This window comes from Pan troglodytes, chromosome 11 (assembly GCF_028858775.2).
Source record: "Pan troglodytes isolate AG18354 chromosome 11, NHGRI_mPanTro3-v2.0_pri, whole genome shotgun sequence".
In the NCBI taxonomy this organism is placed as follows: Eukaryota; Metazoa; Chordata; class Mammalia; order Primates; family Hominidae; genus Pan; species Pan troglodytes.
Genome location: NC_072409.2, coordinates 78514789 through 78568691, shown reverse-complemented (window position 1 = coordinate 78568691; position 53903 = coordinate 78514789). Strand labels below are relative to the sequence as shown.

General features: G+C 48.9%; 2 protein-coding genes and 1 pseudogene across 6 annotated transcripts; 2 read left to right on the top strand and 1 right to left on the bottom strand.

Annotated features, from left to right (window-relative positions):
- Positions 1–7020: 7020 nt before the first annotated feature.
- GRHPR (glyoxylate and hydroxypyruvate reductase) lies at positions 7021–21429 on the top strand. Of its 2 annotated transcripts, none has more exons than XR_008537034.2 (9): positions 7021–7285; positions 9288–9418; positions 10366–10438; positions 10981–11097; positions 12932–13020; positions 14180–14284; positions 14959–15182; positions 16456–16586; positions 21099–21429. XR_008537034.2 is itself a non-coding variant. In XM_520581.8 (9 exons), the coding sequence occupies exons 1-9, from the start codon at positions 7203–7205 to the stop codon at positions 21218–21220; spliced, it is 987 nt and encodes a 328-aa protein (XP_520581.3). In that variant the 5' UTR covers positions 7021–7202; the 3' UTR covers positions 21221–21429. The 2 variants fall into 2 exon arrangements, 1 of the variants encoding a protein (XP_520581.3); XM_520581.8 differs by having other exon boundaries at positions 14959–15094.
- On the top strand, positions 18231–19143 carry LOC134807739 (mitochondrial intermembrane space import and assembly protein 40-like; annotated as a pseudogene).
- Positions 21430–22535: 1106 nt separating the features above from the next.
- Positions 22536–53283, bottom strand: ZBTB5 (zinc finger and BTB domain containing 5). Of its 4 annotated transcripts, XM_063788559.1 has the most exons (4): positions 49647–49785; positions 48362–48400; positions 35172–35293; positions 22536–26970 (listed from the first exon to the last, which is right to left on the bottom strand). In XM_063788559.1, exons 3-4 carry the CDS (start codon positions 35291–35293, stop codon positions 24933–24935), a joined length of 2160 nt encoding a protein of 719 aa, XP_063644629.1. In that variant the 5' UTR covers positions 48362–48400; positions 49647–49785; the 3' UTR covers positions 22536–24932. The 4 variants fall into 4 exon arrangements, with proteins under 4 accessions (XP_063644629.1, XP_063644627.1, XP_063644628.1 ...); XM_063788557.1 differs by lacking the exon at positions 35172–35293 and having other exon boundaries at positions 49647–49883; XM_063788558.1 differs by lacking the exons at positions 35172–35293; positions 48362–48400; positions 49647–49785 and adding an exon at positions 52635–53283.
- Between the last annotated feature and the right edge of the window lie 620 nt (positions 53284–53903).

The following is a 53903-nucleotide window of genomic DNA, read 5'->3' as shown; positions in this document are numbered from 1 at the left end:
TAATAAGTAGCTGGCATTTCAGGAGCTCTTAGTTCCAGACACTGCCCTGAGCACTGGACATGGTCACTCACTAACGTTTCCATGTTTCAGTATCTGTGGGGTGCATATGTTGCTCTCTCCAGTCTACAGACAGGAAGCTGAAGGCAAGAAAGATGAAGTCATTTGCTTAAGTCACACCATTACCAAGAGGCCGAGCTTGGATTCACACCCAGCACCCTGGCTCCAGACCCAAGCTCTCAACCACAATACAAGCCTGTGGAGTGGGAGGGGTGAAATACATGAGTGAGGGGTGACTTCTAGGTATTGGCTTGGGGTGGCTGTCCCCTTGATGGATATGTGGGAGGAGCGCAGGTGTCAGGTGAGGTACTGGGGAGAAGGTGGATGAATTGGGTTTGGCAGGTGTTGAGTTCCAGATACCTGAGGATGCTCAGGTGGAGGAAGCAGGAGAGAGGCGGCTTATGGCTCTGAAGCTGGGTGATGGGGGCTGGAGCTGCTCACTCCAGAGTCAGCGTAGAAGCGCAGCCTGGGAGACACCTGAGCGATGAAGGGGCAAGGCCACAGCTAAGGCAGGGGAATTGATATTTAGTGTGCAAGGACTCAAAATGACAGCAAGAAAAGAAGTGTTTTGGAGACTATTATTATTATTATTATTATTGAGACAGTCTTACTCTGTTGCCCAGGCTGGAGTGCAGTGGTGCAATCATAGCTTACTGTAACCTTGAACTCCTGGGCTGAAGTGATCCTCCGGCCTCAGCCTTCTGGGACTCAGCCACCACAACCAACTAATTTTTAAATTTTTCTGTAAAGACAGGGTGGGGGAGCCTCCCTATATTGCCCATGCTGGTCTTGAACTCCTGACCTCAAGCAGTCCTCCTGCTTTAGCCTCCCAAAGTGCTGGGATTACAGGAATCAGCCACCAAACCTGGCCAAATGCTATTTTTATTTATTTTATTTTATTTATTTATTTTTGAGACGGAGTTTTTTTGTTTGTTTGTCTTTTGTTTTCTTTTGAGACAGAGTCTCGCTCTGTCGCCCAGGCTGGAGTAAAGTGGCGTGATCTTGGCTCACTGCAACCACCTCCACCCCCTGGGTTCAAGCAATTATCCTGCCTCAGCCTCCTGAGTAGTTTGGATTATGGGCACCTGCCACCAAGCCTGGCTAATTTTTTTGTATTTTTAGTAGAGACGGGACTTTACCATGGTGGCCAGGCTGGTCTCGAACTCCTAAGCTCAGGTGATCCACCCGCCTCAGCCTCCCAAAGTGCTAGGATTACAGGCGTGAGCCACCGCGCCTGGCCAAGTGCTATTTTTAAATGAATGTTTGCTTTATTTTGAGGGTAGATAATAAATGCACAAGATGCAAATTCCCAAAGGGTGAAAATTGTGTCTCTCTTACTCTGTCCCAGTTCACCAGGTCTTCTCCCCAGAGGCAGCCACTGTCCCCAGTTTCTTCTTTTTTCTTTTTCTTTTTTTTTTTTTTTTTTGTTAGAGACAGGGTCTCACTCACTCTGTTGCCCAGGCTGGAGTGCAGTGGCACAATCACAGTTCACTGCAGCCCCAGCCTCCCAGGCTCAAGCAATCTTCCTACTTCAGTTTCCCAAGTAACTGGGACTACAGGTGTACACCACTACGCCTGGGTAATTAAAAAAAAATTTTTTTTTGTAGAGACAGGGTCTCGCTATGTTGCCCAGGCTTGTCTCAAACTCCTGGGCTCAAGCAATGCTCCTGACTCAGCCTCCCAAAGTGCTGGAATTACAAACCATGAGCCACTGCACCTGGCCTGTTCCCAAAGGAACAAGAAAGATGTTTCTTGTACATCTTTCCAGGGATATTTAACACACAGAAATAGGTGGCCAGGTGTCGTGGCTCACGCCTGTAATCCCAGAACTTTGGAAGTGGATCGCTTTGAGCCCAGGAGTTCGAGACAAGCCCGGTCAACATAATGAAACCCTGTCTCTACAAAAAATACAAAACATTAGCTGGGTGTGGTGGCACATGCCTGTGGTCCCAGCTGCTCAGGAGGCTGAGGCGGGAGGATCATTGGAGCACAGGAGGTAGAGGTTGCAGTAAGCCAAGATTGCACCATTGCCCTCCAGCCTAGATAACAGACTGAGATCCTGTCTCAAAAAAAAAAAAAAAAAAAAAGAATAGGCATATACTTTCTCCTATAAATGGTAACATATGCACTTTGCATCACCCTGTTTTCTCACTGGACAGTACATCTTGGAGATCATTCCACACTGGTACGCACAGGGCTGCCTCACTCTTTTGATTGATGCAGAGTATTTCACTGTGGGAATGAGGCATACGTAATGAACAGTCCCCTATGTGTGGACCTTTAGGTTGTTTCCCATATTTTACTATTCCAACAATGCCACAATGAAGAGCCTTTGGTAGATGGCATTTTGCACATGTGTGAATACGTCTGTAAGGTAAATTCCTAAAAGCAAAATTTCTGGGTCAAAAAAGATGTGCAGTCTAAATTTTGATAGCTACTGCCAAACTTTTTTATTGAAGTTGCTGATTTACACTCCTACCAGCAACGTATGAAAGCAGCTGTTTCCCCAATGTATTATTTTTTACATTGGTATCTTGCTGTAATTTTAATATGCAGTTCTTTAGTGAGTCAAGTTGAGCACTTTTCATCTTTTGTTTTTTTTTTTGGTTTGTTTTTTTTTTTTTTTTTTAATTTAATTTTATTTTATTTTTTATTGATCATTCTTGGGTGTTTCTCGCCGAGGGGGATTTGGCAGGGTCACAGGACAATAGTGGAGGGAAGGTCAGCAGATAAACAAGTGAACAAAGTTCTCTGGTTTTCCGAGGCAGAGGACCCTGCGGCCTTCCGCAGTGTTTGTGTCCCTGGGTACTTGAGATTAGGGAGTGGTGATGACTCTTAACGAACATGCTGCCTTCAAGCATCTGTTTAACAAAGCACATCTTGCACCGCCCTTAATCCATTCAACCCTGAGTGGATACAGCACATGTTTCAGAGAGCACAGGGTTGGGGGTAAGGTCACAGATCAACAGGATCCCAAGGCAGAAGAATTTTTCTTAGTACAGAACAAAATGAAAAGTCTCCCATGTCTACCTTTTTCTACACAGACATGGCAACCATCTGATTTCTCAATCTTTTCCCCACCTTTCCTCCCTTTCTATTCCACAAAACCGCCATTGTCTTCATGGCCCATTCTCAATGAGCTGTTGAGTACACCTCCCAGATGGGGTGGTGGCCGGGCAGAGGAGCTCCTCACTTCCCAGTAGGGGCGGCCGGGCAGAAGCGCCCCTCACCTCCCGGACGGGGCGGCTGGCCGGGCGGGGTGTTGACCCCCCACCTCCCTCCCGGACAGGGTGGCTGGCCGGGCAGAGGGGCTCCTCACTTCCCAGTAGGGGCGGCCGGGCAGAGGCGCCCCTCACTTCCCCAACGGGGCGGCTGGCCCAGTGGGGGGCTGACCCCCCCACCTCCCTCCCGGACGGGGCGGCTGGCCGGGCAGAGGGGCTCCTCACTTCCCGGTAGGGGCGGCCGGGCAGAGGCGCCCCTCACCTCCCGGACAGGGCGGCTGGCTGGGCGGGGGGCTGATACCCCCACCTCCCTCCCGGACGGGGCGGCTGGCCAGGCGGGGGGCTGACCCCCCCACCTCCCTCCCGGACGGGGCGGCTGGCCGGGCGGGGGGCTGACCCCCCCACCTCCCTCCCGGACGGGGCGGCTGGCCGGGCGGGGGGCTGACCCCCCCACCTCCCTCCCGGACGGGGCGGCTGGCCGGGCGGGGGGCTGACCCCCCCACCTCCCTCCCGGACGGGGCGGCTGGCCGGGCGGGGGGCTGACACCCCACCTCCCTCCCAGACGGGGCGGCTGGCTGGGCAGAGGGGCTCCTCACTTCCCAGTAGGGGCGGCCGGGCAGAGGCGCCCCTCACCTCCCGGACGGGGCGGCTGGCCAGGCGGGGGGCTAACCCCCCCACCTCCCTCCCGGACGGGGCGGCTGGCCGGGCGGGGGGCTGACCCCCCCACCTCCCTCCCAGACAGAGTGGCTGGCCGGGCAGAGGGGCTCCTCACTTCCCAGTAGGGGCGGCTGGGCAGAGGTGCCCCCCACCTCCCGGACAGGGCGGCTGGCCGGGCGGGGGGCTGATCCCCCCACCTCCCTCCCGGACGGGGCGGCTGGCCGGGCGGGGGGCTGACCCCCCCACCTCCCTCCCGGACGGGGCGGCTGGCCGGGCGGGGGGCTGACCCCCCCACCTCCCTCCCGGACGGGGCGGCTGGCCGGGCGGGGGGCTGACCCCCCCACCTCCCTCCCGGACGGGGCGGCTGGCCGGGCGGGGGGCTGACACCCCACCTCCCTCCCAGACGGGGCGGCTGGCCGGGCAGAGGGGCTCCTCACTTCCCAGTAGGGGCGGCCGGGCAGAGGCGCCCCTCACCTCCCGGACGGGGCGGCTGGCCAGGCGGGGGGCTAACCCCCCCACCTCCCTCCCGGACGGGGCGGCTGGCCGGGCGGGGGGCTGACCCCCCCACCTCCCTCCCAGACAGAGTGGCTGGCCGGGCAGAGGGGCTCCTCACTTCCCAGTAGGGGCGGCTGGGCAGAGGTGCCCCCCACCTCCCGGACAGGGCGGCTGGCCGGGCGGGGGGCTGATCCCCCCACCTCCCTCCCGGACGGGGCGGCTGGCCGGGCGGGGGGCTGACCCCCCCACCTCCCTCCCGGATGGGGCGGCTGGCCGGGCGGGGGGCTGACCCCCCCACCTCCCTCCCGGATGGGGCGGCTGGCCGGGCGGGGGGCTGACCCCCCCACCTCCCTCCCGGATGGGGCGGCTGGCCGGGCGGGGGGCTGACCCCCCCACCTCCCTCCCGGACGGGGCGGCTGGCCGGGCAGAGGGGCTCCTCACTTCCCAGCAGGGGCGGCTGGGCAGAGGCGCCCCTCACCTCCCGGACAGGGCGGCTGGCCGGGCGGGGGGCTGACCCCCCCACCTCCCTCCCGGACGAGGAGGGAGGACGCTCCTCACTTCTCAGATGGGGTGGCTGCCGGGCGGAGGGGCTCCTCACTTCTCAGACGGGGCGGTTGCCAGGCAGAGGGTCTCCCCACTTCTCAGACGGGGCGGCCGGGCAGAGACGCTCCTCACATCCCGGACGGGGCGGCAGGGCAGAGGTGCTCCCCACATCTCAGACGATGGGCGGCCGGGCAGAGACGCTCCTCCCTTCCCAGATGTGATGGCGGCCGGGAAGAGGCGCTCCTCACTTCCTAGATGGGATGGCGGCCGGGCAGAGACGCTCCTCACTTTCCAGACTGGGCAGCCAGGCAGAGGGGCTCCTCACATCCCAGACGATGGGCGGTCAGGCGGAGACGCTCCTCACTTCCCAGACGGGGTGGCTGCCAGGTAGAGGCTGCAATCTCGGCACTAAGGGAGGCCAAGGCAGGCGGCTGGGAGGTGGTTGTAGCGAGCCGAGTTCACGCCACTGCACTCCAGCCTGGGCGCCATTGAGCACTGAGTTAACGAGACTCCGTCTGCAATCCCGGCACCTCGGGAGGCCGATGCTGGCAGATCACTCGCGGTTAGGAGCTGGAGACCAGCCCGGCCGACACATCGAAACCCCGTCTCCACCAAAAAAATACAAAAACCAGTCAGGCGTGGTGGCGCGCGCCTGCAATCGCAGGCACTCGGCAGGCTGAGGCAGGAGAATCAGGCAGGGAGGTTGCAGTGAGCTGAGATGGCAGCAGTACCATCCAGCTTCGGCTCGGCATCAGAGGGAGACCGTGGAAAGAGGGGAGAGGAGAGAGGGGAGAGGGGAGAGGAGAGGGGAGAGGGGAGAGGGGAGAGGGGTTTGTTTGTTTTTTTTGTTTGTTTGTTTTAGATGGAGTCTCACTCTGTCACCCAGGCTGGAGTGTAGTGATGGGATCTCGGCTCACTGCAACCTCCATCTCCTGGACTCACGAGCAATTCTCCTGCCTCAGCCTCCTGAGTAGCTGGAATTACAGGCATGTGCCACCATGCCCACCTAATGTTTGTATATTCAGTACAGACAGAGTTTCACCATGTTGGCCAGGCTGGTCTCAAACTTCTGACCTCAAGTGATCCGCCTGCCTCAGCCTCGGAAAGTGCTGGGATTACAGGCATGAGCCACCGCGCCCAGCCATACATTTAAAGGCCATTTCCTTTTCTATAAACTGTCCATTGATATCCTTTGCTTATTCAGATAAGCTGGGCATCTTTGTCTTAGGAACTATTTGTGCAATAAGTAAATTAACCCCTTGTCTATAAAATGAGTTGCAAATATATGGTATTTTTCCCGGTTTGTTGTCTTATGATTTTGTTAATTTTTTTTTTTTAAGATAAACATAAGCCTGGTATTTCCAGGCACCTGGTATTTCCAGGCAGTCTCCCATACAAGCCCTAACCAGGCTTAGTTTCCAAGATCAGATGCATTCAGGATGGTACGGTTAATTTTTCAATGGAGAATTAGTTGTACTCTTACGGCTTCTGGCTTTCGCACACATAGCGTATCACTTATTTATTGCTGCATAAAGAATTACTCCAAAATTGAACGGCTTAGAGCAACAGCAGTCAGTGCATTATCATCTCTTATGGTTCCGGGGTTGACTGGGCTCAGCCAGTGATTCTCCTAAAGGCTCTTTCTTGCGGTTTTAGCTGTAGTCAGGTGGGAGTTGGCCTGGAGTCACCCAAAGGCTTCCTCACTCATACCTCTGGTCATTGACGGTGGCTGTCAGCTGGGCCCCTGGCTGTGCTGTTGGCCTGAACACCTACACATGACCTCTCTGTGTGTCCTGGACTTCCTCACAGCCTGGAACCTGGGTTTCTACCCTGGGCCAACCCAAGAGACAGAAAAAGTGGGGGCTTTCAGTCTCTTAAGGCCTGAGCCTGTGGAAACAGGACCCTGAGCGTGTAGAGAAAGCAGGGCTCCCATGAGGCCTTGGACGGGACTGCCCCCTCTCCCCCGGGGCCCTGATTCCCCAGTGGCACGAGGCGCACCCCCCAAACACACACAAGTACACTGTGTAGGGTCACTGTCACTGTCACTCCCCGAGCACGCACAGTCACCGCCCAGCCGCAACCCCGCGCTCCCTCTCGCGAAGCCACACCCCCTGCGCACGCCGCGCGCGACGTCTCTCCCGCCCACTCCAGCCTGGCCCCGCCCCGGCCCAGCTACATTCCCGGGCCAGCTTCTGTACTGCCAGGTCCGGGTCGGCGGCTGCACTGCGGATGAGACCGGTGCGACTCATGAAGGTGTTCGTCACCCGCAGGATACCCGCCGAGGGTAGGGTCGCGCTCGCCCGGGCGGCAGAGTAAGAGCCTCGCGCGCCGTGGAGGAGGGAGCAGGGCGGTCCCAGGGACCGGAGAGCCGGGCGGGGCGTTTGGGCCTTGTGGCCGGCTGGGGCAGGCTTGGAGTTTTGGGGAGGCTCGGAGAAAGTTCTCTGGGGCCCAGTTCTCCTCTTAAGACGACGCTGGGACCTGCAGTTCCGGCTTTGGAGAGGGGAGATTGCCCCTGAGGCAAGGTCCAGGCTAATTCTCCACGCTCCCACAGGACATGTGGGGTCAGGGACATGGCGGTCACTGACCAGGCCCCTTGGACGTTTGGCAGGGGGCTTTGATGACTCTTCTTCTTTATATTTACTTATCTTTTTTTTTTTTTTTTGAGACAGTCTCACTCTGCTGCACAGGCTGGAGTGCAGTGGCTCGATTGATCGTGGCTTACTGCAGCCTCGACTTCTTGGGCCCAATCAGTTCTCCCACCTGAGCCTCCCGAGTAGCTGGGACTACAGGCGCAAACAATCACCACCGGCTAATTTTCTGATTTTTTTTTTGTAGAGATGGGGGTCTCACTCTGTTGCTCAGGCTGGTCTCAAATTCCTGGGCTCAAGCAATCCTCTTGCCTCAGCCTCCCAAAGTGTTGGGATTACAGGTGTTAGTCACCATGACTGGCCTGAGGACCCTTTAATTTTTAAGACAGGGTCTCACTCTCATCCAGGCTGGAGTGCAGTGGCACCATTATACCTCACTGCAGCCTCAACCTCCTGGACTCAAGAGATACTTCCACCTCAGCCTCCCAAGTAGCTGGGACTACTACAGGCATGCACCACCATGCCTGGCTAATTTTTTATTTTTTTCAGAGACGAGGGTCTCACTGTGTTGCCCAGGCTGGTCTTGAACTCCTGTACGAAGGGATCCTCCCACCTCAGCCTCCCAAAGTGCTGGGATTACAGGCATGAACCACTGCACCTGGCCCACCCTTGCTAAATGGAACCCTTTTTGTGGGCCAACCTTGCCAGGTGCTTCATATACATAAACTTTTAATCCTGGTAGCACTGTGAAGTCAGTATTATAATTCCCATTGCACAGATTAAAAACTGGAGGCTGGACTTAGGGTTAAGTTTCTTCCCAAAGCCACGCAGCTCCCAGGTGGAGGAGCTGGGGCTTGTACTCAGAAGTGTCTGACTGCTGTCTGATCACTGCATTTGATCAGGTTTGTGTTTCCAATGTTAGATAGGAAGAGGATGCAATCCAGCCTCAGCAGCCAGTTCTAGGGGCATATGAGATTTTCAAATTTTGTTCACTGCAACAAAACCTTTGCCAAGGACCCACTTTGTACTGAGCAGGAGAAGGTGGAAGGCAGCAACCGCGCCCATGGTAACAGTAGCTCACGCTGTACCCTGCTCATGGGGAGGTGGATGAAAGGTGGTCAGTGCCCTGGGCTCAGTCAGGAGGTGCAAGTAGCTATCCTGTGTCCTGCCACATAGAGGCTCCACACGTGCTGACTGTACTGAATTCCACGGCAAGGGCCAGGAGGCACCGTGCATCACTGGGACAAATATCTGGTTGCTGTGAGCTGCCGTGGAAGCGTTGGGTGGCCTTGACCTTATCTTTCCTGGCCCAGTCCAACTATGAGAGTTTTCTATTTCATGGACAGGAAGAGATGCAACAGGCCATTGAATCCAGGCCCCCCACCTGAGGCACACCCTGCCCCCCACGGGCCTTCCCTGCAGTTGGCCGCCTGCTTGGCCGCCCAGCCCCTGTGAATGTGGGAAAGCTCTTCCCTGTGCTGACCTGAGAGCTGTCCCCATGCCTTCCCCCTTGCAGCTTAGGCTCTGCTGGGGGGCCCCTCAGCCCTTCACCTGTCACCTGCTGTCTCGGGACAGTTCTGAGACCACCCCTGCCTGACCCCGCCTCCCCTCAGCCAGTCCCGGGCAGCCTGAGGCCAGGGCCATCAGAGGCCAGGATTCCCAGCTGGGAGGGGCGGGGACAGGTGTGCGGCTCCTGCTTCTCCTGAGGGCCTCCCTTTCCCCGCAGCTGTGAGGTGGAGCAGTGGGACACGGATGAGCCCATCCCCGCCCAGGAGCTAGAGCGAGGTGTGGCGGGGGCCCATGGCCTGCTCTGCCTCCTCTCCGACCACGTGGACAAGAGGATCCTGGATGCTGCAGGTGCACACTGGGTGGGCAGGGGACTTGAGGGTGGCTTGGCCCTGTGGGCCCCTCAGCCTGTGCTGCTGGCTCCTGGGCTGCTCTGCAGTGCTGTCTGGGTTCTGAGGGCGTTTCCTGCGATACCAGGCCCGAGCGGGCAGATAGCTTGCTCTGGCACAGGCACTGCCCCTCCCTCCTGCTGTGAACCCCTTGGCGGGGGACCCTGGGAGGGCAAAGACCGCGGTGTGGAGACTGTGGGTGTGGGGAAGTGCATCCAAGGCCCTGGGTTCTCCAGCCCTGCCACAACCTTGCTCTGTGACCTCCAGCAAGACCCTGCCCCTTCTGGGCGTGTGCGTAGTATGAGGGAGGACCTAGCTCAGTGCCAAGCCCCAGCAGGATGTCTTTCCGCAACCGCAGCCACGGGTCTCAGCCCATGGAAGGATAAACCTCCCCCTGTGAGGCTGTTGTGACAGTTTTGAGAAAAGGTTCAGACTCAGAGGCTGCCAGATGGGAAGGGACCCTTGTGAGTCAGTGCTGAGCCGCCCCATGCCCTGGCCTTGGCCTGGAAGCTTTCTGGTGTCCTGCTTGCAGGAGAGGGTAGAGAGGGTCACGTCCCAGCCACCTTCTTGGCACTCTCAGAGGTGTCCATGGGGGAGGCCCCAGCATGGCTGAAGAAGACCGGAGGCCTCGCTGGGTGGACAGTCCAGTGGGTAAGAGCGGGGCCTTGGTGGCAGAGGCCCTGAGGTGAACCCAGCTCTGCCTGTGAGTGAGCCAGGCCACTTAACCTCCCTGAACTGCAGTGTCTGAGGCTGTCAAAGGGGATTATTCAGAGTTTTAACTGAAGAACAGAGATGTCAGCCTCTTATTCTAAGAAAACAATAATAAGTGGTGTCCCCATGATAGTCCCCAGTGCTGTGGCTTTGAGTTCCTCGAGGAAAGATACTAACAATGCACTTTCTGCACAACAGGGGCCAATCTCAAAGTCATCAGCACCATGTCTGTGGGCGTCGACCACTTGGCTTTGGATGAAATCAAGAAGCGGTAACTGCCGCTTGGGATCTGGAGGGGGCCTAGAGAGAGGGGTGGCTATGAGAGAAAGAAGAGCTGTTGATTTGTTTTTACTGCATATCCCTCGGCCATTCAGGGAGAATGTGAGGTGGCTGATGATAGAATCTGTCCACATGTGACAGGTCAGTTACAATAAACCCCAGCAGTCAGAAACAGTGGGTAACTTCTGTGTAGGTGGCACCCTTTCACATTCATTATCTTTTTTGATCCCCACAACAATACCTTGAAGTAGCAAAGGCAGGTATTATTCTTTCTGTTTCAGATGAGGAAATTCAGAAAGGTTAAGTTACTTGTTCAGTCCCTGAACCCTGATCTTCCATCTTCATATCCTTCCAAAGTGGGAGATAATCTAAATAGGAATGAGGACTGCCCGTTTTTGAGTGCTCATTTATAGTTCTGAGCTTCCTGGCAGGCAGATCAAAGAGGGAGCAAAGTAACTCCATGGAAATGTCCCAGCAGTAGACATTGGTAAATGTGGTTGAGGCTGATGTTACCACCAGATGTTTGATTCGTAGTGGGATCCGAGTTGGCTACACCCCAGATGTCCTGACAGATACCACCGCCGAACTCGCAGTCTCCCTGCTACTTACCACCTGCCGCCGGTTGCCGGAGGCCATCGAGGAAGTGAAGAAGTAAGTGAACGCAGACCAGGTGCGGTGGCTCACGGCTGTAATCCCAGCACTTTGGGAGGCCAAAGTGAGCGGATCATGAGGTTAGGAGTTCGAGACCAGTCTGGCCAACATAGTGAAACCCCGTCTCTAGTAAAAATACAAAAAAAATTAGCCGGGTGTGGTGGTGGGTCCCTGTAATCCCAGCTACTTGGGAGGCTGAGGCAGGAGAATCATGTGAACCCAGGAGACAGAGGTTGCAGTGAGCTGAGATCACACCATTGCACTCCAGCCAGGTGATGGTGTGAGACTCCGTCTCAAAAAAAAAAAAGAAAAAGAAGTGAATGCCTGGCAGGAACGTTGGCTCTGCTCAGCACTGGATCCTGATCACTGTGCCAGTCCAGCCCACGCATAGTCCCTGACCCCAGGTGTGCCCCATTGAGTGAGGACTCAGCTAAAATAAAGCACAAAGCAGAGCTGCAATAAGGGCAGAAAGGGAAGTGGTGAGAGAAGAGGATGAGGGAGGACAAACAAGTTCTGCTGGTGGGTGAGGGCTGGCAGGGAGAGTGTGGATCAGGGAGGGCTTCACAGAATAAGTAGCAGGTGGGCGTCCGCTTGAGTCCTGAAAGCTGCAGGTCCACCATCCCTTAGATCCCAAAATCTAAAAAGCTCGGACAGCTGAAAGTTCTTTCATACTAACAGGAGACTATTTAAGGCTTTTATTTCTCCCATTTAATGTGACTTTCCTAAGTTTTGCTGCAGATGTAACACTTTTAAAACAGGCTGCTGCCCAGACACTGCAGAGGGTGATGTGTGGAATCTACCACGTGCGCCATGCTGCCTTTCTAAAGGCCAAACAGTTTTAAAATCTAGCCTGAAGGTTTCAGATCAGGGATTTCGGCCTGTATATCAAGAGTTAAGAGTTGGCCGGGCACGGTGGCTCACACCTGTAATCCCAGCACTTTGGGAGGCCGAGGCGGGCAGATTGTTTGAGCCTCAGGAGTTGGAGAACAGCTTGGGCAACGTGGCAAAAGTCTGTCTCTACAAAAAATACAAAAATTAGGCAGGCGTGGTGTTACACGCCTGTAGTCCCAACTACTCGGGAGGCTGAGGTGGGAGGATTGCTTGAACCCAGGAGGCAGAGGCTGCAGTGAACCGAGATCATGTCACTGTACTCCAATCTGGGCGACAGAGCAAGACCCTGTCTCAAAAAAAAAAAAAAAAAAAAAAAAGTTGGGGGAAGCATTCCATGTGCAGATGGAAGGACTGGCCTGAGTCAAGGTGGGAGGCGTGCAAACGCAGGCTCTCACAGTGCGTGGCCAGCAGCGTGGGCCCCGGCACGGGGCATGGAGCAGAGTAGACAGTGCTGAGTCCTGCTCACTGTCCTGTCTGGGGAGTCATCACATCTACTGGAGGTGGCTCAGGGCAGGCTCTGTCTCTTGCCCAGGGCAGCAGGGTGGGCCCTGTGGCTGTACTCTTTGTTGCTGCCCTAAAGTGCCAAGAGAACTTGTTTTGGAATCATAAATCCTGAGTTTGCAGCCTGTTGCTCTCAACTCTTCCCTGGTTGTGTGACCTCAGGCAAGTCACCCTTTCTGGTTTGTTTTCCCATCTGCAAAACAGGATGAGAGCCAGTAAGGCCCCTTCCCGCCCTCAAGTTCTATGTCTCTGGTGGCTTTAAAGGTGGAGTCGTTTCTGCTGCTCATCTGCAGTGCCGAGTGGCAGTGCCTCATCCCACTCTCAGTCCCTGACCTGGAGGGTGGGTTTATACCTTGGACCACAGTCAGAGGTGCCGGGTTCTCAGCGGCCCCCATCTTGGTCCAAGGCTGGGCCTCTCACCTGCCCCTCTCTCTCCCCTCAGTGGTGGCTGGACCTCGTGGAAGCCCCTCTGGCTGTGTGGCTATGGACTCACGCAGAGCACTGTCGGCATCATCGGGCTGGGGCGCATAGGTGAGGCTCCCACCGGCCCGCTTGCCCGCCCCGGCTCTCACAGCGTGGTTTGCATCCCTGGCACCACGTGTCTGAAGGCTGAGAAGACCCGCATGCTGTCAGGGCACTTTGCTTACAGTAGAGGTATTTCTAGTGAGGGATACCGCTTTGTAAAACACAGGCAAATACATAAATAAACCAAAGCAGGATTCCTTAAGAACTCACCAGGTGATAAAAGCAAGTTGCCTAAGGGTCAGGGGGCTTCATGATTCCGGCTCCATAAAGAACAGATGAAGACTACAAATGTGTCGGGGCCGTTAGGAGTGGTTACCGTGAGAGAGCCCATTCCCCCGACACCTACTGCGGCTTGTGTTCTGGAAGGTATGTGACTCACAAAGCCCTAACTCGGGCCAGAGGGCTCAGTGGGCAGAGTTGATCTGCAGTTCTGCAGCTGAGGCAGAGACACTTTTCTTCCAGTGGCCCTTATTTGGAGAAGCCTGGCAGAAGGGCTTGGGCCTAGCCAAGCAGCTATCTATTGGTGGTTCTCTGTCATCCTGCCTGGTGCAGGAGTGCGGGTGAGGGTGGAGAGTGTGGAGAACCTGTCTAGCCAACGAACAGCCCTGCCTCTCACTAGAAAGTTGCTTGGAGGAACCCAACAGCTTTGGGGCACGTTCTGAGCCTGAAAATCCAACTGTACAAATCTGTCTCAGCAGCAGCTTACATGAAAATTGTAAGTTTGGGGTGAGCTGGCAGTTTGGCAGTGCCACCAAAAAGTCAAATGGGGTCTGAGACTGCATTCACAGAAGCAGAGGGTCCAGGACAAAGGAGGGGACTGCTTGACCAGGTGTCTCCTTTGTGAAAACCTCTCCAGTTCTCAGAGGTTAGGAAAAACCTGAGTGGCTTTCCAGATGGCTTGGACCATGTGAGGACAGCATCAGCCAGTCACAGCCTCAGGGGAGCTGAGGTGCTGTCTCCAGATCCCTGGGGCAGTGTGGGCTGGCTGGGGGCTAGTTACAGTGGGGCAGCCAGCCCCCCACCCGCTTTGGAGGAGACAGGAGCAGGCAACTCGGGCTGTGCTGATGAAAAGGGTCTGCCCTGAGGGCCGCTGTTCCGGAAATGCTGGGTGGTGTCCCTACCCTTTGTGGGACTGGGAACGAGACATGGACTCTCCTTGCTCTAGGCCAGGCCATTGCTCGGCGTCTGAAACCATTCGGTGTCCAGAGATTTCTGTACACAGGGCGCCAGCCCAGGCCTGAGGAAGCAGCGGAATTCCAGGCAGAGTTTGGTAAGTGAAGCCTTGATTTCCACAGGAGCCTATCTGTGCCCAGTTGAGAGGCTGTATTTTCTCTCAATGGTGGCATTTTCAGGCAGAGGGCAGGAGCTCCAGGCATGTCCAGGGGCTGCTGTCTGGTAGATGTTTAATCTACCTGCCCCTGGACACCGGCCCACTCAGGGGGCACAGGGACTTACCCAGGTCCTCTCCGAGCCAGCAGAGCAGTCCAGGGCTCCCGTCTTTCAGAGTCCTTTGTTACCATTCCCCATTGTGGGCGGAGCAGCGGGGATGGTGGTGGGTGTGAGGAAGGGCTGGGCACTTTCACTGTCTTTTCCTTCATAAACTGGCAAGCACTACCCTAGCCTTTGTGTGCGCCCCTTAGTCCAGGCGGATCCAGCACCTGGCGGGTCCACAGCCTGGTGAGCAGATGGCAGGCTGGATCTCAAGCATTCCCCACGCCCCTGGGCATTTTGGGCCCTGAAGGTAGTTAAAGCCAGAGTGGTCCAGATCCCACTGTGTGTGATTTGACTTTGTGCACTCATGAGAGTTGTCCAGGTAGAGACTCGGCCTTCAGGAAGCATCTTGGGAGTTTCTGTTAGGGAGTCGGGAGCAAGGGGCTGGTCTCCCGCCATCTGGTTGTCCCTAGCCTGGGACTCAGTGCCTGATGGAGTCCTGCCCTCCCTCAGTGTCTACCCCTGAGCTGGCTGCCCAATCTGATTTCATCGTCGTGGCCTGCTCCTTAACACCTGCAACCGAGGGACTCTGCAACAAGGACTTCTTCCAGAAGATGAAGGAAACAGCTGTGTTCATCAACATCAGCAGGTATCCTAGGGCCACCTTACCCAGCAAGCCTGGAGAGGAGCCATCCCCACTGCTGCCATCTGGAGATTTTCTTCCCCGTGGGTTGTTGGTGAGACCCCAGGCTGAGCTTGCTGGTTTCCATAAACCAAACAACCAACTCAGAAATTCGTGGGAATACACGAGACCTCCGTACAGGGAAGAAGAGCCATCAGAGTGGGCCTGGCCTGTCTGCTTCTCAGCAGTGGCCCCCACCTGGCGGGGCCTGGCACACAGCAGCGTGGCTTCAGGGAGTGTTCCCAGGGAGCCTCTGCAGGCCCATTATCCTCCACCACAAAGGGCTGGACTTCAGGATCTGAAGGGCCCTCTGGAGGCCGCCTCCCACACTGCTGAGCCTGGCTTTGTCTGGCTGTGGTTCAGTGATACTTTGAACCTTATGCTCCTGGGTGGACAGACCCTAAAACTCACGTGGTCGTAGCTCCTCACACTGTCCCTAGGGGTGCCTTCAGGCCACTGGGCATGTATGGAGGTCAGACCTTCCTTCTCTGCCACTCCAAGCCCTTCCTAGCTGGTGCCCCTTGAGCCTGTTTACATCAGTTTAGGGGAAGGGGGATTGGGTGAGGTCATCCTGAGGACTCGTCCACCCCAAAGGTACCTGTAATTACCAACATTTAGCTACAAAATAGGTGACCTGGGAATGGAAGAGTGAAACATGCAGGACCACAGGGCTCGCACTGCTGGCTGGCAGCAGTCACAGCTGCCGTGTACTGGGTGCCTGCGTGTACCCAGGACAGCCCAGGACCCTGTATTACTCATTAGTGCACAAGTATTACTTAGTGCACAATATACAGTCTCTAGAAGATGACTTCTTGCCTTCAGTCGCCGCTCCCTTTGATGGCTGTAGTTAGGGGTGTGCTCGTTCCTCTGCCCTGGTTTAGACAGGTACCTGATAGCACACTGTGGTGCTTCTCAGTGGGGGTCTGGGGGTCAACCAGATCAGAAACACTTGGATGGGGCCTAACACAGATGCCCTTCTGGGCCCTGTTCATGCAGTAGAGCATGTAAGAAAGCTTTAATCCTCCCAACATGCCTGGGAGTTAGGTTGTATTCTCCTTATCTCACAGAGTAGATAATTTGAGACACAGATAATTCGAGGCACAGAGAATTTGAGACACTTGCCCAAGGTCACACAGCTAGAAGGAGGCAGGGCTGGAGTTCTCTGAGTATATAAGACTTACAGACATACTGTAAGTATACCTAAGACTTACTGCTTTAAAAGTCAGTGCCAAGTGAGTGGAAAAATTCATTCTGTAGGTTGTTCTGCCTCAAAGGTGGCCTGGGCGGAGGGATCTTCGGGGTACCCATGTCACCACTGTCATTCCCAGGGGCGACGTCGTAAACCAGGACGACCTGTACCAGGCCTTGGCCAGTGGTAAGATTGCAGCTGCTGGACTGGATGTGACAAGCCCAGAACCACTGCCTACAAACCACCCTCTCCTGACCCTGAAGAACTGTGGTAAGAACTGCACTTTCTGATGTAAACTCCCTGCTGCCCTGCAGGACCAGTGTTTTTGAGGGGGTCCCAAGGGGCCGGGTGTGGAGCTAGTGTGAGCAGGTGTTGAACCCAAAGGGACACACCAGGGACCGTAAATGTTTATGTTGTCAGTGACATGGGTGTATGACAGGAGCAGTCCTCTTGCGCATGCTCTGCTGGGTCTCTGTACCTAAAGGAACAGAATGTAGGTGTGAGTGGATTTGTTTAAAAAAAAAGAGTGGGCCAGGCGTGGTGGCTCATGCCTGTAATCCCAGCACTTCGGGAGGCTGAGGTGGGTGGATTCAGGGGTTCGAGACCAACCTGGCCAATATGGTGAAACCCCATCTCTACTAAAAATACAAAAATTAGCCGGGTATGGTGGTGCATGCCTATAGTCCCAGCTGTTTGGGAGGCTGAGGCAGAAGAATCGCTTGAACCCAGGAGGCACAGGTTGCAGTAGGCCGAGATTGTGCCACTGCACTCCAGCCTGGGTGGCAGAGTGAGACTCCATCTCCAAAACAACAACAACAACGTGGGCTGACTACATGTCTCCATGTGTTACACCACAGTGACTCGTGTGTAAAACCTGTTACTATAAATTGCTATTACCAGTTTAGCTGTGAAAAATTAAAATTGTAATGACAATGCCAATATAACTCGTGCCAGTTTTTCAAGCTGTTGTTTCACAACAAAGCCCCCTTCTCTCTTCTGCTTTGTGGGGCTGGGGCCAGGCCTCTGCACACCCCATTTCTGCTGTGCCAGCTGCACTGGCAGGCCTTGTCAGTGTGGGTGTGGAAGGGCCTGCTCCCTCCTGCCCTCCCTTCCTGTCTTTGGGGGAGTGGCAGCAGCACTTCTTCATCTAGCAGCACCAGTTCCTTCCCATAGTGGCTGGGGAATCCAGTTTGCAGTCTTTCCAACACTTGGTGAACCAGCCCCATTGAGCCCTGCTCAGAGACAAGAGCAACAGCCAGTCAGTGCCCATGCCACAGAAGTCTGAGTTGCAGCACCAGAAGTGCCTCTGGCAGTTGCTACCTCTGTGCTACCACAGTGCAGTGGTTCTCACTTTTTTTTTTTTTTTTTTTTTTGAGACAGAGTCTCACTCTGTCGCCCAGGCTGGAGTGCAGTGGTGCAATCTGAACTCACTGCAACCCCTGCCTCCTGGGTTCAAGCGATTCTCCTGCCTCAGCTTCCCGAGTAGCTGGGATTACAGGCATGCACCACCAGGCCCAGCCAATTTTTGTATTTTTAGTAGAGATGGGGTTTGTCCATGTTGGCCAGGCTGGTCTCGAATTCCTGACCTCAGATGGTCCACCTGCCTCGGCCTCCCAAAGTGCTGGGATTACAGGCATGAGTGTCCGGCCAATTCTCATACTTTTGCATTCGTCAGAATCACCTGGAGGAGTGACTGATCAAACACAGGTTGCTAGCCCCATCCCGAGAGTTTCTATTTCAGCAGGTCTGGGGTGGGGTCTGACAGAGTGTGCTCCTCACGGCTCCCACATGCCACTGATGCTGCTGGTCCTGGGACCACACTTTGTGGTTTGGGTTTTTGTTACCTGCTCAGTGAGTTAACAACTTGATGCGTAGTTAATGATTCTTTATATTAAGATCTGTTCAGGTAGCTGGTGGAGTTTATGCCTCCAGACTAAGAGTGATCAGGGCCTTAGGTTGTTGGGGCCAGTCTCTGCCCTTAATTTGGATTCTGGAATGGAAACCTAAACAAAAGGTCTTCAGCTGCCTTCCCCAGTGAATGCTCCCATTATTGCAGCCCTTGGAAACTCTCCCGTCCCTCCCCCCACCCCAGCCTGCAAGGAGCACTGGGTGTGATGTCAGGGCTGTCGCCCACAGCCAGGAAAACTGCCCTCCCACCCCCACCCCAGGTCCTGGAATTCAGCTCACAGCCCGGGGACTGCTTCAAAAGGCAGGTCTTGGTCTGAGGAGAGGGCAGTCAGGGCATGAAGCTGCAGTCGCCACCGCTGCTTCTGCAAAATCTAAGCACTGGGCTGCAGCCATGTCCTACTGCCAGCAGGAAGGGAAGGATGCAATCATTTGTGATGTAAAAAGACCATGCAGCTCCAAGCAACACAGCTGATGACCCCAGTGATCCCTATGGGGGGAGCACGGATTGAGGCTGCCAAATGGAGACATTAACTGGAACTGCCTGTGCCTTGGGGGAAGGGCCAGCGGCCCCTGTGGGGAACAATTCAAGCTGGACTTTTCCTGCTTCCACTATAGTATGGAGAATGTCAAGGGGTCAGACTGTGTAGACCAGTTGGGGCCATGCAGGAATGCATGCAGAGATACCCAGATCTTTGTCCCCAAGAAGGTGAGGCAGAGGTAGAGGAAAAGCCCGCAGAACATGTAGAAGTAGCAGCTCCCACTGAGGCCACTGCAACCAAAGAGGAGGAGGGGTCAAGTTAATGAAGGCCATAGGACTCCAGTCCTTCCACCCCTTCAGAGTGACACGGACCTTTTGCAAAATGCCATTTAGTCACCCTCCAACAAAGTGTCTTTCCCTCTGTTGTCCTGTAAACTGTAATGTACGAAATAACATATTTTGATGATCGGGGTCTTGGCCTCTTGACATATACGCTGAAAAAAATGGGGGTTGTTTTATATGTGTCCTGTGTAAACCTGTCGGCAAATATAGCCACCACTTTTGAATTCTCCTAGATGGCCCTGAATTTTGCCACTTTGAAATAATGTGCTACTCAATCTCAGCAACCAAAAACCATTATCCAGGAATGTTTCTTGTGAGTGAGCAGATTTATTCTGATTCATTGTATGTCTGAAACGTTGGGGTGGGGCTGATTAGGGTGGCTCACGCCTATAATCCCAGCACTTTAGGAGGCCAAGGCGGGAGGATCACCTAAGACCAAGAGTTCGAATCTAGCCTGGGCAACATAGTGAAACCCCATCCCTATAAAAAATAAAAAATTAGCCATGTGTAATGGTATGTACCTCTAGTCCTAGCTGCTCAGGAGGCTGAAGTGGGAGGATCACTTAAGCCTAGGAGGTTGAGGCTGTAGTAAGCTGACTGTGCCATGGCACTCCAGCCTGGGCAACAAAGCAAGACCCTGTCTCAAAAACTCTTCTCTACTAGAAGAGGCCAAATAGTCAGATGCAAATTTCTCCAAACCTATCCTGACCTTGAGTATGTAAAGGGGTACTATACTTCATTCCTGACATATTTTGGTTTCCATGTTGGCATTCAGCTCTGGGTTTTCTATTTGGATGGTGAAAATTTGGACCCTGCCATTCACAGTCCCTTCCTAAGTGTAGGGAAAGGCTGGTTTTTGCTGTTCATTGTTATTCTGAAAGCTCTGGTTTGGGGTCCATGTTCATGCTGGCTCTCAGTTTGATCAGATGCAATGTTCTTGAGAGGAGGGAACCTAATTGTTACCAGAGAGGAGAAGAAACTCTGTGAATTAAGTACTGAATTATGGCTGGGCGCAGTGGCTCACACCTGTAATCGCAGCCCTTTGGGAGGCTAAGACAGGAGAATCACTTGAGGCCAGGAGTTCAAGACCAGCCTGGGCAACAAAGACCCTATTACAATAATGATAAAATTTAAAGAAGAAAATGTACTCAATTAAAAGGAAACATGATTTCTACCTGGAAAAAACCCAGAAGCAGTTTTATGGGGTTTATTTGGTAAAGATGATGTCTCACTATGTGGTCCAGGCTGGCCTCGAACTCTTGGGCTCAAGCGAACCTTGCATCTCGGCATCTGGAGTAGGTGGGACTACAGGAATATGCCACTGCACCCAGCTGACGGTTCTTTGGGGGCAAGTAAGTTCACTTGCTCTGGGGTGGGATCAGAGATAACTGTGCTGTTCAGCATTTCATTTTGGAGTTATTTCTGTAGATCAGAAACCTTGTGGTCATGTGGCATCATTTTCAAGGGCACATGGTACAGGTGGCCAGTGCTAAACTCCTATGCGTTCACCATTTTTTTGTTTGAGACAGAGTCTCCCTGTCATCCAGGCTAGAGTGCAATGGTGCAATCTCAGCTTATTGCAACCTCTGCCTCCCAGGCCCAAACAATCCTCCTGCCGCAACCTCCCAAGTAGCGGGGACTATAGGTGTGGGCCACTACGCCTGGCTAAATTTTTGTATTTTTTGTAGAGACGGGGTTTTGCCATGTTGCCCAGGCTGGTCTCAAACTCCTCAGCTCAAGTTATCTGCCTGCCTTGGCCTCCCAAAGTGCTGGGATTACAGGCATGAGCCACTGCGCCCAGCCCTAGAATACAAATCTTTCATCACATTGTGACTGGGTTTTAGTAGCCTGGAGGCCCTTCACCCTGTTAGTCTGAACCTCAGCTCTGGGGGAGTGTCAAGCTTAGTGAAAGTGGGAGAGAAGGCAAAGCATGGAACCATGAGGTAGTCTCTCTTTATTCTTCTTACCGGCAAACCCAAGCCATGAAAACAGCCCAGCTGAAGGCTGCTGAACCACCCTTCTTATCTCCCTCTCTCTCTCTCTCTCCTTTCCAGTGATCCTGCCCCACATTGGCAGTGCCACCCACAGAACCCGCAACACCATGTCCTTGTTGGCAGCTAACAACTTGCTGGCTGGCCTGAGAGGGGAGCCGATGCCTAGTGAACTCAAGCTGTAGCCAAACAGTAGAGATGGAGGGCCGGGAAGCAAACCGTGCCCTGGTATTGTCAGACACACCCAGGCTTGATTTGGATCCACAGGCAGAGCCAAGGGAAGGTGTGATTCTCTTGAGGAAAGAGTGATTCTGATATATGTACTTGTCACATTGGTGTTGGACACATTTGCGCCAAAAGTATGGTAATTCTATTATTAAATAATTCTCTGAGAGACCGTCTTGGCCTGTAAATGGGGAAGCTAACAAGTGGATATGGCTGGGCGTGGTGACGCACCCCTATAGTCCCAGCAACTCAGGAGGCTGAGCGGGAAGGATCCTTTGAGGCCAGTTCAAGGCTGCAGTGTGCTATGACCACTCTTTTTAAATCGCCACTACACTTAACCTGGGCAATGTAGCAAGATACCGTTTCCTGCAGTGTGCTATGATCACTCTTTAAATCACCACTACACTTAACCTGGGCAATGTAGCAAGACACTGTTTCAAAAAAAACTTTAAAAATACAAAGAGCATGTTTCAAAGTCACAGCATCCAATGGTCTGCCTGGCTCTGCTTCCCACCCCAGCCCTCAGCCCTGGGCATTTTCCTTATTGGAACGTGTCCAAACCACCTTACCCCTCATCTTCTCTGCCCAGATTCCTTCACTTGTCCCTCACCAAGGACGGGACAAACAGAACCCAGTTGTGACCATGGCACTTGAATCTTGATACCTAGACCATCAGGAAAATTAAGGAGCACTTCCAGAAAAGGAGTTAACTGGAAGAAATGAGAACTAGGTAAGGACGTAACTCTTATTTTGGTCAGAACGATTAGAGGTAGGTGGGTTTAATTTTAAAATTAGTTTCAGCACCTACACATATTGTTCCCTTTGCCCATTCTGTCCCCCTAGCCCCCAGGTGGATTTTTTTTTTTTTTTAATCACCACCTTACCCACTTCTCTCCAAGGTCAGGCCACAGCACTGCCATTGCCAATGCCTTGCTCTGTGCTCAAGGAATCAGCTTCCAGCTCTTCCCAGCAGCCAAGCCAAACTGGCAGATGGAGTTTCCAACTTGGGAGGCAGGTCCAGGGAGCAGCACAAGATTACGCAGGCCCTCAGAGAGCAACTGGGTAGACTGAAAAGCAAAATCTCATGCATGTGCGTAGCTCAAAGACAGAAAAGGACGGCGGGGGAAGGCAGAAGGGAATGATTTGAGAGGAATGACCAATTAACTGTTAATAGAAGGTTTGGTTTAAAACAAAGTACTAGTCAAAGAAGGGCTGGCAAAGAGATATTACCCTCTTTGGTTTCAACCTTAATAACGTAAAGAAAAAGAACACATATTTAGAGGCATGAATATGACAAATTTTTTATTTCAAAAATCTCAAGTTGTAACCAGCATAGCACCACTGACATGGATGCCTTGATAGAACTTTATGATCTGTTCACCAGAAAAGATTCTACATGATCACGCCAGACTATAATTAAGGCTAACCAATCAAAATTCAGGTACCCAAAACCAGTTATAATCCAGGTAGAAACTACAGATCATAGGAACCCTGGGACTGGTTTTCCAGGGAACCCTGGAATTATTTTTTAAGTGCTACAGCATGTACAAGGACACTGGCCCACAAGCTTGCTTCTCACACGTAGAAACTGACAGACTAAGAGGTAGATGAGAGATTCCAGGTTCCATCTAGCAGTGGAGAGGCAGGGCTCCAGCATGTATCAGAGATAAGCCCCAAAAGCAAAGTCCACTTATGCTTCAGCAGAGGTAAGCGGGCAGGCTCCTGGCACCACCGCCTCCAAATGGAAGGGAAGGAGGGCTGCACCGCTCTGCCTGTGTCACTGGCTCCTCTCCCTGGGTCCAGGCAGGGCCTCTCGTTTTCTCCAGGCTAACCCACTGTGTCCCAAGGTTAATCTCACAAGACACTGGTCCCTACATCATGTAAAGGGTGGATGGGGAGCCTCCTAACACCATGTCAACATGACTGCTAACAAGGAGCCACACACACAACTGAATTTCACAGGACCTCATATCATCCAATGGGCTCTTTCCCACATCTACTCGAAAGGAATCGTGGGTTTCCCTTTGGGCTTTTCTTCCTGGGAATCAGTCCATGGGAGATGCCAAGCGCCCCTGGAACATGAAATTATCCACACATGTGTAACTGCACACTCTAACAGGAGAGAAAACACGCTCATTTTTGTTTCCAGCTACACATACTTAGCTTTCTAAACACAAAAACTGAATAATTTATCTGATTTATGCATGATGGTTTGGTATGTCTAAGAAAGCTATATAAAACATAAAATGAACTCATGTTCATGCATGAATTAAACTGACTTCATGAGTTCTAGGGAGACGCATTAACCTGTGCTGTTCCCCTGGACGCACACTTGGCCTCATACAGGTGCCACTAACAGCCCTGATGGCAGTGTCAGAGGACAGCAAGGTGAGGCTGGGGAAGTGAGGCTGTAGGGCCCAGAGAAGCCCTAGTGCCTCCAACAGTCTCAGATGCTACTTGATTACTTCTATGCTACGGGCTGCTAACTCTTACATAGCCTAGAAAATATTTACCCATGAACACTACCATGTTTGGATTTCAAACAACTTTAAACATTTGGTATCAGATTGGGGGAGCAACAAATAATAAAATTTAGGGTCTGTACTGTTAAAAGTATAGTATATAACAGTAATAAAACCTGTGTGGGGCATTTTTGGTTAATCTGTCGTCGAAAACGGTAATCTAAACCTGGGAGAGTTGCTATATGGGGAGGGGAGAGAAGAAATGGAGAACAGGCTTGTCCTCGGGTAGGATGTGTCAGCCTAGACTGGCCCTCAACATCTGGACGGAGCAACAGGTAAATGTGCCATGGAAGACCCCACAAAACATGACTCCACATCATCAGAACAAAGACAAACACAAGCTCTTTTCTGACTTCCTAACATGGAACTGTAATATCTGTAATACAAGTTGGTTAAAATACTGCTCAAACAGCACATAGGGAAACAATACCTTGTCACTCTCTACAAGTACATACTCCATTTACAATTTGGTTTTTAAACCAGAAAAAACTGTTAAAACATCTATCCAACAGTGATGTATTCAAAAGTATATACATCTAAATAGTCCAAGAGAATGCTTACTCTGGACCCAGTGTCAGCACCAAAGTGCAGTGTTTATGACTGCAAATCAGGTAAAAATAAAAATACAGTACTTTGAGGCCTAGGACTAGCTCATGATACACTTTAAAGCATTTGTGGCAGACAGGTGTGTCCTCAAAGGCCTTCCTTTAAGACAGGCACCAAATCACCACTGGTTACACATAAGTGCATTTTGCATCACTATACAGGGATATAATACTCCCATCAGAAGGTATAGGAAATTTAAATGCTACACAGTTTTACAAAAATTGCTAAAAAAAATTTTTTGCACTTCAATTTTTAAATTTTTAAATGTGCCACTTTTAATATCAATTACAAACTACTTTCTGACTGCATTACTCAACCCCAAGGAAGCACCTGGTTTCAGGGATTGCATCCCTTTCCCAAGACGTGCACTTCACTCAGAAATGCAGCAGCACAAATACTACATGTGAGTTCTCCGGTTATTAGTTGCTAAACTGTTTAAGAGCCACTGGGCAGCTGGAAGCCTCGAACCCAAAGGCATTAACTGCTTACCAAAAGAAATTCAGTCTGACAACTGGCCTCAGTGTTGTCTTGTAAGGACAAACAGCTAGAGCAAAGTGCTGGGAAGATTGCTGCTCTGCCAGCGCAGGCAGGTAGTCTTTGAGTGCTTATACAGGTGGCTGGACTGACTAAACCTCTTGCCACACTTCAGGCAGGCGTAAGGCTTTTCACCTGTGTGAACACGGATGTGCTTCTTGCAATCTGTCAAAGTCAGAAAAGTTTTGCAGCAGATTTTGCAGGCATACTTGCGAGCTCCCTCTACAACCAAAACATTGTGCTCTGATAAGGCCTTCTTGCACTTTGACAGAACATCTGCAGATGCCCTGGTCAACTGTGGAGGGCCAGGCTGGGAAGGATGGCCATTTTCAAATGAGGACGTAGCTCCATTCATCATTAGCTGGGAACTGGTAGAGTTTTCTGGGATCTGTGAGCTCCTGACGGAAGTTACAACTGGCATTTTGGGAGCTATGCGGCGGTAGTAAGGAAAGTTACTGGCTCCTCCCCTTGGGGAACCTATCATTACCCTGGAGAAGGAGGAGTGGAGGCCCAAACCAGACCTGGAAAAGTCCATCCCAAACTGTTCTCCTCCTTGGTAGCCTGAAGTCTGCACACACGGCAGGCCCATCACCTCCTGCATAGGCCTGACGAAGTGGGAGTCTGCAGGTTCACTAAATGGGTTCTCTACATGGGAGCCAGGGGCAGAGGAGGGCCCACCTGCAGGCCCAGCCTCTGGACTCAACAAATAGGGGGCCTCACTCTCCAGCCTGCAGTCACTAGTGGTGTTTGGAATATTATCATCATTGTTCTGATTTGCAGTAAAGTTATTTCCTCTGCTCTTGTTAAGAAAATTCGAAATACTAAAAGTGGACTTATGCTCTAGGTTATTTGTGACTTCCAAAATATGGATATCACCTACCCTGTCTGTGCTAGACTGGGGATCTGAAAAACTCCGATCACTGCTTTCAGGGCTGAGGTCTATCTTCTCGGCACTGACCACAACTCCTTCCACTTCCACAGACTCGCTGCCTTCTGCTTGTGAGGTCACATCGCTCACTTCATCCTGAGGCTCAGGTGAGCTCAGGGGCTCAGATTTAACCACCACTCTCATGTGCTCCTTCTCACCAAGGCCAACCTCAGGGTTTTCACACTGAAAACTACTTTTCTCAGGTGCAGCTTCCTGATCAAAACTAGTCTCAACCTGAGTTGCACGAGAGGCCATGGACAACTGTGCCATGTTGCCAGCACTGTTATCAGACTGGCTGGGCACCTGTGCATCTTCTTGAGTGCCAAAAGACTGATCAAACATGATCGCACTATCTTCCTGGTTATCAGTCATTCCGTCAGCTTTAGGATTATCCACAATTTTCAGAGAATCTGGTGAAAAGAACTCCTCCCGAGAATGAACCCCTGAAGGCCCATTCTCCGGTGTAACATCTGAAATGGCAGACTCATCCATGGAGGGTCGGAGGCGCTGCCTGGCCCGCTCCTCTGCAGACTGCTTGCGCTTATGAAGGCGTCTCATGGGGAAGGGCGTGCGCTGATCCAGGTTACTGCGCATGGAAGAGCTCATGGGGGCTGGCTGCTCCTCGCCATTCTGGCTGGAATTGAGGGCTGAGCTCACGATGCTTAGTCCCAGCTGCTGTAGCATAAAGGAGCGCTGCATGCGGGCGCTCTGCTCCTGAATGCGCTCACTGGGGGGGGACATGGGCAGCGTCCTTGTCGTTAAGTAATGTTTACATGCCTTAACAACAGAGTTCAAATGCAGGTGAGAGGCTGCCAATAAGACATCCATTACATTACTCTCCCCCAGCATGAGGGTGGAGGTATACATCATGTCAATCAGTGCAGCAAAGGCCTCTGCTGTCACCACCTCGCTATCCAGCTGGATCATGTTCATGGTCTGATCTCCTTCTGCCACTGAGAACAGGGCTCGGAAATGCGTGCTGCATGCTGCCAGCACGGAGCGGTGGGCTTTAAAGTGTCTATTCCCCACTACAATGACACAATCACAGAGCTGGCCATGAAGTCTCTGGTAGTTCAGCTGCTGGAAGATTTGTTCAAAGTGACCAGGAAAATCCATGATCCTACAGAAAAACAAAGAAAGAAAATGTTAAGACCTAGAAAAGCTTCAAAGTCAGAACACAAAGGGTATGATGAAAAGAGTGGAATGGACGGCCAAGCTTGGACCTTTGAAGCCCGTGATATCTCTGATAATGGGCACATACACTAAGAGCTTGTCATATAAGAAGCAAATGGCAATTCAGCCATCAGCCCAGGAGGCATGCACACATGTGGGCCTAGCTACCGACAGGCTCCCCTTTACTCTTCATATGAGCCATGTATAACACTAAGGGTCTAAGTTAGTAAAGACCAGTGTGTGAGTGATGGCATATCTATCCCACAGAAGTTTGTTAGAGTTCTGCATTCCCTAAGGATGAGGAATGAATACCAAGAAATTCCAAAGTCTTAGGAACCCTAAATAAGTGAAAAGGGCAAATCAATATTAGTGTGGAAGATTTCCAGTTATAGATGGTAGCAGATTGCACACACGCATTTGCCCCGTGCTCTTTCCTGAAACCCCACTAAAATGACACGAAGCCCGGCATGGAGGCTCATGCCTGTAATCCCAGCACTTTGGGAGGCTGAGACGGGCAGATCACCTGAGGTCAGGAGTTCAAGACGAGCCTGACCAACATGATGAAACCCTGTCTCTACTAAAAATACAAAAAATTAGCCAGGCATGGTGGTGCATGCTTGTAATCCCAGGTACTCGGGAGGCTGAGGAGGCGGAGGTTGCAGTGAGCTGAGATCACACCACTGCACTCCCAGCCTGGGCGACAGAGTGAGACTTCATCTCAAAGAAAAAAAAAAAAAAAAAAAAACACTAAAGTTTTTGTTTAAACTTTAAAGGTGTAAACCCACAAGGAAAAAGAGAATGAGAAGGCCTTCAATAGCATTTTGGAAGCTGGGGAGAGGTAAATGAGTGCTAACTGACTCAGCACACCCCAAAAGCGAAAATCCTAAACTAGGCAGCGGATAAAACAACCTAACATATATAAATCTCATTCCCAAAGGCCAAGGAACTGGTTGCCCTTGCCAGGGGAAATGGAATGAAGGTGTGGCTAAGGCAGGAGGCCTGGCTGAAAATCTATCCAATTAAAAAAAACAAAAACAAAAAAACACCAGGATGTGGTGGCGCATGCCTGTAATCCTATAGCACTTTTGGAGGCTGAGGTGGGAGGATTGCCTGAGCTTAGGAGTTTGAGACAAGCCTGGGCAACAAGGTGAAACCCTGTCTCTACCAAAAATACAAAAAATTAGCCGGGCATGCTGGTATGTGCCTTCAGCTACTCAGGAGGCTGAAGGCGGAGGATCACTTGAGCCTGGGAGGCAGAGGCTGCAGTGAGCAGAGATCACACTGCTGCACTCCAACCTGGGTGACAGAATGAAACCTGTCTCAAAAAAAAATTAGCCGAGCATGGTGGCGTGCACCTGTGGTCCCAGCTACTTGGGAGGCTGAGGTGGGAGGATCACTTGAGCCTGGGAAGTCAAGGCTTCTGTGAACTGTCACTGGGCCACTGCACTCCAGCCTAAGCAACAGAGCAAGGCCCTGTCTCAGAAAATAAAATAAAATAAAAATAAGTGAATGAATAAGAGAAGGAATTAATCAGGTCCAATATCTTGACTACAGAAAGAGAAAAGGAAGAATACAGAGGGTGAAAATGATGTAAGAAATGGTTTTTTGTTTTGTTTTTGAGACAGAGTTTCGCTCTGTTCCCCCAGGCTGGAGTACAGTGGCGCAATGTCAGCTCACTGCAACCTCCGCCTCCCGGGTTCAAGTGATTCTCCTGCCTCAGCCTCCTGACGAGCTGGGATTATAGGTGCACGCCACCACACCCGGCTAATTTTTGTATTTTCAGTAGAGACAGGGGTTTTACCTTGTTGGTCAGGCTGGTTTTGAACTCCTGACCTCAGGTGATCCGCCCACCCTGGCATCCCAAAGTGCTGGGATTACAGGCATGAGCCACTGCGTCCGGCCAAGAAATGGTATTTTTTAAATTTTGAGAACTGAAGAAATTTGCTTATTAAGACTAAAAAGGCCCAACAAGTACTCAAAATATGAAGATACAAATCCCCACACTAGGCTGATATCAGGAATAAAATTGGCATTCGTCTTTGCCACAGCAGCACTAAAAGCTAGAAGATGACAGTTCCTTCAAAATTATCCAAGAAAATGATTTCCAACTTAGAATGCCACACTCAGCTAAACTATTAATCAATTAGGATAAACTAAGGCATTTTCAGATAAGAACCCAAAGGTTTATCCTTTCTCAGGAGGCGACTAAGATTGTAGGAAACAGGAGACCCACCAGAGAAGACAGGCAAAGGGAATCCCAAGGATGATGATGAAGCTCCAGATGACAACTAGGCAGCAGGCCTGGAGAGCAAAAGCAGTCAGACTGGAGCAGGAAGGACTCCAAGGAGTGGGTCTCCAAGGGGGGTGGGAAAAAAAGGAATGGATAGATAACCTGATGTGATTGGGAGTGCTTATAATTTACCAGTTCTATCCAAGTGTGAAGATAGGTCATTAAAAAAAAAACAAGAAGTTTTTAAATGGATCAATGATTAACTCCAGGAAAAAAAAAAAAAGGTTGTTTACTTACAGGACACAATATGTAGTTCATTCGTAGACAATATTTACACAGTCATAAAATATGTACACTAAACCGAATGTGAGATATTGGGAGGATGAGAGAAAGCAACTTTGCATGGGGGAAGAGGGTAGAGGAGATGAGGTATAATAAAGTTAAATCTTCACTTTCCTTATTAATCTAGAAATACAGTCTGAAATAGGTTATCTCAAAAAATAGTAATTTGGCATGTTATTTAGAAGTACAGAAGTTAACCAACTTGGTGGTTCACGCCTGTAATCCCAGCGCTTTGGGAGACCGAGGTAGGTGGGTCCCTTGAGCCCCCAGGAGTTCAAGACCAGCCTGGGCAACATGGCGCAAAACCCCATCTCTTACTAAAAATACAAAAACAATTAGCCAGGCATGGTGGTATGTGCCTGCAGTCCCAGCTACTTGGGAGGCTGAGGGGGATCACTTGAGCCCGGAGTCAGAACTTGCAGTGAGCAGAGATCACGTCACTGCACTCTAATCTGGGAGACAGAGTGAGACCCTGTCAAAAAAAAAAAAAAAAAAGAAATATGGAAGTCAATAGTGGAAGAAACAGCTAAAATAATTGAAAGTGGTTGCCTCTGAGGAGTGGGTAATTGATGGGGAAAAGGATGGGACAGGGGACTGCTGTTTTGTTGTTGTTGTTGTTTCTTTTTACCTATAAGCCTTATGGAACTATAGGCGGGGTGTGGTAGCTCATGGCTGTAATCCTAACCCTTTGGGAGACTGAGGCGGGCGGATTGTTTGAGCTCAGGAGTTCGAGACCACCTTAGGCAACATGGCAAAACCCCATCTCAACTAAAAATACAAAAAGTAGCCGGCCATGGTGGCAAGTGCCCGCCATGTAGTCCCAGTGTACTTGGGAGGCTAAAGTGGGAAGACTGCTTCAGCCCAGGGGGCAGAGGTTATAGAGAGCGAAGATGGCTGCACTGCACTGCAACCTGGGCGACAGAGCAAGTCTCTGTCTCAAATAAATAAATACATAAAAATGTATACACATATATTTATAAAATTAAATTTTAAAAAGGTAGATCTGTGATATTCTAAAGGGATATACCTGAGATCTTTGCAAATCTCCAAAATTCACAAATACCATCATGGCATTTCATAAGAAGGCAGCATGGGTGCCAAGTGGCTCCCCAGGCCCAACCACTTGCTCTGATGTCCCAGCCATACAGCCTTACGGGCCAAAGTTGGTCAGGATCCTGGGAAATAACTGAAATGGCAAACTAAGTCCACAAAATTCAAGGGTCTACTGTGGCGACTGAGACTATTATGCTATTCAGCTATACTTGGAAAGTTAACTATCGGAAAAGCAAATGCCTCAAAGCAGCAGACACATGTTGGCCACATTGTTTTGCCTATGTTTGTTGAGCTTTGATGAACTTTCAACAACAAAATAGATCACTGAAACACATACTTTCCCACTGAGGTGTCTGTTCTTTGCTATCATGTATGAGAGATCAGATCTCCAAAGATGCAGCCACTGCCACATCCCTTCTTGCTTTACCAAGCTTTCCGGCAGAAAGCAGAGAGCCAGCAGTGGCAGGCAGCAGCACACACATCCCGGGTCCCCACCCGACTCACTCAGGGCCCACAGAGCTTAAGGCTTTGGGGAGATTAAACGAAATGCAATTACTGCTCATTAAGTCTATAGCCCTGCCTTAGAAAGTACACTCATATATGAATAAGTGCCAAGTTCCAGAGGGGTAATTATTTTGTAGCAGTAACAGGGAAGAAACATTCTGGTTTGAGGAATAAAATAAACAGGGAATTGTGGTGGGAAGTTGTACAAGACTCAGAGTTGCTCTTCTAAGCGACCATGGAAGCTTGGGCTCAACAGGCAAAAACAAGGAACACTAGACACTCAGCGTTATTGCTTTCTCTCCTACAGTGGGGAATAGACCCAGTGTATTAGTCTGTTTTCAACTGCTATAAAGAAATACCCAAGACTGGGTGATTTATAAAGGAAAGAGGTTTAATTGACTCATAGTTCTGCATGGCTAAGGTGGCCTCAGGAAACTTACAATCATGGTGGAAGGCAAAGGGAAAGCAAGGACCTTCTTCACATGGTGGCAGAAGAGTGTGAGTGTGTGAAGGAGAAACTGTCACTTATAAAACCACCAGATGTTGTGAGAACTCACTATCAGGAGAACAGCATGGGGGAAACCACCCCCAGGATCCAATCACCTCCTTCCCTCCATGTGGGGATTCAATTCGAGATGAGATTTGGGTTGGGACAGAGCCAAGCCGTATCACCCAGCATTGTAGTAACAGTCTCACTGGTGACAGTAACAGAGGTAATGGTAGTGGTAATAAAATATATATTTTTTTACTGTGCTTTTTTTTTGAGACAGGGTTTCACCCTGTTGCCCAGGCTAGAGTACAGTGGCATGATCATAGCTCACTGCAGCTTTGAACTCCTGGCTTCAAGCAATCCTCCTGCCAGCCTGGGATTACAGGTATAATAACAGTAATTACTGAGAGCCCGACAGTCATTATGCTAAGTACTTTTAATTTACATTATTTCTAATCTTCAAAACAACAGTGGCAGGTGGGAATTATTTTCCTGAGTTAATAGGTGAGGGGGGCCATAAAAGACTGACTTCACAAATAAATAGTATTTCAACTAGGCATACTGATTTAAAAGGACAGTAATATTCTGCTCAATGCTTCTTTTTTTTTTTTTAGATAAGCAACAGAACTTATATGAGAAAAATAGCTTACTTAAAAATTACGGGGCTGGGCATGGTGGCTCATATCTGTAATTCCCAGTACTTTGGAAGGCCAAGATGGGAAGATTACCTGAGCCTAGGAGTTGGAGAACAGCCTAGGCAATATGGCAAGCCCTCATCTCTAAAATAAATAAATAAACCATTTTTTTAAATTGTGGTCCCAGAAACACCATTTTGAGGAAATTTTCCAAGAGCCAGGGGATCTTTGAAAAGAGGCTACTGAGGTAGCTAAACACAACCCCAACAAAGATAAAAGGTTTAAGTAATACTGGAAGACAGGCAAACAGTACCTACAATCTTTTAACTTCCCATCAGCCTAGAGATCCTCAGCTCTACACTAGATCCCCCATCATAGGCCTTGAGACCAACTCAAGTTCTCCACACTCCTCTCAAAACACTTTAGGGATGCTTGGAACTTCCTGTTATACCTTGTTGGCAGACCATCTTCAGGCAATACAGAGGCTAATGTCTGCATCATAACTATGATTCCACCTTGGGAAAGTGGGACTCACAATTTGCAGACTATCCAAATGTGAAGGGGGGAAGGGGTGCTCAGAAGATTCTGGGGAGCTGCAAATGACAGATGTCCACCATAGCATCCCTCTGACAAATAGGGCCCCTCTACATATTAATCCATGTGACTTTGGAAATGCATAGTTTTACTGAGTAAGAGGTGATCTTCCTGGAAATGAAAGAAAGAACCAAACAACAGAAGGACAGATGAGTTGGTGTTACACTGTAACATCTTCAACTAGCAATTTATTAAGTCCTGATTACTCTGCCATGGACAGCTAAGGAAGTAGAGTAGACTTTCTTAAAAAAGGAACTCTAAAGAAATTAAAACAAAATTTAAAACTATTTGTCAACTTATTTAAAAATAGTAATAAACGATTACAGCCGGGCACAGTGGCTCACGCCTGTAATCCCAGCACTTTGGAAGGCCGAGGCGGGCAAACACGAGGTCAAGAGAGCGAGATCATCCTGGCCAACATGGTGAAACCCCGACTCTACTAAAAATACAAAAATTAGCTGGGCATGGTGGCGTGTGCCTGTAGTCCCAGCTACTCGGGAGGCTGAGGCAGGAGAATCGCTTGAACCCAGAAGGCGGAGAGTGCAGTGAGCCAAGATCACGCCACCGTACTCCAGCCTGGTGACAGAGCGAGACTCCGTTTCAAAATAAATAAATAAATAATAAACAATTACATGTTAACATAACATTTTAATAAATAACTGGGCCGGGCACGGTGGCTCACACCTGTAAAACTAGCACCTTGGGAGGCCTAGGTGGGAGGATCAGTTGAGCCCAGGAGTTCAAGACCAGCCTGGGCAACACAGTGAGATTCTATCTCTATAACAAAAAGAAAAAAGTTATTTAAAAAATAAATAAATAGTTTCCAAAAACATAAGAGGGGTATTGTTTTATATTTCGGCATTAAGAGAAGACAACTGGATTCTCATATTTGCTTCTGCATTCAGGCTTGTGATATCACACATTGCACGGCCTACTCCATGCACTCCACTCTACATTCATGAAAGAATGAGTAAAAAAAGGCCTGGTGCGGTAGCTCATGCCTGTAATCTCAGCACTTTTGGAGGTCCAGGTGGGCAGATCACTTGAGGCCAGGAGTTTGCGACCAGCTTGGCCAACATGGTGAAACCCTGCCTCTACTAAAAATGCAAAAATTAGTCAGGTGTGGTGGCACATGCCTGTAGTCTCAGCTACTCGGGAGGCGAGGCATATGAGAATTGCTTGAACCCAGGAGGTGGAGGTTGCAGTGAGCCAAGACTGTACCACTGCACTCTAGTCTGCGCGATAGTATGAGACTCTCAAAAAAAAAAAAAAAAAAAAAGGAGTAAAAATGATACAGGAATTAAAGACAAATTAAGCAGATAGTGAGGGTAAGTAAGCCCTCGGTAAGGTTTTCCTTTTAATAAAAAGCAGCCCCAAGTGATTTTTCTTTCTAACAAAGAGCAGCCTGTAAAATCGAGCTGCAGACATAGATGCCAGCAGTGGTGCCAATCATGTTCAAAATGGTGGCTTCATCTTCCCTTCTCTTTTTCAGCAATGTGTACGGTAAGCAGCAGACAATGGGGCAGGCCAAGGGGAAAGCCCATTTGCATAATAAGATTAGGGTGGAATGGCCAGCCTTCCCCATGTGCTATATAAACGTCACACGTGATCAAACCAATCTGTGGGCCCTACGTAAATCAGACACCACCTCCTCAAGCCTGCCTATAAAATCTGGCAAATTCTGCCACCGGCTGGTCGTTTCCTTTCAGAAGCTCCTCTGTCTCACTAGAGAGAGAGCTGTTTTCCTTTCTCTTTGTTTCTTTCTTTGGCCTATTAAACCTCCATTCCTAAACTCGAGTGTGTCTGTGTCCCAAATTTTCTTGGCCCGAGACAACGAACCCCAGGTATTTACCCCAGACAACGAAGCTGCTTCAAAAAAAAAGCAAGTAAGTCTTTGTATCATTATAAAAAGTTCTGACCTCACAGACCCATTGAAAAAGTCTGTGGGGCCCATATAGGTCACTGGACTATACTTTGCGAATTGCTGATCTAACAAAAATTTTAATTATATTTGGAAGATAGAAGAATGAGTAATATGCATTGAGCAAAACTGGCAGAATTACAAGGAGAAATTAACAAATTCATAAAGAACAGTATTACCTTTAACCAAGGAGATGTCAATAGATAATGCCTAAACTGAAATTAAGAATTAGCTCCTGCCAGGCGCAGTGGCTCACACTTATAATCCCAGCACTTTGGGAGATCACCTGAGGTCAAGAGTTCAAGACCAGCCTGGCCAGCATGGTGAAACCCCGTCTCTACTAAAAATACAAAAATTACCCAGGCTTGGTGGCACGTACCCGTAATCCCAGCTACTCAGGAGGCTGAGGCAGGAGAATCGCTTGAACCTGGGAGGCGGAGGTTGCAGTGAGCCGAGATCGCACCACTGCACCCCAGCCTGGGCAACAGAGCAAAACTCCATCTCAAAAAAAAAAAAAAATGAATTAGCTCCAAGCATATTATTTAATATATACATGTAATTACCAAAAGAATTAGCTAAGAGTTGAAAATGGTAGTCTTGGAGAAGAGAAAATGGAAAACAGGAACCTGGGCAACATGGTGAGACCCCCGTCTCCACCAAAAATACAAAAAAATAGCCGGGTGTGGTGATGCACACCTATAGTACCAGCTACTCAAGAGATTGAGGTGGGAGGACAGCTTGAGCCTGCAGGGGTGGAGGTTGCAGTGAGCTGAGATCATACCACTGCACTCCAGCTTGGGTGACAGAGTGAGACCCTATCTCCAAAAAAAAATTTAAAAAGAAAAGAAAATGGAAAGCAGGGAAGGTAAGGCCTGGTGTTTGTCTTAAATCTTGTAGAACTACTGATTCGTTAAATGATGTTCACTGGCTAGGCACGGTGGCTCACGACTACAATCCCAGCATTTTGGGAGGCCGAGGTGGGTGGATCACTTGAGGCCAGGAGTTTGAGACCAGCCTGACCAACATGGCGAAACCCTGTCTCTACAAAAATACAAAAATTAGCTGGGTGTGGTGGCGCAGGCCTGTAATCCCAGTTATTTGGGAGGCTGAGGCACAACAATCGCTTGAACCTGGGAGATGGAGATTGCACTGAGCCAATGTAGTGCCACTGCACTCCAGCCTGGGTGACAGAGTGAGACTATCTCAAAAAAAAAAAAAAAAAAAAAGACAGATGTGCACTTAGCAAATTTACATATACACTTTTGGTAAGATGATAAATGTATAAAGAAAGCCTGAATAAACTATAACCACACACATACAATTAGAAAAAACTGTCATTATCACCCCCTAAAAAGCTTTTTATCCTTAAAAGAGTTTTTAAGGATAATTTGGTGGGTAGGGGGCCAGTGAGTTAGGAGTGCTGATTGGTTGGCTTAGGGATGAAATCTAGGGAGTCGAAGTTGTCCTCTTATGCTGAGTCAGTTCCTGGGTGGGGGATACAGAACTGGTTGGCAGGTCCAGGTGGGGCCATCCAGTTGTCAGAAATGCAAAAGCCTGAAAAGACATCTCAAAAGGCCGATCTGAGGTTCACAATAGTGATGTTACCTTCAAGAGTAATTGGGGAAGTTGCAACTCTTACGACCTACCTAATGATGGCTGGTAATATTTAGAATTCCAACCCCTCTCATTCTAACTTGGTGGCTGGTGGCCTTTCATTTGTTTTACAAGAACAGTTTAGCTTTAAACTGTAAACAAAATTCCTTCCCAAGGCTAGTTTGGCCTACGCACAGGAATGAACAAGAAGAGTTTAGAGGTTAGAAGCAAGATGGGGTCGGTTAGGTCTGATATCTTTCGCTGTCATTAATTTTCTCAGTTGTGATTTTGCAAAGGCAGTTTCAATTGCACTGATTGAATTTTAAGATAAGCTATTTAAAATATCTAGTAACAGAAGCATAACTCACAGTAAAAATGGGGTCATGAGTTAAACCAAATGCAGCATGAGTTAAACCAAATACTAGCATCATTTTTGATATATGTTTTGGCCATCCCCAAAACCCAGAAGTCAATATTCCAAGAATTAGTTGGAAATAGCAGTGTATATCACTATTAATATGAAGCGCAAAAGTGATTCCAAAGACTATGAATACAAAGGAGGCTTAGATTCGTACTGTTTTAATTAGGGTTCCCCAGAGGCAAAACATAAGAGAAAGATTCAAGTGCAAGTGATTTATCAAGAAGTTCCCAGGAGAAAATGGGAGTAAGGAGCAGGAGAAGGAAGCAGCAGCCAAGTAAAGGTATAATATGGGGCAAAATCCCAGCCTTAGTGTGTTCTAGCAGGGGTGCTCTGGAGTATAAACAATGCCTCTGAGTTTGAGCCACCTCAAGGCAAAGGTGCTGGTCTTTCATAGCCCTGCAGTCACTCAGTCAATGACTAAAAGCCTCCCTAGGGCAATGTAAACTGCCAGGCACTTCTGGTTCTCTGGGCCCATGCACAAAGTGATGCCAGTCACCCAAAGATAGTCCTCAAGAGTCACAGATGCAAGCTGTTAAGCACACAATAGCTATAGGATGGGTGCACAGAACCGGTAATAGGGATCAAGGGGATCTGGTCAGAGCTACACAGTATCTGCTACACACCTGGTGATACTAAAAAATAAAGTAACATGTAACCATATGGATAAACAGATGCTACTGTCTATTAGTAAGGAATATTCTTGTATATTTACATCATATAGGTTGCACTCTCAATCCCCTACCCCTGTCCCATAACCATTAGGTGAACAAGAAATCTCTATTCCTTCATTGGATTCTAAGATGCCACATGTCTGTCTGTCTGTCTCTCTCTCTCTTTAAATAGTGACAGGGTCTTGCTCTGTCATCCAGGCTGGAGTGCTGGCACAGTTATAGCTCACTACAGCCTTGAACTCCTGAGCTTAAGCAATCCTCCCACCTCAGCCTCCCGTTAGCTGGGATTACAGGCACAGACCACCACACGCAGCTTTTTTTTTTGTAGAGACAGGGTTCCCTATGATGGCCAGGCTGGTCTTGAACTCCTGTGCTCAAGGGATCCTTCCGCCTCAGCCTTCCAAGTGTTGGGATTACAGGTGTGAGCACCATGAAGTTTTCAGATCTGTTACACAGCACTAAGTAACTGTAACGGTGTGAAACTTTTTACCATTTCCCCACAAATCAACATTCAAATACTATCTCCACCTTTTCGGGGAGAGGGGGTCCCTCTATGTCATTGGAGAAAATCACTTCCCACCCATTCTTAGTCCATGAGTCCAGGTAGTACAGATCGAACTGCCCCAAACACCTGAGTTCACCAGGAGACGGAGGATCCAGGGAGACCCAGTCAACTTGGTACCCACTCTCCTTGATTACAGTGATTGTTTCAGACATGGGTATGTGACCCAAGTTCTGCCAATGGAGTCTGCCTGTGGGCTTTTGCTGGTATATCAAGAAAGAGACTATCTCAACCCAGATTACAAACTGTGAGGGAGTTATAAATCCAGCACTGAGAGTGACCATTTTTGCCTGTTTGAGAATGAAGCCAACACAGAAGAAAGTGATACCAAAAACAGTGTCCAGAAGGTATCAAGACTCTGGAATCCAGGCATGACTAAAGTTGGCACCACCCTAGGACTTGTTTCATGAGCCAGTGAACTCCCCTTTTACCTTAACCTGGTTTGTGTTGGATCTCTGCCACACAGTCAAACATGAAGTTCAAATTACATCTCCCAGGAAAACCTATATAATACAGCTATCTCAAAACCTTTAGAACTTTTTTGGATCTAGAGGGAATATTTTAAAAATTCAGTTCGTTTGGGGGATATAAAATTTGCTATTATCTGCTCTGATGGAAGGGAATCATGAATCAAGATCATTCTTACTCAGAACTCTCAAGTAATTCTAGCAAAGTCAGAGGGCCAGTCTAAAAGCCTTAACAGAGCTCAGGCTGAGTAAATAAGAGTTTTACCCAAAGCTGCCTGTCTGAAGCCTTCTAACCAAGGAAAAAGGCTTCAGGTCTCTTTAAAAGGCTCCAAAATGTGACAATATGAGTCAACATAGCTGGAGGAGAGTGTGGCAAGCAATCTACTGATGTATAACTGTGTCTAACCCAAAGCAAGTGTAAAGTTCAGTATTTGTTATCTGCAGGAACAAATATTTAGGAATTTCAAAACTAAATATAATTAAGAAAATACACTCTCATTACTGTCCATTACATTAACATGAATAATCAAAAGATGACTTTTCTCAATAGATTTACTTTTCTAATAATGCTTTACTTAGGCTAATAAAGTTCCTTTCTGTCTTCGGAGAACAAACCAGCACATTTTAAACTATTTAATTTATATACTGATATACCCACATGCTTCTCAATAATATACTTCATTCATAACAAAAACCGCACCCATACTCAAACATCATCTACTACCATATCAAGTAATTTGCTGCTTGCCTGCCAGGCAGGATCCACACAGTTGTCACCTGCAGAAAGCAAATTAACATTCTAAGGAATCCTTAACATTCAGTAGCCCAATCTAGATAAAACCCTAGCAGATCCTACTTCTGTGTGGGCTCAGCAAAAACAAAAACCCTAGTGATATGGACAGGAGACAGGGAAATGCTGGGTAGAAGAAGGCAGTACCCCAGCTAAGGCCCCACCCTCAAGCCTGGAAACCTGTGGCCCTAAATGGGAACAGGCATTCCTGTTTTTGCACCCAAATGTTGCCTTTTGGCCTGCCACACCATGCTATCCTGTACACATATAAACCCCAAACCCCAGGTTCCACAGGCAGATGAGCAGACAAACAGAATGTGCAGAGGAGCATAAGAGCAGCGTGGCCAAGGAGAGAAGAGAAGGAGCATCTGAATGTCAAGAGCCATTCAGCTGGGGATGGTCAGAGAGATCGGCCACAGGACAGCCGAACTCCAGGGGAAGATCATCTTCCCACTCCATCCCCTTTCCAGCTCCCCATCCATCCCACTGAGAGCCACCTCCATCATCCAATAAAATCCCGAATATACCATCCTTCAAGTCCATGTGTGACCCGATTCTTCCTGGATGCTGGACAAGAACCCAAATACCAAGAAGGTACTGAGCTGGTTAACACTTAACCCATCTGCATATGGCAAGCTAAAAGAGCACTGTAGCAAGCCCAATGGGGCTTCGGGAGCTGCAGGCACCCACCCCTAGATGCCACCGTGGGGCCACAGCCTAAAAGAGCTTGCCCCAGCTCCTGCCCCTGCCTGTCTCTGTGCTCCTCCTCCTGTAAAGGGTTTTAGCAGTGGTGGCAGCCAAACAGATGAGCCACATCATTGTTACACGTCCTGCGAGGGGGGTTCAGAGAACTCTCCCATTTCATCAGCAGAAAAATAACTAGACAGAACATTTCCTCCACTTGTAAAGACGATATAGATGAAAACAAAAGTCAGAGAGCAGAACAAAGCAAGGACCCACTCAAGTAGGCTAGGATTTTTTTTTTTTTAAATACAGGTGGGGTCTCAATATGCCCAGGCTGCTTTTGAACTCCAGGGCTCAAGCAATCCTCCTACCACAGGCTCCGGAAGTGCAGGCTAGGATTTTTTCTTTTTTTCTTTTTTTGAGGCAGGATCTCACTCTCTCACTCAGGCTGGAGTACAGTGGCCTGATCACGGTTCACTGCAGCCTTGACCTCCCAGGCTCAAGGTGATCCTCCCACCTCAGCCTCCTGGGTAGCTGGGACTACAGGTGCGTGTCACCATGCCTGGCTAATTTTTGTATTTTTTGTAGATAGGGGGTTTTGCCATGTTGCCCAGGCTGGTTTCAAACTCCTGGGCTCAATCAATCCACCTGCCTCAGCCTCCCAAAGTGCTGGGATTACAGCCGTGAGCCACCCACCCACCTGGCCCAGGCTAGGAATTTTGACAGGGCTCCAAGTCAGACAGAGCGGAGTACTGGAACATCCATCCATTGTTCTAATTTGACCAGCAAAGTGGGAGTAGGGGAAGGCTGGAACTAGGTGGGCACAATGATGCCTGGGTTAACCCCAAGAAACCAGACCTGTCAGCATGACTAATGTCATAATATCTCTGGTTCTGCTCTGTCAGGGTTGGCTCAGAAACTGAACAGGTTAGTTCTATGAAACAAGAAAATTCCACTAGTGACTAAAGATGAGCATGACTGAGGAAGGCGAGCTGGAAGCCCTGACCATCTCACCTAACTCTCCAATTCTCCCCACATTGCCACCTTGTTTTCCAGGCTAAAATCCCTAGGGATGAATTGACCTAGAGCTCTATAACTCAGTTTGAATAAGAAAAGGTATTAGTGCCCTACTTAGGTTCCTAGTACAATCTCAAATGCTTTTTCTACTAAAACAGCTTATTGAGGGCAGGAACTGTATTTTCTCTCTCTCAAAGTGCCTGACATAAAATACTCAGTAAATTATTTGCTGAATAAACTTTTGCTATATACGGATGAAGTATAATGTATTACCCAAAAATCACTTTTCTGAGAATCACAACTATCTCTAAAATCAGCCAAAAACCAGAAGAAAAAGTCTCAGAATATCCAAAATAAAGATCAAAGACTATGGATGAAAGATTTTCTCATAGGAAAGTCCCTCAAGCCCTCACACAGTCTTTTGTTCGAAACAAAATTCAAGTTTTTCTAGTTCCCTAACTAACTGAAGCAGCAACTCCAGAATGAGAGCAAGGAGTGGCTGCTTAAATGAAGTTAAGTTGATAGCTGCAGAAAGAGACAGGTGACCCACTAAGGGGGAAAAGAGGCCCAGCAGCTTGGAGCTAGGTAGTATACAGCTCAAGGGACCTCAACAGCCCATAAAGGTACTTGTGTATTTTTTGTATACAAGTTCATTCATGTAATATGTTTTTTGTTTTGTTTTGTTTTTGAGACAGAGTCTTGCTTTGCCACCCAGGCTGGAGTGTGGTGGTGCAATCACAGCTCACTGTAGCCTCCACTTCCCTAGCTCAAGTGACTCTCCCACCACAGCCTCCCAAATACTGGTACTACAGGCACGTCACCATGCCCAGCTAATTTTTTATTCTTTGTAGAGACGGGTCTCACTATGTTGCTCTGGCTGGTCTCGAACTCCTGGGCTCAGGTATTCCTCCTACCTTGGCCTCCCAAAGTGCTGAGATTACAAGTGTGAGCCACCATGCCAGCATCATCTAATGTTTTAAAGTGCTTACTTGTTCAAGGTTAAGCGCTGTGGAGCATAGATTTGTATGGGACAGTACTAACTGTCACAGGTATTTAGTGGAAATAAGATATACATGAATAACGATATTACAAAGTGGAAGGCACTAAGTGCCATATAAGAGGTGAAAGAACCTCTCAATGGTTTGGAGAAGGCAAAGGTTATTTCTAGCTTCATGGTAGCGTTGACAACAGAGCTAGGTCTTGGTTGGATTTGGACAAACCCCTAGACAGAGGTAAAGGTGGAGAAGGGGTTGAGGTGGGTAAAGCAATGTATTCGATTTGGCTGGAAAATAGTATGGCTAGAAAGGTAGGTATTGGATAGTGACTGCTCATAACTGATGTTAATAATTACAAGTCATCAGAAAGGTTAACCATGAGGCACATACTTTTGAACTAAAGGCTATCATCACTTTTGAGATTACTTTCTTAAAAAGTATTTTAGGGTTTTTTTCTTAAGTTTAAGCAGCACATCAGCCAGAGTCATTGGTTGCAGCAACAAAAATTGATCCTAAACATAAAAGTAATTTACTGAAAGGCTATTAGTTTGATCATGGAATTGATGGGAAGGCTGGATACATAAGATTGAACTGGGAAGAAATTAAGCTAGGCAGCAGGAACAATCAGGTCAGAATGCCAAACATCTGTGCTGAACACAGCTACTACTAACCAAATGCTCACTCCAATGGAGACCCAGACTCCCCTTCCCTACATCTGTTATTAAGTCTCGACTCTTGAGTACCTGTTTTCAATATGTGTGATAAAATGGGAAGTACACCTGAAGTTTTCCTCCTGCATTCTGAAATACAAGTTGCCTCAAGAAAAAGTACTTGGGCAGTTTTTGAGGTGGCTCAACTAATTGCTTTTCTCATGGGACACTATTTTTACTTGAAAGAACGAATGACAAACTATGGTTATTTAGAAGTATTTGCCATTTTCTTGAAAATGAATGAAAAAATGAATGAAACAAGCCTGTTATTTTAAATAAGATAACTTAGTACTTATTGCCAATAAAAAAGTTTGAGAATTCAGGTGAAAATTAGTATTTTGGAAAACTTGTATCTGTCACTGTGAGCTTGACAGCTTCCCACATGCTCAAATTCTTCTGACAGATCATTGGTGATACTAATGAAATGTGATTTTTTTACATTGTATAATAAATGTGTCAACATTTGGAAGATCTGCATAACTCTGAAATCAGTATTTTCCAAATGACCATGTAGCCATGTAACAATAATGCTATAAAACAAGGTATGGGTAAAAATTCATTCAAGGTACAAAACATAAGCTAATGTATTTTAATGCAACAGAATATGAAAAGTTCATTGACATAATTTCAGATTCCACATTGCACTAATCACTTAAGAAAATACCACTTGTGGAGTTTTGGTACAGTATCAGAGTAAGAATGTCCAAAATTATCTGAAAAATCTACTGAAATTATCCTCCCTTTCCAACTACATATTTGTGTGATGCTGGAGTTTTTTGGTATATTTTAATCAAAACAGTGTATCACGGCAAAATGAACGCAGAAGCATTTAATGGAATCCAGCTGTCTTCTATTAAACTACATATTAAAGAGATTTACAAAAAATGTAAAACAGGGCATGGGCATGCCAGCCCCTGCTTCTCAGCCTGTACTCCCAGCACTTTGGGAGGCCGAGGCAGGTGGATCACCTGAGGTCAGGAGTTTGAGACCAGCCTGACCAACATGGAGAAAAGCCGTCTCTACTAAAAATACAAAAAATTGGTGGGGCGTGGTGACACATGCCTGTAATCCCAGCTACTCGGGAGGCTGAGGCAGGAGAATCGCTTGAACCTGGGAGGCAGAGGTTGCAGTGAGCCAAGATCGCACCATTGTACTCCAGTCTGGGCAACAAGAGCAAAACTCTATCTCAAAAAAAAAAAAAAAAGTTTTCTTTTCTTTCCAATCCCAACTGATGTGTAGCATAAACAACTTTTAAACATGTCTTTTACCCCTGACAGATCAAGAAACTTTTTTTTTTTTTCAGGCAGAGTCTCACTCTGTTACCCAGGCTGGAGTGCAGTGGCACAATCTCAGCTCACTGCAACCTCCAGTTCAAGCAATCCTCCTGCCTCAGCCTCCAGAATAGCTGGGATTACAGGCATGCACCACCATGCCCAGCTAATTTTTTTTTTTTTTTTTTGAGATGAGTCTTGCTCTGTTGCCCAGGCTGGAGTGCAGTGGTGCGATCTCGGCTCACTGCAAGCTCTGCCTCCCGGGTTCATGCCATTCTCCTGCCTTAGCCTCCCGAGTAGCTGGGACTACGGGCGCCCGCCACCACGCCTGGCTAATTTTTTGTATTTTTAGTACAGACGGGGTTTCACCTTGTTAGGCAGGATGGTCTCGATCTCCTGACCTCGTGATCCGTCCGTCTCGGCCTCCCAAAGTGCTGGGATTACAGGCGTGAGCCACTGCACCAGGCCATCTTTTTTAATTTTTAGTAAAGACCGGGTTTCATCATATTAGCCAGGCTAGTCTCAAGCTACTGACCTTGTGATCTGCCTACCTCAGCCTCCCAAAATGCTGGGCCTGGCCAAGAAACTTCTTTCTTAATGAAAAAAATTAGTCCAGTTAGGCACGGTGGCTCACGCCTGTAATCCCAGCACTTTGGGAGGCCGAGGCGGGTGGATCAACTGAGGTCGGAAGTTCGAAACTAGCCTGACCAACATGGAGAAACCCTGTCTCTGCCAAAAATAAAAAATTAGCTGGGCATGGTGGTGCATGCCTGTAATCCCAGCTACTCGGGGGCTGAGGCAGGAGAATCGCTTGAACCCGGGAGGTGGAGGTTGCAGTGAGCCAAGATCGCGCCATTGCGCTGGATCCAGCCTGGGCAATAAGAGTGAACACTCCCCCCGCAAAAAATTAGGCCAGATGCGGGGCTCACACCTGTAATCCCAGTACTTTGGGAGGCTGAAGTGGGAGGCTCATTTGAGACCTGCTTGGTTAACATAGCAAAACCTTTTCTCTACAAAAAAATTTTTTTTTAATTAGCTGGGTGCTGGGCATGGTGGCTCACGCCTATAATCTCAACATGTTGGGAGGCCAAAGTGGGAGAAATGCTTGAGTCCAGGAGTCTAAGACCAGCCTGGAAAACATAGGGAGACCCCCACCTCCACAAAAAATACAAAAATTAGCTGGGCGTGGTGGTGCATGCCTGTAGTCCCAGCTACTTGGGAGGCTGGGTGGGGGAGGGTTGCTTGAGCCCAGCAGTTTGGGGCTGCAGTGAGTTATGACCATCCCACTACACTCCAGCCCAGGTGACAGAGCAAGACCCTATCTCAAAAGCAAAACAGAACAAAGTAGAAAGAAAAAAAAAACTAAACTTTTATCAAGATGAAAACTATGACAAAGCTTTGGAGACACTATTATTATGGTGCCTTTCCAACAGAGAAGATGAACATGGACTTAATCCATTTCTTACACCTAGTTTACTTTCAAAGCAGTATATGCCTTCACTTCTCAATCATTTATCAAATCAATAATGCTCAGCAAGTGACCTTCACTTGACCTGCAGAGTTGCTTTTGATCATCTATTCAAAATAAGTACAATGTAAGTAACTTAAATGTGTTTAGATTTTTGTAGCATTTCTGGGCTCCTCCCACAACCGAATGCCCAAACACTGGATTTTGTTTTCCCGGTCTTCCTTCCTCAAATCCTCTTCGCAAAAAAGACTAAACCATAAGGACTATAAAGGTGAAAGCCTTGTATTTTTAGAGGAAGATGGTTGAGTGGATTTTAAATTATAATTGACTAAGATGTACTGAAAAATTAATACCATGTCAACAATATCATGCATAGAAAAAAAGGGGAGCAACTCACCCTAAACATTTTAAACTTAAGAAAATGGCAATCAGCCAGGTGCAGTGGCTCTCATGCCTGTAATCACGCACTTTGGGAGGCCAAGGCAGTCGGATCACCTGAGGTCAGGAGTTCAAGACCAGCCTGGCCAACATGGTGAAACCCTGTCTCTACCAAAAAGTACAAAAATTAGTCGGGCATGGTGGCACGAGCTGTAGTCCCAGCTACTCAGGAGGCTGAGACACAAGAATCATTTGAACCCAGGAGGCGGAGGTTGCAGTGACCCGAGATCAGATTATGCCATTGCACTCAAGCCTGGGTGACAGAGTGAGACCCTGTCTCAAAAAAAAAAGTAAATTAGGAATAAAGGCATTTGTAAACCTGTTACCATACAAAGTAACAGATTACCAAGTATAATTTCCAAAAAGTAGACCTATCACTTAATTATCCTTTAAAATTTGTAAAATGAACATTTTATTTGTTAATTTCCATTTACATAAGGAAAAATATCACGCTTGATAGGCTTCTTTTCAGTAACAAACATTTTCCAGAGCAGGAAAACGAATTAGGAAAATTCATTGGTTACAATTACAAGGAATTAGTTGGGTACAAAAGTCTCTTTATGGGGGGTAGGCAGCCAGGATTTTACTATGTTGCCTGGGCTGGTTTGAACTCAAGTGATCCTCCTGCCTCAGACTCCCAAGTAGTTGGGACTACAGGTGTGTGCCACCTGAGCTAAAATTCTATTAATTTTACCAAATTTCATTAAATCTAAGATGTCTGTGATTATAAAATGCATTATTTCATGTAACACTAGGAAAAAAACTGCCAATGAAGCTATGGCATAATGCTTACTTATGGTATCCTGTCTTCAAGGAAGAAGGAAAACTGTCTGCCAATGACTACTATGATAGAGGCAGGAGACAGACAAATGCCTAGGCAGACAGGGGCACATCCCCAGTGAAACCCCACCTCCAAGCCGAAGACAGTTTAAAAGCTTGAAAGCCAAGCTACAAGTCAAATCCACGGACCAGATTGAGAACCTGTGTTCCCATTTGGCATGCTTTCCTCTGATTGATCCCCACCCTTCACCTATTTTACATATATCTACCCCTTTCCTAATTGGTTTTCTACACTGTCGTGCCCACCTTTGAGTGGTGTCTTTGCTTTAACCGTTTTTGTTTTTTTTTTTTTTTTTTGAGACAGGGTCTCACTCTGTCTCCAAGACTCCAAGTGTGCAGTGGCACGCTCTCAGCTCAATGCAACTTCTGCCTCCCAGGCTCAAGCGATTCTTCCGCCTCAGCCTCCTGAGTAGCTGGGATTACAGGCGCACGTCACCATGCCGGGTTAATTTTTGTATTTTTAGTAGAGACAGGGTTTCACCATGTTGGCCAGATTGGTCTTGAACTCCTGAGCTCAGGCAATCTGCCCGCCTCAGCCTCCCCAATTGCAGTAATTACAGGTGTGAGCCACCACACCCGGCCTTCCCTTTAAACTTTTTGCATCAGAAACCAATCAGCACACACTCCCCATTCTGAGTCCCTAAGAAGCCCCGGAACCAGCCACACTGGGAAAGAGACCACCCCCTGCATGCCCTCTTCTCTGAGAGCTGTTCCATCACTCAATAAAATTCTTCTCTGCCCTCCTTACCCTTCGAATTGTCAGAGTAACCTAATCTGTTTGGGATGTCAAGATAAATCAAAGCTTTTAGGAAATACATGTATAACTAATAAAATGAAAGGCACCTCTAAAACTGGATCTTGAAATTAAAAGCTACTATTCAGTGGTGAAAATGATGAGAACATATGCAAAGAGCAATAGTTCACTCAGAAACAGCTGGTCTTTTAGGAGATGAGAAGTTCACTTCATACTTAGACAAAAGGCATAGTGTAGTGCTACATTCCATCCCACCTGCTACACTAACAAAACTGGCTCTACTAGACAACATCCATATTTGAGAAATATTACGTACAGTAAAAGAAAAATCACACGCTTAAAACTGACAGAGGGGGAAAGTATTTAAAATTAATTTACATTAAAAAAAAGGTTGAAAGCTAACATAGAATCAATACCTTGGGTTCTTTTTTCCATTTCCAAAACGAATGTGAGCCAGATTCAAGATTCTCTGTCAGCACTACACCAGGTTTTGTCAATTTCACTGAACACAAGATATTTTAAAGTCTCCAATTCGATATAATTCATGCTGAGTTCTTTAAGTACTATTTGATATCCCAGTGATTTTTTATTACTTCCACTTTGGGGACAGTCTTGTGAGTCTCTTTTGAGAGCGTTCGCTCCTAAGTCTGTAAGATGCCTTTCCTCCAAATCTTACCATTTTCAGAATTCTGCTAGAGACATATCAATTAACCAAAATCCAGCTTGCCAGCATCCTCAGCTAACTAAAAGTTATGTTTTGACACAACTTTTAGGGAAAAGGGGCAAATCTCTAGTAAACGAGTTGACTTCAGGACTCTTCAAAAAAAGAGTCTGTTTATTCAGCAAAACCCAAGGGCCCAGAACAGGTCCCCACCCAAGTAGTCTTACCTGTAAGGTCACCAAGCTGGCTGTGGTGGCCAGGTCAATCTTCCCAAATTTGATGAGATTTCCAGAAGGGTTAAAAGGAAGAGTGAACGGTTTCCTTTGGCTTAGGGGCTTTTCTCTAAAATTCCTTGTCTTCTTCCCATCTGGACTTTTCCCTCTGAACTATTAGCTTACTGCCAACCACCGTCCCCACAGAAATCACAAGAGTTTAGGCAAATGAAAAGCAAGTTCTGCCCAGCCTTTTACATCTAAGCACAACAGCCCATACTAGGACAACAAATTACCAATGACTTAATGACTAAGGCACAGCATTCTCTTCAACCTCTAAAGAAAAGCCCGTAATGTCCTCTACTTAATACAAGTGAAAAATATGAGAACATGTTTTGGAATATTTTTGCTTCAATTTTTGAAGGTGAAGAGTTTCTTCTATTAATTCAAGTTAACTAGAGTCAGAAGATACTACTTAGTAATCAACTGTACTGTGCTTTCACCTAAAATTTTTCCTCCAAATTATTTAGGATTTGCCTTCTGTTCAGAAAATTAGTTTCCACAATATCCTTCACTATGCCAGAACGCTGACTTAAAAAAAAAATGACCATTATGAAAGGAAAAAACTAACCTTCAACACCCCTTAATTCACTGCCTTTTATTATTTACATACAAATCTGTCCTCCAAACAGGAGAAGATGGGACGGCAATGTCTTACCACCGCATCCCCCACAGCTCCTCGCACGAAGCCTGGGAGTAGTGGGCATTCAATAAATGCCTATTAAACACTTCAGTCCTCTCATAACAAGTTGGGGCATTCCGAAACACTGGCTCCACCCCTCCAGGGTCGGCGGCTGGCTCCCGATGGCAGTCTGCCTATGGCCTTGCTCTGGTGAAATGAAACCTCGTCGCTCAAGACCCAGGATGGGGGCAAGGGAGCCGTCCGACCACATCCCGCAGGGCAGCAGATCCTCTCTTCATCCCGCCAGGCCGCTGGGCCTGAGGCCTTTCCCACCCCATTCGGGAACCTACGTCGCCAGCCGGGGACGCAGGGGTACCAGCCCCCGCCCCACCCCGCAGACAGCCTGGCGTCGGGACACCGGGGACGCCTGCGCAGAAGAACCCGCCTGGCCCCTTGGCTCCAACGGTAACAATGCTCCCTCCGAAAGACAGCCAGGGTAGTCCGGGGGCACCAGTACACGTCTGCGCGCTCCCCGACGCCTTGGCTCGCCCCTGGTGCTCAACCTTCCCCACGTGAGCGCGCCCGCCATCACGATACTCGCTGACGGGGTCTCCTCACCTGAGTCGGGCTCCGCCCCCCCTCCTCCTCGCTGAAGGAGGCGGTGACCCCTCTCCGATCGGACTCGGCAGTGTCAGAGGAGGTGGGAACGTCCAGACCAGCGTCTCCGTTACGGGACTTCCTCCCCCTTCCACCCGCCCCCCTCCCACCCCGCCTCTAGTCCCCTAGCTCCTCCAGCCAGTTCGCCGCGGCACTCTGAGAACACGGCGGCGGGGCCCGAGGATAAGCGGAAGTGACGTAATGCAAGAGCGCCTACTCCGCCCCATTCCTCCTCCCCCAGTTGGGCTGCAACCAATCAGCAACGGGAAGGGCGGGGCCGGGGTAGGAGTGCAGCCAGCCGGCGCGCGGAACCTGGAGGAATTTACTTAGCCCCCGGAAAAACTGACCAATCCACGGTCCCTGAAGTCTGGTTGTGTTTACTACCGACTGAATCCGTGAGCTCTCTGACCAATCACCCTTTGCCTTACAACATGTAAAACGGTTATCAAATGCCTTTTAGGGCGGGATTTATCACTAAACTGCTCCAGGTTTGGACTATAGAAATGCAGCTGTTCGCTGCAACCAATCAAAACCCTCTGTGGTTTAGGCTAGCGAGCTTTCCGCCTAAATCCGCCAATCACAACAACGACTGCGTGATGTCTGAGGGCGCCGGAGAGGCGGGCCCTCAGGGCAGGCCGTACCGCCATTGGCTGGTTCTGAAGGATTTTTCCACCCTCGTGGTGCCCGGCCCTTTAGTGACCCAGGGCTCTTCTCCGGGGTGAATTCCCTTCGCTGAACACACACACACACGTAGAGGGTTGGAGATTGAGTTCCCACTTCATAGACGTTGGGAAAGATAAGATTCCAAAAAGCTCTTTAGGTTTAACTAAGCCAAAGTCCAGGGTAAAAACCGCGAATAAAAAACGCTGTCCATCGGATGGCAGTTAGGTCGGACCCCGCCCCTCGTCCAGTCCGGGTGGCTGCGCGTCTGGAAACGGTGGCGCCCCAGGAGCCCGGCGCTTGGCCCCGCACTCGGCTGCAGGTCAAATAAGCCTGTAGTCTGCATGCCCAGATTTATAATCACCTGCACTCCCCCCACAAAAAAATAGGAAGCCCTAAGCTCTCCCACTCCTGTCCCAAACGTGGAAGGGTCGCGGACTTGTATGGGACGCGGTCTGAAAAAAGCGAGCCCCGGGGCGACGCTCGGGTTTCCAGGTGCACCCTCGGAGGGAGAACCCGATCCCTGAGCATCGGACACCGGGGCCAGGGAAGAAACCCCCTTTCCTAGGGTGAGGACGGCAGAAGAAAGCTGCCTTCTCCGGCGCAGCGTGTCTGGGAGCGCTGCGTGGCTCTGGAGACAAAGGCAGGCCCGCGAACTCAGCTGGGTTCTTCTGGGGGTGGGGGTAAGGGTCTTGGAGGAGCTCCCAGAAAAATGGAACTCCCAGCCGGGCGCGATGGCTCACGCCTATAATCGCAGCAATTGGGAAGGCTGAGGCGGGCAGATCGCCCGAGATCAGGAGTTCGAGACCAGCCTGGCCAACATGGTGAAACCCTGTCTCTACTAAAAATACAAAAATTAGCCGGGCGTGGTGGCGGGCGCCCGTAATCCCAGGCAACTACTCGGGAGGCTGAGGCAGGAGAATCGCTTGAACCCGGGAGGCGGAGGTTGCAGTGAGCCGAGATCGTGCCGCTGCACTCCAGCCTAGGCAACAGAGTGAGATTTCGTCTGAGGGGAAAAAAAAGGAACTCCCCGCTTTAAGAATGGAACACACCGAATACCCCTACAGCAGATTCCACCCCTTCAGTTACTGGTCGGAAGTGTTGATTTCAAAAAGCAACCTGTTTGCGTGGATTTCTTTAAGGGCTCGGTGGAGTCTGATGTTTAATTCTTTTCCTTAAGATTCGCTGACACTATAGCCATCACACATATTTTACTGCCAGATTGATCGGTAAAATAAGGAAAATATGGAATGATGACAGTAAGCCAGGCAATAGGAGAGATTCTTTTGCGTATCTGCCTCTCAACGGTAAATGCCATGACCTAGATTGCCTCAGATTTACAGGCTGGCAAAAGTTTTAAAAATTGTATATTCAGAATTTAGGAGTGTGTGGAAGTGGACACCCGCTATATTGTGGACGGGAGTGTCACTGATGCCCTGTTTGACGATCACTTCGTAGTATCTATCAAAATTTAAAATATGCATTTGTTCCCTTCTAGATGGTAATTCCTCTCTAGAAATATATGCTACCGAAATACAAAGATGTGGAATAATAAACCCAAGGCTGTTTACCACACCTTTGTAAGTACAAGGGGCGGGGGGGGGGGGGGGGTGGGTAAGTGGACAACAAACCTAAATGTGTAACTAAAGAAGATTACAAAAATTTGATAAATATGTATCATGGCTCCTTCATGACTAAGGCTCCTATAGATACAAAACGAAAGTAATAAAACCCTGCGGCCAGGCGCGGTGGCTCACGCCTGTAATCCCAACACTTTCGGAGGCCGAGGAGAGTGGATCACGAGGTCAGGAGTTCGAGGCCAGCCTGACCAATATGGCGAAACCCCATCTATATTAAAAAAGTACAAAAATTAGCCGGGCTTGGTGGCGCATGCCTGTAATCCCAGCTTCTCAGGAGGCTGAGGCAGGAGAATCGCTTGAACCCGGGAGGCGGAGGTTGCAGTGAGCCGAGATTGCGCCACTTCACTCCAGCCTGGGTGACAGAGAGAGACTCCGTTTCAAAAAAAAAAAAAAAAAGATCGGGTCTCCTTAATTTTTACTTTGACAGGTGTTGTTACTTTAATAGTATTTAGGAAAACCTGGAATTTCAGGTTGCTTAGATTTTCTAATCACTGACAAAATTATTCCTAAAGTAACCTATACATTTCCCGAAAAATGTATCAATAAGATACTTCCTGAAATTAGACAAATAAGTTCTAAGATTCATAAGGGGAGATAATATTGAAAGAATAGGCAAGACAGTCATGGAAAAAATAAGTTGGATATCTACCTGTGAGGCAGGATAACAAGGTCTGGAGGCGGGGACCCTCAGGCCGACTCCTGCTGACTGGATATCAGAAGCCACTCTCTTTTCACCCACGCCTTTTTCTGCGTGGCAGTTGCTCCGTGGCAGTTGCAAGCCCTCCTTTTTCTGTCTGGCAGTTGAAAAATGAAAATACCGGCCGGTCGTAGTGGCTCACGCCTGTAATCCTAGCACTTTGGGAGGCCGAGGCGGGCGGATCCCTCAGATCAGGAGTTCGAGACCAGCCTGGCCAACATGACGAAACCCCGTCTCTACTAAAAGGACAAAAATTAGCCGGGCGAGGTGGTGGGCGCCTGTAATCCCAGCTACTCAGGAGGCTGAGGCAGGAGAATAGCTTCAACCTGGGAGGCGGAGGTTGCAGTGAGCCGAGATCACACGCCACTGCACTCCAGCCTGGGCGACAAGAGCGAGACTTGATCTCAAAAAAAAAAAAAAGAAAGAAAGGCAAGGCAGGGCAGGGGAAGGCAAGGCAGGGCAGGGCAGGGCAGGGCAAGGTGCAGGGCAAGGCAGGGCAGGGCAGGGCAAGGCAGGGCAAGGCAGGGCAAGGCAGGGCAAGGCAGGGCAAGGCAGGGCAAGGCAAGGCCTCTGATAGCTCCTCTCCTGAAAAAATCAGACTGATCATGGGCCCACTCTTCATGCTGATTGGTCCCTTCCTGCAACCAATCAAACTGGTTACTGGCCTACTCTTCATTCTGACTGGTCCCCTACCGCAACCAATCAGACTGATGGTGGGCCAATGGGAAACCTCTAGAGGTATTTAAACTCCAAAAAATTCTGTATCCCACGCTTTTGAGGCTTGTTCAACCCTGCTCCCACCCTGTGGCGTGTACTTTTGTTTAAAATAAATTTCTGCGGCTGGGCGCTGTGGCTCACGCCTGTAATCCCAGCACTTTGGGAGGCCGAGGCGGGCAGATCACGAGGTAAGGAAATCGAGACCATCCTGGCTAACACGGTGAAACCCCGTCTCTACTAAAAATACAAAAAAATTAGCCAGGCATGGTGTTGGGCGCCTGTAGTCCCACCTACTTGGGAAGCTGAGGCAGGAGAATGGCGTGAACCCAGAAAGGGGAGCTTGCAGTGAGCCGAGATCGAGCCACTGCACTCCAGCCTGGGTGACAGTGCGAGACTCTGTCTCAAAACAAAACAAAACAAAAAATTAGCCAGGCATGGTGGCACACGCCTGTGATCCCAGCTACTCGGGAGGCTGAGGCAGGAGAATTGCTTGAACCCAGGAGG

What these genes read in the sequence shown, in the direction of transcription:
- GRHPR (XM_520581.8), top strand. Translation starts at nt 7,203, where the DNA reads ATGAGACCGGTGCGACTCATGAAGGTGTTCGTCACCCGCAGGATACCC. An exon ending in GCCATCGAGGAAGTGAAGAA is followed by an intron (nt 11,098 to 12,931) that starts GTAAGTGAACGC and finishes CTCTCCCCTCAG; the next exon opens with TGGTGGCTGGACCTCGTGGA. An exon ending in GGAATTCCAGGCAGAGTTTG is followed by an intron (nt 14,285 to 14,958) that starts GTAAGTGAAGCC and finishes GCCCTCCCTCAG; the next exon opens with TGTCTACCCCTGAGCTGGCT.
- ZBTB5 (XM_063788559.1), bottom strand. Translation starts at nt 35,293, where the DNA reads ATGGAGTTTTGCTCTGTTGCCCAGGCTGGGGTGCAGTGGTGCGATCTC. An exon ending in CTGAGTAGCTGGGATTACGG is followed by an intron (nt 26,971 to 35,171) that starts GTACGTGCCACC and finishes GTTTTTCTGTAG; the next exon opens with GATCATGGATTTTCCTGGTC.